This window comes from Nothoprocta perdicaria, unplaced genomic scaffold, assembly GCF_003342845.1.
Source record: "Nothoprocta perdicaria isolate Ctin4 unplaced genomic scaffold, notPer1 scaffold_0, whole genome shotgun sequence".
NCBI classification, from domain to species: Eukaryota; Metazoa; Chordata; class Aves; order Tinamiformes; family Tinamidae; genus Nothoprocta; species Nothoprocta perdicaria.
This window is the reverse complement of record NW_020454092.1, coordinates 2,797,984-2,870,072: the sequence shown is the minus strand read 5'-3', so window position 1 is coordinate 2,870,072 and position 72,089 is coordinate 2,797,984. Positions and strand designations below refer to the sequence as shown.

Here is a 72,089-nt window from a genome sequence, read left to right as displayed (position 1 = left end):
TCCTGCGTTAAGTCCACCAGCCTTTCCCTGTTTGCTCTAAGGAGCAGTCACCAGCTCTACAAACACTGGGCCCACTACTAATCATGGTACAAACTGCAGGACAGTGCCTCCTAATCACTCGCCTTTTTTTTTTTTTTAAGCACAAAACGCAAACTGACAAGGCTAAGGAAGAGCTGCTTATAAAACACTTTACACAGGTGCACTGTCCCTGCGCCTGTAGTCACAGTTTCTCGAGCTCCCCATCATTTTTAACCTCACAATGCTATTTTCTGCAAGTTTGCTGATACAGAAGAATAGAGTAAAACTGGCATATATCTGTCACAGTAACATCGCACACAATGTCAAACATTTTTAGACCATAAGTTTTAAGAATGATCCAGAAGCCTTTAAAGTATTCCGTACCTCTGGCCTTCTAGGGTCACAGGTAGTTAAAGAGGACACCCGGTGGCTTTCGATGACAGAGGATGTCAACATCAGATTTAAGTTAGTTCCAGACATAATTTCTTCAAAACCTGCCTGGATGGCGCCCTGTGCCACATGCTCCAGGTGTGCCTGCTTGAGCAGGAAGGTTGGACTAGATGATCTCTAGAGGTCCCTTCCAACCTTGAATATTCTGTGATTCTCTTCTTTCCGTTCCTCATTAAGACAAATAAGTTACCAAGCTGAATATCTGCAGCCCAAAGACTGCTAATTGATGTGGCCAAGTAGCTGTTGAAAGAAAAAGTGTCTTCACCTTCTAATTGGAGAGGGAAACTTCCTCTTCCTCTCCAGGCTCTCCCCTCCAGTTCACACTCTTTTTAGTTTTTAAATAACAAAAAGAAGAAAGGAAATTGTTCCCACATGCTTATAGTGGGCAAAATTCCAACAACCTGTTGTATAACATGGATTGGAAGTCCCACCCTACTCATGTGCAGGGCAGGAAGTGCACATGCTTATAGTGGGCAAAATTCCAACAACCTGTTGTATAACATGGATTGGAAGTCCCACCCTACACATGTGCAGGGCAGGAATACAAACTAACTGTGCAAAAACAAATTCTGCTCTTCTTGTACTTAAGAGAAGCTCCACACTAGGACCAGTAACAGCTCTCATCACAAAACCCTAAAGAAGAATATGTGTGTGTGTTTGAGACAGAAGAGTAAAGATCTGGCATTTTGTGCCAGGAAGTGCTGGTTCTCTTCAGATCCCAATAAGAGAGGCAGAGACACTGTTAGGAGAAAAGCTACAGAATAGTAGCTAAATTTTTGAATTCTGAGCCAGACTAATCCAGATTAATTTAAATCAATGGCTTCTACACTTCTATTTGCAGATTCCTAACAAAGTTTTTCAGTTAGCAGGTGCAAACAAGCCAGCTGGAACAGGCTTGGTGTCTGGCTGCTTTGTACAAGCAATGCAAACGCGTAAGGCTCGGGAGCCGGTGGGGAACTCATGACTATGTCCTTATAGTACAGAATGAGAAAGGCTTGGCCCAGGCTAGCGCACTTTCCATGAAATCAATTTATTCTTTTCCGATGTTGAAGTGAACAATCAACAATAGGAGCCAGGGGTACCACTCACCAAGGCCGTTTAAAGTCCTCCATAAAGCACCAGAGAATCTAGGAAAAACAGACTTGTTATGGCTGCTTTTTATTTACCTTTACTACTAGTACTGAGGCTCTTTGCGAGTGAAAACAGAAGCTTGATTAGTGAGAGAATTCATCAGCTCCTAGCAGTTAATTCCTGCTCGATAGAATTCCCAGGATATCAGTTATTAGGCCGTTAATTATGAGGTCAGAGAGGAGCTCATGCAAGCAACAGGCAGGAGGAACTCAACAAACAGAAGACCGGATCTTTAATGCAAATGTGTTTCCTGGCGGAGAGGAGTAAATCAGCACAGATAATGTAGCACAGGAGCAGAAAATCACATGCTCTAAAACAATCTGTTCAAAAGATTCTCATTGATGCACAAATAACTCTTCAAAACCAGTTCCTTTCTGAGAAATTCATGCTTGAAAACATTGCTTGAAAATTAAAATAATAATAATAATAAAATACCAATTAAAATTACTAACAATAATCGATCTAATGCACAATACAACCAACATAGTGTGAGATCTGAGAGAGCATATAACTATGCTAACAACTCCAGAACACATTTCCATTCACTAAAAATCTTAAGAAAAATAATCGTGGCAGTGTAATTAAGAGACCTGCTGAGTACTAGACCAATTCAAGCAACCCTCAGTGCTCTCCAAAGCCAGCAGTTCAAAGGTAACATCAGGAGAACTGCACAGCACAACTCTCAATAACCAGGCTGGAGGCCTGGTAAAATGCTGCATATTTAACATAAATAGTGGAAAGTACTTCAAGATACACTTCCTGAGCAGGCCTCACCTCTAGTAAGTCTGACTTAGTCATTTTATAGTGTGCAGAAATACTGTGGTAAAGCAAATGTGATTTAGAAAATAATTCAAGTACCAGAAACTTTGTTTAACCTAATCTACTGTCTTGCTTGACTGCATTCAGATCATCTTAAGTTGACAGAACTCACACCGAAGGCCAAATACTCATCTGCAGACAACTTGGTTACTAAGCTAGCAAACCTCCGCTAACCACTGCAAACTGCTGCGAAAAAGTCATTCTTCCAAAAGTTCCGTTGCTGATGACTTGCAACGGCAACAACCATCTGTAAGAATGCATGTAATGTTACAGGAATAACAAATTAACCTTATCCATATATCTATTGCTCTTCTACATTCAGCTATTTCAGCCTAAGAGAAATAAAATATTCTTCCCTTGAAAAACAACAACAAATTAATCTATTTTACAGTGCATGTGAATAGAAAAACAAATCAACAGAGTAAAAACAGGCAGAAAAATAACTTGGCACAACTCCTTCCTAAAGAGAAAATATGCACTAGTATATAATGTATAGGAACATAAAATTTATTAATAATTTAAAAAATAAATGAAGGGCAACTCCATTCTAGAGCAGAGCACAGGATATTTAGTAGATTGGGGCAGAAGGGCACTTTAAAAAATAAAAATCTGACAAGAATAAACAAAAAACAGCCTACACTTTCAAGCAAAAATTTAAAGAGAATAAACTTGCTGAGGAGAAGAAAAAAAAAAAAAGAAAAAAAAGGAAAAAAAAATGGAAAGGTTGAACACTTGCAAGAGGGAAAAGCCACCTGGCCCTTCCCAGATGGAGCATACACAGCTCAGAAGCAGCAGGCACTGGAAAAACAACCCTATATTCCCATTTAGCAATTCACCTTTGAATTAAACATAGGAAAGGGGGGAAAGTACTTCTATAGTCCAAATAACCATGACATGATAAAAATAGCTACTTTGTATTTGTCCTCTTGAATAGGGTATTAAAATAGCTTGCAACTCTTTGTTTTAAGTCATACACTACAGGTGGATTTCCTGGGTCACAACTGGCACAGGAGAACTGCCAGTCCTTGATAAGCACAGCAATTAGCCTTCTTTTATATACAAAACTACTCTAAGGGAGTAGGAACAGTTTCCTTACACAGCAATAATAGCATATCCTTTGATTTATACAGTAGTCCTGCAGCAACACAACCAACATCCTGTTTTCATCCTGAGTACAGCTGTGTAGTTTGTCTGCAGGCTCCATTTATCAGAGTGGATAAACTAATTCTCTTCTCATTGCGAGAACCAGCACCCTCCAATTTAGCAAGCTTTTTTGCTCCTGAAATTGTAATGTGGTATTTCTATGGGTATTTGGATATATATTAAATGTTTGAAACAATGCAAGTTAAGTTTATAAATATTAACTTAAAAACACTGAAGAAATTCAGAGGAAAAAAAAAGGGAGGGAGATGGGTTTCCAGCTTCAAATGAAAGGCATGAGATACTGACTGACCCATGTAAGCTGTACAATCCCACTTAAAACATGCACACAAATTTCTGAGATCTGGAGCAGACTCTGCAAGATTTCCCAAAGTCTAAAAGAATATAAAAAGTATGATTAGACATCTCTTGAATTATTTTAAGATAAGTATTAACCCTGTATCCTAGCCTATCGCAGTCATCAAAGGTCTGTCAGAAATTCGCAAGTTCCCACATTCTGACCCATGGAGTAGCAGAGCAGATTGCAGCTCCTATATGATTTATACATCGAGCTCCCATAACTGTGCAGTGGTATAGGAACATTTCATTCATATCTTGTCATATTTTAGAAAACACAAGGACCAAAACATGCCGTTTTCTTTAACGACACTGTAAATCACTGTTCAGAATCTTTTTACAAGAAAGTTTTATTTGTTGAACTCACACACACACAAAAAAAAAAAAAAGAGAAAGAAAATAATAACTAGTAAAAGGAGGAATATTTTACTAAACATGAAACCTATAAGATGTCTACGTTTTCCATTATCTTAAAGCAACTGGCAACTAGTATGTCAGCAAAAGAGCAGTAAAAGCACAAAGACTACTTAAAATATTACCAACATAGGATAAACTTCTTTATTAGAAACTAATGACCGTGATTAAAAGAGCACTAGAGAACCCCAAATGTGTCTACACTGACCAAAACAAGCGCCAGTGGAGATGGCAGGAATGGATAGGCAGGGCTCCCACTTGATCCAGCTGCGGTCGTGGGAGCCTCCGTGACACGGGTAGCTCCGCACATCAGCCACGCGGAGCTGCTGCTCTCACACTTAGCGGCAGCAGGCGGGGCCAAGCTCCAGGGTCTGTCCCCAGATTGCTGAACTCAACTGGAGCTGATCAGTGCTTCAGAGTCTCACCCAAAGCAGCGGAGATAATAATAAGCTAGCACACACACACACACACACACACAAAGATAAAGGATATCATGGAAAGTTATTGGCACAGATGTTAGAAGCAGAAAGAGACACAAACAAGTTACAGCTGAAATTGAACTGAAAACTCCATGCAGTTGGAAAGTTCACCTTCACTCTACCCAGTAAAACTTTAGGAGCCAATAGCCTAAGAAATCGCAGCCGTTGCCAACTGCCAAGTTCTTCCCCGACAATAAAGGGCTGGGCTTAAAATATTGCCCAAAGGAGCCTGTGGGCAAAACAAAAAAACACACCACAAGTTTCATATTGGACAAAAGATTCTACTCTGGCTAATGGCCCTTTTGACTGTTCTTTTGACACACCTAAAGTAACAATGCTCAGAATTTTCAGAATATTTATTCCATGGATCTAATATCACTACCATACTGCTGCTAGTAAAGAAAGCCTCTATCTAGGGTCAAAAAAACAGAGTTGATGTTTCAAATAATATCCAAAATTAAAGGAATATCCTAAAGTGAGGACAGGCAAGTGAAGAGGTCATATATCAACAGAAACTTTGCCTAACCTTAAAAAGGGGTAGAGAATTCAACCGAAGTCTTTCATGGCCCAAACCCAGCACTTACAGCTGATGAGGAGGATGAGAAGAAGCTGCAGCAAACTTACCCCGACAAATGCCAAAGCAAATTACTCACTTCAGAAATGGTCAGGGAAGTGGCTTTGCACTTCAGCTGTCTAAAAAATGACATAGTCAGGTAGCAAATCATATCATTGACCCTTCTAACTGTTATCAAAAAGCACACAAAAATGGAGAAGAGCCTCCATACTCGGTGCCAGATCTGAATCAGTTTTTCCTCAAAAAAATTCACAAAAACACTTCTTTCTCAGTCCTATAATTACCTGCAAATATGTGTTGAAGCCATAGTTAAACACACTAAAGACTGTAACAGAGACAGAACACTAAGGATGCGATTCACATCATCCCACGGGTCTCACTCTGCAGTCAGTAGCCCAGAGTTTTTAAGAAGGCTGAGCTCAAGGCCTGAATCATTACAAATGCAGCACACGCTGTGACACATGTCCCTGTTCCAGCTAGCCCTTCCCACCTCACCTAAAACCAAGGCATAATGAGATGTTTCATTACCTCTTGGAGACCATTTAAAAGAGAGAGAAAAAGGCAGAAAATAACAGTAAGACCTCTGTTCCAGTCCTTCCAAAGATGGAAAAACTTTGAGTCTGACAACACAAAGATCTTTCTAACTAGCCATTCAGTCAGGGTGACAAGTAAGTTTTCAACCTCTGTTTACAGCCAATGCATGTATAAAAATACTGGTTGGTATAGGACGAAGTTTCAGCATTTACATCATGTGTCATTATTTCCAAATATATTCAAATCTACCATAAAAATTTATTCTGGATTGAGTCTTGGCAAACCCTGTGAACTTGTATGGCTGGCAGAAGCTACAGAATCCAGGACATACTTTTTGGGTGAGTAAAAGCAGAAAAGGGAAAAAAAAAAAAAAAAAAAAAAAAAAAAAAAAAAACACACACTCCACAAAAACATGCCTCTAAGCAGTACCTTAAAGAACAATAACATCATAAACAGTCAGGAAGCTCTGATCGATTTCTGCCATGTTGTGATAGTTTTAGCAGTTACAATCCTTCTTTAAAATAAAGTATTTATTTTGAAGGTTTCATTTCACATTTATATGTCATTACATTTCCCTCCTCTCCTTGTATTCATTTGCAATTTATGGATAAAGCGGCATTACAGCAGTGTATTTTTGGAAGAAGGCTGGAAAGTCTGCAGGAATGTTTGGGGACTGGAAATCTGAGAACAGTCAAAGAAAGATGCTTAAAAACAAGACAGGGATTCTAACAGTTCAGACAGTGATGTCAGACCCTTATTTCTTGTCCAAAATAAGCAGCTTCAGAGGCCCTTTTATCCCACTCACTATTGATAATCAGCTCTGAAGGGGTGCTTATAACATGCTGTGGTTCTCTGTATCTTCTATAGAAAAGCAAGGTGAGTGTCTAGAAGCCAACAGGCACTACAGGATGCACTATGACTACATCTACAGTGGGGGAAAAAAATAGGGCACCCCACAGTACAGCCAAAAAAAAAAAAATCCAAATTCTAGAAACATGTTTTTTTGTGTGTGATTATCTGCTGAATTATTTAAATTTCAAAACCACTGTATATACCACTTGGGAGAAAAAAAATATATATATAGCAAGAAGCATAAAGGAGTTAAAGGAATAAAGAAACATCTGATGCAGTTTCATCATTTCAAAATAAGTGTCCTGGAAGTGTCCTGAAAATCTGGGTATATCTAACTCTGAGGAAGGATAACATATAATATTGAAAAAAGTACTGCTACTGGCCCCAAAAAGTTCTACATAATCTCTGAGCTGCTTGAGTATGGGGAGAAAAAAAAAAAGAAAAAAAAAAAAGAAAAAAAACCCCTAAATCTTCTTTCATGCCTCAAGCTGTCACTATCACTGCTACTTTGAGATCTCAGCTCCAAATTCTGCAGTGTCTGAGCCATCATTCAACTACCAGTGAAGAGAATAGCAACTCCAACAAACCCTCAGGTTCTTTCCAAGACTTAAAATTTTATATGCATATTATTATGCATACTTAATTGTATACATGCATAACAAAAGAATCCCAAAAGTTAAATGCAGGAAGACTCAAAGAAAATATCTAAGGATAGGGCATAAAACAACCAGGAGGAAGATACAGTCCCTCCCCTCGCACTCTGGGGGGTGGGGAAGCAGCAGCCCCCAGGGGCACCTGCCACCAAGCAAAGCAGGTGGCCACGACCACTTGGTTTCCTGATGTTTCAGGCCACAGTTGCTGAGTTGCCTTAGGGAAGAGATGCTGCTCATCTTCAAAGTCCCTCAGCATGATGAATGATAGAGGCTTTTAGAAAAGGAGCACAGTTAAATTTAAGATTCAGCATACCAGAACTTTCTCCAAGTAGTGAATGCTTTGAAAATGAATGAGGTAAAAATAGCACAGAGAGGGCACTAAGGATGGAATTAGTGAGGCTACTTAGCGTGGGTGGAAGGAGAGGATTCATCCAAATTGCAGAGGAAGGGAAGTGAGAGACTGTGAGTCAGACACCAGCAGGGAAGTTTATGCCTAGAGACTTCAGAGCAGGCCGGGAAAGCAGCAAGAGTTAAATAATGGGAGAACAGGAAGCAAGGCGCAGCACTCAACACAGCTGCATTTGATTTTTGACCTTTCATCAGTAATCAAGTTTACGAACTAAGAGAGTTGTCAAAGCACATACTTCTGTCATAGCTTGAACTTCTGAATTTACACAAACAGCAGAAAATAAGTCCCTTCTGGAAACCTGCCTGCTACACAGTAGTCATTTACTAGTCTTATATTAGTCTTATATTTTTTCCAGACTGAAGGACTAGAGATTTACCTCATTACTGCCTGAGAGGCAGAAGTGTTTTCACCTCCCAAAACAATGAGTTCTAAACATTTTCTGAATTTTGCTCCTAACAGGCTTTTTCAGCTCCTCTTTTTTTTTTTTTCTCCTTCAAATTAGATTCTGAGATACAAGTCCTTGTTCCTCCCAAGCAAAAAATAATTTCAACACTGTTATCACAAGAAGAGTTAAACACAGACATCTCAGTACCTGTAGATCACCTTCTATCTGAACTATTGGATCCAACTATTTTGTTTGTCCAGTCTGACAGTAAACAGGTTTTAAAAAGGTAAAGAGCAAAACCATCAGGAAAGAAAAAAAACTGCTGCCCTGCAGTCCTCCTTTCTAATCTTCTAATTATCTCAGTACTCATACATAAAGCATGATCTCCATTTCATTGTCATTAAACTTTTTTTTAAGTAAGATTGCCAGGCAGCAGGAACACAAGGCTGCCATCGCTGTCCTACTGATGTCTCATGTCCTCCATCATTCTCATTTAACTTCCTCCGCTCAGCAAAGCTCCTGGCAAGAGTAGGTGGATGCATCAGTAAGAAACAAAACCTTGTAACGGCCACCAGTGACTCCAGATCAGAACCGGCCACCAGTGACTCCAGATCAGAACCACAGAGCCCCTGTGCTTTCCTTTCACAATCTCGGTTGTTTCACAGCCCCTTCCTTCACTAACCGCCTGAGCAGACACACCATGAAATAAGCTTATATTTTGAGTTCTGGTCCCTCCAGATAAGCAGTATCTCAACAGTTTATCGTATTTCTTTTTCTGTGTCCAACACAGCGCATTTTTGATAAACTGACTTTGATGCTAAAGGATATAGAATACATATCATCCTAAGAGGCTGTGTAACAGCTAAGAAGGATCTCTGAAAGGAGCACATTATCTGAGGCTTGTGAAGAGCAACACTCTACCTTGCTTAGAGGTTTACACAAAATACCCAAAAAAAAAACAGAAAGAAGCCAATGAGGTTATGCTTAGAAGCACAAATATTTTACTGTAACTTTTTATAACACAAAACAATTTGCAGTTAAGTGTTTCAGAGCATATAAAGAGTTTTGTAGTGAATCCCAACTTCTAAGGAATTTGTCAGACTGCATATGCAATTTTTGGTTCAAATTGTAGAGGTAGGAGAGCAGGGGAATAAAACAGCCGCAGCTACACACATCCTATTTGAGAACTTCACCTGTAAGCTGTTCATACTTTATATCTTCCCATAGGAAAAAAAAATAGAGGTAGTTGCTATAAAACAATATACAAGTCCTTAGTCTCTGGGAACAGAACACATCTGAAGGCCTCATGTCACGGCCAGGTACAATGCAAAGGGGAAAAAAATGTATGCCTAACATAAAACCAAGGCCCACAAAAGAATACAATTTTTAAAATCAAAATGAAGAAATTCTACTCTGAAAGAAAAAAAAAATGAAAGGGAACTTGAAAGAAAAACACTCAAGTTTCTAATTATGTTTTTTTTAAAAAAAGCCTTTTTGAGGGAGGCTAAGATTATATCATTTTATAGGGGAAATGCAGAGCAGAGAATAAAAACTATATGATTAGATTTTGGAAAATTGACGATCACAACAATTACTATTTACTATTAATCACAAAGTAATAACTGTCTACACTTTTCTGAAGAGATTTCATGTTTTTCTTGTTTTTCTTTTTTAATAAGCTTGAGTTACGGTTTTGAAACCAAAATGTCACATTTCCAGAACAGAAGTGGACAAGAAAAAAAAAATGCACAGAAAGGATTTTTCAAGTAGAGTTGTGAAAGAGAAAGGTATTTCTTCAATGAAAACATTTGTTAAACTTTAGTTTCCAGTAAAATGAATGCTTTCTCACAGTAGAAAACTTATGTCTAGCTAAAAATATTCATGTGATGTATTCTGTTTAACTGGAAATAGCAATCCTGACAATTCCAGTCTTGCAGAACAGTCAACATACGCACTGGCTCCCACGGGAGACATTTCTTAGATAGATTAGGGAACCATCCTCAATCACAGACAGCTCTTGGACTGTTTATTAAAAAAAAAATACTTACAAGTGTACAAAATGTACGTGTCCATTTTGAACTGGATAATTTCCTAAGAAATAAAAAACAAATCCATGAAATCTGAATTCTGTAATGATTTCCATGATATTCTACTTCCCATGCATTAAAAAAAAAAAAAAGTTTTCTAGCTATGAAAAAAAGCACTTCTATCTCTCAGCCCCTTGCAGATTTTAAGTCACAAAGCATCTCTAGAACTCCCATCAGTAAATAAGGAACTTAGTTTTCATATAGAGTGTTGCATTTGTGGGATCTCACCTCAAAAGGATTCAGGTGAAATCTCAAATTATTCATTGGATATTACAGCTCAAAACAGTAGGGGGGTTTGTTGGTGTTTTTTTCTTCTCTTGAATTCCCTGTTGTTGCACTCTGCACAGCTGGAACTTCCTCTTTATTGTGCTAATGCTGGGCACAGACACAGAAATCTACAGGAGGCTCAGGGCCAACAAGCTGCCTTTTTGTCATCCTCTCACGTCTTGACGTCAACTCTGAGTTTTAAAGCAGTGTATGTAGTGATAGCAAATACAGTAAAGAGTAACCCTTTCTTAAGCAACTGGTAGCAGTGTGAACTCAAGTCAGAGTAGCAGGTCACTGGGGAAGAGAGTGAGAGGTGGGTGAAAAGGGAAAGAAGCTGCATAATCTGCTCTATCTTGCAAGCAGCCTTAAAAGCAGCATGTGTTGTTTCCCCTCCATTAACACAGTAACTCAGACACTGTTACAACTCCAATGCCTGTCTGGACAATTTGGGATCAGGTGCTCAGAGATTTTTATTAACTGCAATAAAATTAAAATAGTTGCAGCTAGAAACAACAGCCATTAATCTAGAACAGATATTCAAAAAACTTTCTCCCAAATCATAGCCAAGCCAGAAGGAGTACTGAACTCAATGAAAGAAGGTCTGTTCAGATGTTGCTAGATATAGCAACTTATATCATGTACTTGTAACTTCAAAATATTCCTGATGAATAAATTTATCTGACAAATGACAGAAATACTGTAAAGATCTTCAACTTCTTCTGGAAGACAACAGTGAAATCCATTTCCAACCTGAAGCACTTCTTCCCATGTATATTGTGATACCTTACTAACTACTAGCTCTCACTGCTCCCCATGACAGGGTATCAGACTTGCAAATCTTTCTGAAAGAATGATACTAGTTTCTCTATTTACATATTATCCTCCCACGCAATTTTTTTCATTCTAGTATCCACCCTTCTCAGCCCCCTAATGTTTCCTTGATCTCACTGCTACAGCATCACACTCTTTTGAACATTGCCACCAAGTACTCGATAAGCACCGAGTTATAACTTCAGATTTGACAAACCAAGTAATCAAACCAGCCTTAGTGCCTTATGTCATGCGGTTATTTGATATTGCCTTAGTTAAGGCGGAAGCACCACTAAGAAGACATAAGCACCTCAGGAAGTATTAGGTGCATGTTCAGAATTCATGTGGCAAATTCCACCCTGAAATGCTGAACAGTGTAGAGGCCTCCAAAAGGATCCACCCACAGAATAGTTAACTCTGTTGCAAAAATGCAACAAAGTCTACTGTAGCAAATTCCCAGCATCGGTTTCCCCCCCACCCCCCTCCATTTCCTAATATCTCAAATAGTTGTTCTGCATCAGGGTCTCCAGGGCAATAACAACAAAGTAAATATCTAACATGAACTCCCCAATCCAAGAGATAAAGCATGGCTAAGGTCCTTAGACTCATGTCAGCCTAAGTTCTGATTCTGGCTAGTGCTATCACTTGGTTGCACAAGTCTCAACTTGTGACTCACCTGCGACTCCCAGAATTTTCAATAGTACTGCAAAAATCAATAAGTCCATTAGCAGCACGCCCTATAGCGGGGCAGCAGGACCTTAACTCATGAACATAACTGCACAGAAAAGAAGGCAGAACTACAAAAAATTATCAGTGCATCACAAATGACCTCACCCTTCTGGATTCCGGAGCACTGATAAGTGTAAAATTTAAGGGGCGGGAGGCGGAGAGGCAATCTTACAAAAAAAAAAAAAAAAAAAAAAAAAAAAAAAAAAAAAAAAAAAAAAAAAAAAAACTTGAAGAACCTTGTTGAACTTTATTTGTAATAAGTCTCTAATGTTGAATGTCTTTATATCTAACCCACTTCCACTGAAAGTTCTGCAATAATCCTAATTTACCGCTATTTCATATCTGCTGCTCTCTAATATTTAGACGAATTCATACTAAGGTAGAATTGCAGTCCTTCCAGTCCCGACTTCAGTTCCACCAGAATGAGAAAACTTGGAACTCCTCCATCTATCGCTTGGGATGGCAACAGAGTTAAAGCTACTGCCAGACTCTCTGCCCCATCCCACACCAGAGGGGACCTTCATTTGTACCTGAGCAGTCCTCTGGCTACACTGTGAACTGGCTCAACTCACAACCTCAAAGAGAGCATAAAACAGCATTTTCAGCTAGTACTGATACCAGACACTTTGCAACACTGAACCATAGCTAATGTCTCCAGAGAACTGTAATCTGATTGAAATTAGTCCATAAAAGACCTCAGTGGTTAGCAGAGGCAGGCCCGCCACACTGGGGAGAAGCTGCATGGAGCACCTTGTTCTCTCTGAAAGCACTCGCGTTTCTCGCTTCTCAAAGAGAGTCCGGCCACATGAAAAGCCTTCTCTCTCCTCTTCGTTATCAAGCAGTTCCAGCGCGTTGGCTGGGCCGAAGAGCCAGGGCATGGGAGCACGAAGGCACATTTGGGCATTTCTGACAGCAGCCTGGGCACAGCTCACGTTAGCCTCCATCCCTCGCCTCCACACAACAACTGCCTGGGCACCTGCAGCCTGCCGGGGCAGCCACACCTCCTCAGCAGGTTCTCATTAGACAGGCAGAGAGAAAATCATATTGAAATAAAAAAAAGTTTTTTTGCTTAGGTAAGGCAGGTTATATGTTATTTTTTAAAGTCAACATCTACTTTTAAATATGATTTAAGAAAACAGAACAAATCATGTAAATGTTAGAAACTGATTAGAACTAATTCAAAGTTAGACCTCAGTGAGCACTCTAGTATTTCAAGTTAAATCAGGCAAAACCCAAATTTGCTCCAACAGTTCAGCAGTTTTACTTGCAACACAGCTCTTGATGATAAAAACCTCATGTCAGCTAAGGAAATTTACTTGCTCATTTAAGTTTGATCTGTACACCAGGAGTATGGATTGCTATACAGCAAGGGCAGTAAAAAGAACGGCCAAGAGGCTGAATATCAGTCCCAGGCACTTTTTGTTCGTCTATTTGTTGTTAAGGAATTCAAACACCACACTGCACTGTCACCCCATCATGCCTATAGAGCCAGCTCAGCTCTGTGATGAGCAGTAACAGAGCAAGTTGTCCCGGCAGCCACTCGACCAAGGCACATGTGCTATAAAAGGCTTTACAAGCAGATCCAGCCAAGTTCCTTCTGCTCCCAGAAGAAACTATGTGGCATGTCCTGCCAGTGACTGGGCACAGCTCCTATTCATCATCTTCCAAAAAATTCCAATAGCAGCTGTTTTTTAAATCTTTACCGATTTACCTCAATTGCACTTTGAGAACAGCAGTATTTTCCCTCCACCAATATTCAAAAGAACATTTTTATCCACAACAGCTTTTAATAATTTTTTTTCACTAGAAAAGCACAATTCTGTAGGCAAAAATTTGTCTTTTGGGAAGGAAAAAAAAAAAAACAACACATAATTTCCTAAGGGTTGTCCCAGTATAACAGTTGACAAAATCCCATAGAGAAGAATCATGCAAATGTGTCATCAACAATTAAATTTTACAGAAGCTCCCAGGCTAAATAAACATTAACACTTTAAAACTCACAGGGCATCTTTAACACATCTATCATTGCTGGCATTTACCATAAATTCATTTCTGAAGCCGAAATAGTTATCAGTAATTATACTCCATAACTTCAAATGGTGACTTAAGAACACATTTACTGCAAGCAATTTTCAGCTGTAGATTAACAACATTCCCCACCTGGCTAGACAGGTTCAGGAGAGCTATAATGCAGTGTAATACCATTTGATGATCCATTTAACCATCTCAAATGCATTTTTTCCCCCAGATTGCACATTTTTTCCTGTAATCTCATTCGATGAAAAGAGCTGGAGTGCTACGCCTTGCTGTTTGAAACACTTATCTGTGGATCCTTTTTAATGAACTAGGAGGGAGTTGCCCTTTTTTAATGTTAAGCCCAGATTGTTGTCTCAGACTCCATGCTTGGATGAGCCAGGAAGAGACCATCCTCAGGAAACAACATTTTCTGATAAAGAACTCTTGTTGTAACAGGAAAGGAACGATAAGTTCATTTTCTATGTATCAAATTATATGGGAACAACTGATAAAAAGCTTGAAAACATACCTGTAAGGCTAAAGTTTTGCTGGTAGATACCCATTATTTCCAAAACTGATATGGGAATATTGACAGATGCTTGAAGTCACATTAAGTAAACAGACTGTATTTCCTCATGTTTGGAAAGCAGCAGCTAAAATTCAGTATAACCAGCCACATTACAGCAGGATTCAGGCCTGGAGAAGCTTTCAGAACACTTGAATTATGCTTTTTTGTTTGTTTTGTTTTTATATTCCTGCCCCCAAAGCAGAAGTGAGGGCCTTCAAAACATAATAATGTTTTAGCAATTTCCAAAATTAGATATATTCTACTATCACTACACTCAATGCTTTCTACTGAGCAGGTCGATTTACACAACAAAAAACTTAGAAATGTAGTAATCACCTATTTTTCATTCTAGACTGATTAGTGACACAAACCTCACTTGTTAATGAGTGCAAGTGTGGAACTGCCACGAGGCCATAGCTGAACTAACAGCACTTCCCACCAGCCTTCTGGACGTGCTGCTTCCACGGCTTCAAACCCATCTCCCTCCATCACCTCTGGCAAATGGTATAAGCAGGCGCTCGGCTCCAGGGGCTCCCCTTGTCCTGCCTCGGTCAGGAAGCCTACATTTCCACAAGCCTCCTGAAAGTCTTGGGGTTAAAGTATACGCTCCCCGTTTACTTTGTCTATCTGCAAATGACAACTCTGGCAATCTTGTCAGCATTTTAGCCTCTGAAGCCATCAGGTGCCTTATTTGTTTCATACCTGACTGCTTAAGCCAAGGCAAGGGCCTCCTCCCCGGGACCAGGGCAGCTCCAGCTCCGTCCTTGTGCCTGGCACAGGAGCGGCTTTACTCAGACTCGCAGCCACGGTCCGCGAAGTTTCCCACAACCGCAGTCCTTCCTGAGGCTCTGAGTAACTCATCGCTCATCGGACAAGACGCACATTTAAAACCAGCCAACCAGCGGGTTTCCTCTCCCAACAGATGCTGCTTGTCCATGTTTTGCATTTCGGTCTGGGCGGTTACGAGAGCGCTGGGGAGCGCCCTGCTCTCGCACACCACCACCCCCCTTTCCAGAGGCAGAATTTTAAGGTAATAATTGTCTACCTGACCTTGCTAAGGTCGGTAAGGTGCACGTTTGAGAGGCACCCGGTGCGGACGGCAGCGCCGGGCAGGCACGGGCAATGCCAGCGCGCAGGTTGCGCCGCGTCCCTTTCCCCCCGGGGCCGCCCCCAGCGAGGCGCCAGCGCCGAGGGCGCTCACCCGGGCGGCACGGGGAGAAAACCTGGCTGCCCAGCGCCATTCCCGCTCAGCCCCGCGTCCCGCCGGGCATCCGCCTGCAGGCAGGGAGAGCGGGCGCGACGGCGCCAGAGGCGAGCGCAGAGCGCGCCCCGCCCGCCCCGGCGACCGTTAACGGCCGCGGGTGCCGCGCCGCGCGGTCCCTCGCCCCAGGTGCTGCCCCCTCCCCGCGCCCCGGCCTCGCCGCCTGCTCGCGCCTCGCCCGGGCTTCGCCTCACGCAGCCCCAGGCGGGGCGCGCCCCGGCCGCCCGCACGTGCCGCGAGTTGCGCTTACCCTGCGGGCGGCGCGGCGGCCGCTGCCGGCGCCGCTCGGCTCTCCATGCCCGCCGCGGAGGGGCGGCCGCTCGGCTCCCGGGGCTGGGCTCGGCCGCCTCACCTGCGCGGCGCGGGCTGAGGCCGCCGCTCTGCCGCCCCCGCGCCCCGGAGCAGGGACATCCCCGACCGCGGGCGCCCTCCCCTTCCCTCGCGGGTGGCGGCGGCCACGCACACGGCTCCGCTGGGCGCGGGGCGGCCGCTCGGCGAACCACACCTCGGGGGCGGGAAAAATACACCCAAACACGGGGAAAAAAAAAAAAGAAAAAGAAAAAAGAAGAAACTTCGCCGAGAGAAACTTGAAACGCGGAACCTGCCCAGGGCCGGCGGCCGCGCAGAACAGAGGCGCCCTGTTCCCTCCCGGCTCCTCCCACCCGCCCGGCCGCGATCCCGGCCCCCGCTCCGGCCCCGGCCGGTGCGGGGATCCGCGCGGCCCCGGCCGCCCGCGGGGCAGCGCCGCCCTTCCCGGCTGGAATTTTCCTCTCCGCCAGCGACGCCTCCCGGCGGCCGCCCCGGCGCGGCCCTTCCCCATTCCAGCCACCAGGGCGCAGGTGGCGGAGCGCGGCCGCTGCGGGGTTTGTCCTCCCGAAGGCTTCTTCGGGAAGGATTTACCTGCTTTCAGTTAATGTTTCTAAGGAAAATATTAAACGGGCCTGAAGCTTCCTGTTTTTTCACACCTGGCTTTACCACATGCCATCATTGGGCACACCCTGCTAATCTGCTCAAGTTTCTTAAACCCGAAGCAAAAATACAAAAAATAAAAACCCCGTTGATGCGTCAGATAGGCCTTCTGTGGTCCAGTTTTCAAAGAAAGTGTTCAAGTGTTCAGTGAATTGATAAATGAGAAAACTCTCAAAAGTGATCCCTATGAAGGGTTTTGCACATCTTGGGCCCTTCTCGTCTCTGACAACCCGCTGTTTATTTCCTCATGCTCCTCAGACTGCTTGGCCACTTTCTGGGCCACAGCTTCTCAGGCCCTTTTCACTGTCAAATAATTTCCTTCTACATTGCCTGTCCCCGCAGCATAACTTGGAGCATGGTCACAGTTCAGGTACGAGTGCCTGGTGCTTCTAACCAGCTACTTCATGGGCAAAAAGAAAACAGTGACCCTGTCTCTTGACTCCCATCTGGCCAAGGTGTGAGAAGATTCAGCACAACAGCTTTGTTTCAAGTGAAGTGAAAATGAGGAACACGGGAGCAGGTTCCGCTGCAGCAAACACTGCTTAGTAGAGCAGCTGCAGAAGCTCGAGCGCTGTGTCGTCCTCCCATCCTACTAAAATTCTCTAGACCACCAAGTTATATAAAACTGATGTATCTTTCTCTTTAAAATGTCCTTTGAAAACCATAGTATGTTGTAGCTGAATACTTTGTGTAAATACACTAAATCAGACTGTAGCCTATCAACTAGCTCACACGGGCTAACAATAGAAACTCACCAACAGCAGGGAGCAAAGGGACCATCATCATATGGCTTCAAACAACAACTAAGCCTGAAGAAGATTGTCCGTGATGGCAATCTCCAACACAGATGGGGGGAAATGGTGAAAAAAAAAAGTTTGCTGAATGATGCCAGCCTCACGTAAGAGGATAGAGGTTGGGCCTGTCTCCCTGCACTACGACTTCCCTACCTAATTTTCAGTTGTCAGTTAAACACTTCTGAAATGTTTATCAGTACAAAAACTGCTGGCTCTAAACTTGAGTGCCTGCAGGCCGTGCTCTGCAGTGACAGTTTTATGATGACTACACTTAACATAGTTGGCTTTCCAAAATATCTGAGATAACATTTTACTTAGGGATCTGTTTTTGCAAGAACAAGCTGGATGCTTATGACACTTTGTTTTTTAACAATAGAAAATTAGTTCTGTGTTCATGTTTTAAAAATGCTGACAGAGACAATTCCTCTTTTTTGTTTTTCTTAGTTTTGCAAAGCTCACAGCCTTCTCTTGAACTCAAAATGTTGCTCATCTAAAGCAAATGTAACTTTCATACACAATAAACAGAAGGCTGCAACAGGGAATATCAAATAAGAGGCTATCAATACACTATTCATGTCTCCCAAAATGAATGCTGTAAAGGAAACCATTTGAAGAATAGTTCTCTTGCTATTTCAAGCTGATCTCCGAAGATATCATTGTACTAATCAACAGAGGCAGGTTATTAACTGCACAGTTGCAATAATGTCATCCTTTCCATATGGTCTGAGGTAAAACAATCATTTAGTGGAAAGCATTAACGCATGTGACAAGTCTCCACCTCCTGTACTCAGTGACTGTGCTAGGTACCTTTGAATACTTCAGCATAAATGTTTGCAGATTAATGCCTAGGTCTGATTATTGTTAGCATAACCTTCAAGTAGCAAGAACGGTTATTTCCAGTTGCTATTTGAAAGAGCACCTCTAAGGTAGAGGAAAAAGAAAAAAAAAAAAAAAGGGTGTTCCGGACAGCTTCCTAAGTATAAGTCTTTCACACAAGTTAAATTACCAAAAACAAAGTCCTGTCTGTTCTCAAAAGGCAGTAATATCCCATGGCATTTTTTAACAACAGTCAGTAGTTGTCCTGGAGGTTTGGGGAAAATCTCTATGATCCAACCCACCCAGAAGCCTGGTGCCGGTGGTTGCTGTCTCCTGTTCAAGAGGTTGCTGGATTCCAGAAATGCAAGATATAAATATGTTGGGTTGAAGGATGCTGTAAAAGCTAACAGACTGTATAATTTCAAACAGGTATGACCATCACTGCCTCTGGTGAAAGTTATTAAAAGCAGGAAGAAGAACACAGGAGTCTCTTCAAAGTTTTTCACCACTTTAAAAGTCTGTTTACAAGGTTCTGCCATTTGAATTTATTCATATATATATATATATATCATCCTATTCGCATGATTTCCTGATGCTGAGATGTGACTTGAATGCACTCACAATGTAGCTTTAGATGTATAAAATCATACAATATGATGCAGTGCTTATATTGCATAATATTGTGCAATAAAGGTGTGGAGTAGAATATGGAATTGAAGAATGTTTACCTTGTTAAATCAATTTTATGATGCACCACTAGATCAGTTAGAAAGTTGAGCTGTTTCAATCTGTTTGTGCAGCAGATGTGCATGGAAATCAAGTATTTTCCAGTATTTTGAACTGTTGTATTTTGATAATAGAAGGAATTATTATACAACTCTTGCTTTAGTTTGAATGGAACTAAACCAGTATTTTCCTTTTAGTGTAGAGCAGGTAATCGGCTTCCATCGCATCCCGTTGAACAGCTGCCTTTTCTGTGTTTGCATTCCAGCATGGGGGTGAGGTTTTGGGACGCATGCACATGCATGCAGGCTGAACACATTGCTGTAGGCACAGGGATCGGTTACTGTGCGTGCATCTGAACTGTGTGCACTCAACTAAGGGAAGTTCACTCACGCTCTCCTCTAGGAACATACAAGAGGAACAGCAAGCATTTTGGAAATAACTATTCTAAGGAGCACTGAAAACATTTCAAAATAGTAAAACGCCACCGCTATACAGTAGTTAAAATGATTGTTTCTATTTCTCATATTAAGTAACTTAGGTGCCTGGAGATTAAGGAATTGGCTAAAATCAAGGCTAGTTAACAGCAAAGCTGGGAGTAGCACAGTTTTATTGCACAACTAATTGTACTCTCTGCCAGGTCTCCTGCAAATGATGCTTCAGGAAATAGGACAGTAACAAAAGGCATCTGTCTGAGTGGATGCTGCATTTTTAAGTAAATGAAAAATCATAAAATTGGTAACTTACTTCTTTGAAGTGAGTATGCTAAAAATTTGACATAGCTTTGTACAGTACCACTGATTTATCCATTAGGGCACTGATACATATATTTGATTAACATCTGAGTATAAAGACAACCTGTGCACTATGTTGATGGCTTTAGATTCAGTTTATGGTAGGACTGCTGATTTAAGTGCAAAGGAATATAAAAAAGAATGATTTATCTTCCCCCCTACACAAGAAAAAATGTAAAAAATAGTTCAAGCTAGGACTGTCATGTCTCTGGGAGCAAAGGTGATGTTAAAATCGTCCTGCAGGTGGATTTGTCCGGTGTCTGGTGGAATTCAGACAAAGCAACGGAAGCGTAATGGACTCTGTGAACACAGGAGTACCACTTAGTCTTGGCGTTCAATACGATATTTTAGTAATTTATATTTAAGTCATGTCTGTGCTGGTCTTCCACACAAGAACAATTTCACCTCGACACGGAGAGGGATCACTTTATTCCAAAGTGAAAGCAAGCCAGCTGTCCATTTAGCACTTGGGCCCTGGTACATGAACACTAGAGATCTGAACACAGAACAAAAAGGTACCTTATACTAATACTGTCAGTAGTATCACTGCTACATATATTAGTAAAAGTTTGCAGGATCCAATGGAAAAAAATATTTTCTTTCACTGATGTCATCTGAAATATATTTTGTTCTTTAAGTGTACATTGCAGGCATTGACTTAGAGATATACAGTGGTGCTGGGACTCATGAAAGATTAGCATGATGCATTTTATGATGTATTTGTATTGCTACCCTATGAGAATGCTATTTTTTCTGGTTGGATTATCTGGTTGGATTTTTTCTGGTTGGATAAAGTGAATACTTTATCACATTTCATGATTTGCAAGCGATTTTGATTGCTAAACAGCATTTCTGTGTATGCATCAAGTAACAATTAGTGGAGTATTAGTGTGCAATAACTGTGCTTGAGTAATATTCGAAAGTTTCAGATGATGCAGAGTTCAGAGTGACTAAAAGATACAGAATCACACATGCCCTCAAGTATCCCATTGCAAAGTTAATTATTTTTAGAGCATCTTTGTCTAGTGCTTTCAAGTCATGTTAACCGCAACAGTTGCAACAAAGGATAGATAAAATGTGAATTTAAATGTTAAAACTCATTTAGAGTTTATAATAAATAACAAGTTCTCTATATTGCTTTCATGCAAAGTTCATCTATAACTACGAAAGCACACCGTGCAAAAATCCTCAACACTAACAACTGCAGTTTTAAACATTAAAATATATTTATGAATATTAGATTACTTCTTTTGGAAAAATAAACACTGCATTCATAATAATTGTCAAATGATTAATAATGCATTAACTTCTGTCATACTGTATCTCATAAAATAACACTGTAAGAAACATCTTTTCTGTCTTCTATTAGAAAAACATGCTTAGATCCAAAAGAAATTTGGGAATTTCTTCAAAGGAGATGCAGAAAAAAGTATGTAGCAATAACTAAACTTTCAGTAAATGTGCTCTATTTGTATTGTATCAAGGCATAGGATATATTTGCCCATAAGAATTTTTATTTGTCTCATTTTTCTCATTTGAATAAAAATCATATAAAGACTTTAGCTAGATTAACTAGCAGAGTTTAACAACTGTGATAATTTTCATAACCTTTTCAGAAACAAATATATCACTTATCAGGATAATTATAGAAAGCAAGAATGAACATGGATAGGAGCTCAGGGCTGTCTGCACATTACAGCTGAGTTTGGCTTACGGCTGAAGTTTGTCTCATAAGGGTGAGACAAAGCACTGCTTGCAAAAACTCCTCAAGCTCTTTGGTCAAAAAGTTCTACAGATCTGAGTTTGAGGGTTTGCATAAATAACATTAAATCATTTAATCTTCTTAGCTTTGATTTTGCTTCTCTGGTGCAGTTTGTCAGTATCTTACAGTATTACCTTGTTGGTGAGCATTTACATTTAGTCAGCGGCGCCTGTGCAGACATGTCCAAGACAGTTTGAATCCAGCAGCTGCAGAAACCGCAGCACAGGCTAACGCCACATTTTCCAAATGACTTCTTGGACAGTGTTGAAGTTAAATTCTCTCTCTCTCTGGCTGTATTTGGCAGTAGCAGCACGCTGGACTGGGTAGCTCAATGGCAGTTCAAACATGTTTTGTGGTGTGTACTCAGCAGGATGTTTACTCCACCCCAGCCCTGTAAACAACAAATGATAATTAAGCAGCAGCCTTACACGTAACAAGAAACCTAGGGCAACACAGACTGTTGAGTGAGAGCAGTCTAACGTTTGGGTATATTGTATAAAAATAGAGCTCAAGTGCATACCTTTGTTGTTGATTTATCACACTGTAGTGCATGTATTCAACATCTTCAATCATTTCTAGTTTAATACCATTTAAGAAATATGTGGGACATTTCATAGTTTTCCCGTTTTTTTAATTTCAGAGACTGTGTCCATGCACCATGGCAGGCACTCTATCTGACGTCAAAGCTGTGACTTTATTCTTTCTTCCCTGCAAACTGCCATGCCAAAGTCATACTTACTCTCCACTGAGTATGGCATGGCTTGGAAAGTTTCATTCATATTTTGACATGGTCAAGTGGAAGCAAAAGGCCAAATGAATCTGTTTTTATTCTGTTTAGTGTAACATAAAAACAAATTTAATGATGCATAAAATTCTCACATGCTAATTACTACGCTTTCTTCAACACGAGCAGTTTACATTGTTTTTTACTCTTTATTAACATCTATTACGTTACATTGTATTTAAACAGTGAGTACTAATCACATAGAAAAGCTTCATGAAATTGTCTAGATATTTTCATTAAAAATAAAGTAAAATGTAAAAAATGAAGCAAGTTGGCTGGAACTGTAAATGCTCCATATCGAACTATGAAACAGGAATGTCTTTAGCTCAACCAATTTTAGTTTGGTGTTAGATCAAATTTATAAGACTGTGCAATGTCTTACATGTAGCAGTACAACTACACAGTAAAAAGATCTCAAGATTCAACTTTTAAAAAGCTCACTAAAATAAGATTTTTTTTTTATCTTTTCATTTGTAAAGAAAACAGTGAAATGCAGCAAAAAGGTGCTAAATGATCAGCCAGGCCTGCTCCATGCCCAATCTACAGCTCTGGTATCACACACAGTTATGTCAGGGGATGTTGAAATTGCCACTGTCACTGGATATGGGACCTGTAGGCCCGTCAGCTGCTCCGCTACCACAACAGCAATCTTTGTGGAGTGGGGCCCGTGCTTTCCCCACAACAAATTAAAAAAAAAAAAAAAAAAAAGTTTAGAAGAAAGAAGACTAACATATTTCTCTCTCTCATAGCTCCTCCTGAAGAAGACTGGATATTAGTGGAAGAAAAATCCTTCAATGGTTATCATACACAAAGCATCACCTCTGGCTCAAAACCTTCCCAAATTCCAAATTCTTGGCTGATGGACATGTTTGTGGTAGTACCATTGTATGTTTCTCCTTAGCATTCCTTCAGCCAGGCTAGGTAAGACCTCTTGGCTGACACAGAATGGCCGCTCTTACAGCCGAGGTCCTTCAGATATATGCGGAGGTCTGACTTTAAAAGAGAAAGGCTTTTTTAATAAAAGTAAAGGCATAGTAGAGATGTCTGTGGTTTTTTTGAACCTCCTGTAGTTATTATTTCAAGATTTTGCCTTCAGTCTTTTTTTTTCCATTGTAATGCACCGCACCTTTTTTTGGCACCAAGCACTGGATGAGCTGGCCAAGGCAGCACGGCGGCGTCAGAGGGCAAATTAGAGCTCTGCTACTTGCTGCCTACTGACTTGTGAAGCCCCGTGTGAAACGGCCCCAACGAATGGCCTTATTCACCACTTGCAGTCAACGTACAGGAAAGCAACAGTGCTGGGAAAAGGCTTTATCCCTCCTTAGCAGAGTACGAGATGCTTAGTGACCTGGTTGCACTTTAAAAAGTCAGCACATTATAGTCAGATACAAATTTTTGGCCTCATTTCCAGATTAAGATTCACAGAGATAAACATCTATGTGCTAATTAAATGTACCAGAGTCTATTTAGGCCAAACAGTTAAAGAAAAAAAAGATGGAGAGATAAAAGTTAAAGAAAAAAAGACAGAAACAGGGTTGAGCTGCCCAGAGGCAGGGAACTGCGGAAATAAGGAGTCACCTTATATGGTTTATACTTTTCTTTTTGATTTTACAACTGAAACTGCATTTTAGAAATACATGGTGTCCTTTTGGTTTAAGCTACACATGTATTTCACAAGTGAGCTAACTCTTCTCTCTTGACTTTTCAGACAAGCACTTAGAACATAACCTGATTTAAATAATTCAAAATGCACCTTAGGAACAACTTGGCCCAAGGGCATCAAATTTTGGGAACATTTAAGGTAAGTGAAAAAGGAGAGGGAGTTAAAGCTGCACTGTGGCTCAGGAGATTCCTGGGAGGGCAGAAAGAAATAATTTTAACACACGTACTGTGGTTATCACAGCATTAAAAAGAAAGATTATATTTTTTCAGTATAAATTATGAAGACTTAGATGAGAGGAAGAGAATCAGGAGGTAAAATGCCCAGCAAAGGCAAAGAACACAGTTAATGGTTTCTGCAATGTACAGATACAGTTCTACGATGCAGGTACCAATAACACTTGGGGGCTGGACAGATGGCCACTTTGCATCCTGAGGCTTCAGCTCCAGAGTAACACTGTTCTCTCTAAATCAGAATGATTAAACTAGACTGTGCAGCTATTTGCTGTCTTTCTATCACAAAAGGTATCGGTTTTTGTTTATTTTTTCATACCAGCTTTTCATGCTGCTGATGAAAATAAAGGGAGGAAAAGACAAGTGCAGATTTCACAACATTTTTTCCTTTAGTCGAGAGTTCTAATGTAGATGCTTAGAGATCTTAACGTAAGTGCTGATATTCTTCAGGGCACACACTGTCATGACAAATCAAATGTCTAAGCGAGAACTAGGAGATCAGATTTGTTACTGGCTTTTTGTATAAGAAGAACAGAAGCAAAATGATGCAACTTCATCAAGGAGCTGTCTAGCTGTCTTTCATGTGTAAACTTGAAAAGTAGTGAACGTCAATCTGAATTTGAGTCTTTTGAACTTAAATGACAATGCCCACTAAATTTCTTCTTTCTACGTTACTGCAACTCTTGGTCAGAATGACAGAATAGAAAATGAAATTATTTTTGACTTTCTTGATAAAATTACTACTTTTTAGGTTTTTTTTTTAATGATGAAAATATATCTGTTTAGAATAAATGCATAGCTAAATAAGAGCAGCCTGAAGTCTAGTTAACCTGAATTTATTTAAGATGCTGCTGATGAATTTGCAAATCAGACTAAACAAAATCTTCTGTTGTAAACAAAGCAAAAGAATAACTCTGAATCTGGTGTATTCTGGTGACTCTTGTCAAGGAGCCACATAAATATGTATATTTTCTCCAGTAAAATATGTTCTACAAAGAAGTTATCTCAATATAGAACAGTTGGACATGATGGGATGAAATCCAACCTGCTGTCTTCAAAAGCAAGATCCTTTGTAACCCTCAGGGGTACTATTTACCTCATGTTTTCAGAATGCATGCATAGGTATTTTAAGGTTTTCCTTCCTCCTCCCAGTAAAGTCTATTTTCTAGAGGTCACAGACATTTAAATTAGTTTGTGCATTAGTTAGTCACTAATCTTTAAATTATTTTACAAAGGCAAGTAATACACATGATAAAAGCATCCCCATTATGGGGAATAATAGGAAAAGGGAATTATCTTAAACTATTATAAATAAATGTAGAGGGTGTTTGAAATTTTTCATTGTCCTAATAAATGTTATTACTGTGCACAACAAGGGCCTCATTTTATAACATAATACTATCTTTTTTAGCCTTATTTTATAACATAATACTATCTTTTTTTTTAACTTTTTCTTTAAAGAAGACATTTAGTCCCCATTGCTACTTACAGCAGTTTTTCATGCATATTTTATGACGAAGACTTTAATTAGAAGCCTGCTCATCTGTACAAGGCTGCCAGCTGGAAGCTCCTATGCTATCTTTGAGTGAATTTCTAGCAGCATTTCCATCTGCGCTCAGTATGTGCCTGGGAGGGTACCAGCAGCAATTGCTGCTCCTTGCAAAGATCATTCCCAGCTAATGGATCTTTCAGTCTCATTTTTTGAGACTGCTCAAAAAAACAATAAACAGGCAGTAGATAGATTTCAGGACAGTACTTGCACAATTTTTCAAAGTTTTATCCTTACAGAACCATTTTTTCTAGTTTCCACAGTCTGTGCCTGAACTGACATGGTTTACATCTGAAAACTACTTCGGTGAAAGAATCTTAGCTATTTGGGGCTTATTACAAGAAAGGGAGGACTTTGCAAACCTCAGCAAAACAGAAAATGGAGGACTGCGTGGGGCCACTTTCAGAATTCAGCATCTCAGCCAGGATGAAAAGAACTGTAGCAATTTTTTGTTGCTAACTGTTGCAAATACACATCTAAGTAGTATGCCGTTAAAAAAAAAAAAAAAGAAAAAAAGAAAAAAAAGAAAAAAGAAAAAAGCCTGCAAAGCCATCTCTGATACACTGTACAAGTTGAGTATCATCCAGATAAAGATTAGGAGGAGAGCACAGGAAAAATATCCATGTTTAGTACGAGTTAACAGGAAACAGCAAGAATCTCTAATGCACAGAAGCCATTACCACTTTAGCATGATGCTGGCAAGAAGAGAGTGAAATGAGTTATTTCTTAAATCCTTCTGTGCAGCACACCTTACTCCTTGTGTTTATACAGCAAGCCTTTCCAGAGATCTCTCCTTATTGTACCAGATATCTGAATATCACATATTACAAAATGCCACGGCAATCTGATTAGAATTGCAACATTTCATTTGCAAACAGCCAACTTCAGTTACAGATTAACAGCAAGGATATCATTTATTAAAGGAGGAAATTAGGGGCTGGTAAAAGCAAGGTATGAAAAAAGCATGCTGAAAGCGACAGGAAAACTTAAAGGCCTGATTGTAGTGTATGTTCTAGTTCTTGCAAGCACTGTATCATTTTTATGTAAATTGTTTGATCAAGACCAAATATACTTCCCAGAGATTATTAACAGCTCCAGCTTGTCTGATGAAAAAGACCCAGTAATGGCAAGGATACAATTTGAGAAATCAGCTCAATCTCTATTTAAGGCCCCAAAAGTGGGTAGTTGGCAGGACAAAAGGTTGGACCTAATGGAACAGTGAAATTACAATCTAAGGAGACAATATGTTTATGTTTGTCACCATGAGGATAAAGGAAGGAGGCGGCAACAGCCTTTCCCTCTCCTGCTAGAAATCTTGTTCCTTAGATCCTTCAATATCTAACTCAGCAGCAGATCCTGTCTGAGTGATACTGGTAGATACTCTGTGTTACATCAAACAAAAAAGAGGAATAATATGGGTAGAATTCCTTGTCAAACCTAAAGTGAACTCTAAGTTCCAAAAAATTCTTCCTGTCCTTCCTTTCACTACATGCAAAAGTCTACAAAAAGGCCCATCTAAACAAACCAAACCAAAACAAAAAAACTCCACCTACCAAAGACATCTAACTAGTGCAATCTAGTCTGTGTGGCAGTATCTTACCTGGCAGACATAAAACTCTGTGTTCCTAGGAACACACACTAGGCATCATGAGCCTGACTTACTGGTGTATTACTGAGCACACTGTAAGGAAGTGCAGATCTACAAGATACCTGTGTGTGCCAAAATGAAAAACTTTCCTGAAGGCTCTTGCACCTAGCAATCAGTGTAACTGTAGTCACTTTTCAAACTGCTACAGCTCATAACCCGTTTTACTGGAAGTGTGAACAAGCAAGAAGGCCTCTGGATGTAATATATGATTGAAAGCAGCAAGTCTTAGCATACCATCTGCAGCGATTGCACTCAAATATTTATTATGTAAGTTCCGCTAAGGAACAATCAATAAGCTTTGTCAGAAAGCTCATGGGAGTTCAGAGGAGAAAGCTGTGTGTCAAGCAGCTTGTGACAGTATAAAGAGACTACAGAAATATATGCATCCGAGGGGAGAGCTGTCAGACACTTGGAAGCTGGAATTTAGCATTAAGTCACTCTCTGTTTCATGAATATATTCTGGATTATTACATGAAGGAATTGTCTTCAAACTGAACTGGAACAGAATTATTCCTAGAGATGATATAACCTCACCTGCTGCTCCAGTGATCTGTGCAGCAGAATGCAGGTATGTCTGTGGCCACGGATGGCCTTCCTGCTGAGCACATTCTCCTCACGTCAGGGCCTGGGGTTCTCAGTGCTTCATTTTGCAGTCACTTGGATACACGGAATAGAGATTTCCCCAGAGTATCAGTTCATGATAAGGCAGAAAAACAGGTAGGAACTCCTCCTTTCTCTGATCTTTCTGCTTCCCAAAGCTCTACTCTCAAACATCTGGGCCTGCTTACTTCATAACAGTAATCTCTTCTGGAGGCATTTCAGGAACAGCAGGAATGGGCTCTCAAGGGTTCCCTGTTTCAGCTTGTCTCTTACGCAGGCGAACAGGGCAGTGCCAGTATTTGTTCAGCAGTCGCCATTGTCTGATACCATGGGCCGGGGTTACCATTTATCAGACCTGTTCTTCCAGCTAGTCTACATTCCTTGCCCTCTTCCTTTCCAGGATGGGGAGATACTTCATGAAGATAGTTCCTCAGCCTGCCAAAGGGTGCATGCTTCCTCTACAAGAAAACAAACAAACAAAAAATTAATAACTTAAAACTGAAAAAAATCTTGAAAAACATTTTGATGAATCACCCTGATACTACAATCTCTTTCCTCTTCTGCTTCTCTGTTCCAAGAAAATGAAACACCACCTGTATCTGCAGCCTAATTTAATGGTGTATTTTCCAAAGGCTTCCTGTTAGCAACCGCTGCTGCCCTCCGCAAGTTCAAGTGCAAGCTCCCTGGAACAGCTTTAGTAAAAAAGATTTTAAAAGTTTATTAGTACTATGCAAATTAAGTTATTGCAAAAATGTATTAGAATTAAAAGGTGTTAGAAATTAATAATAATACTATTTTCCTAAAACTTTTTTTACTAAAACTAATTCAATAAGTAAAATGATATTTTTGTCTGAGAAATTTTTTGACCCTCTTTAGAAATTTTTCTCTCAACATTTTGTCAGCTGTTTCATAAATACCTAGTTACAGGTTTTCAGACTCTTCACAGAAAGCAGATTTTAGCAAACCAAAAAAAAAAAAAAAATCATTGACCCTAGCTGAAGTGTCAATCTGAGTGGTAGGAGTGCCCTCTTGAGGCAGAACAAAACAAGTCTCTCATTCTGATCGCAGTTTGGCAGTTAGGCACCAAGTAGGCACTGAAAAAGCAAGGGTGAACTGGTCTGTATCAGCCATTATGGACATTGAGAAACCGGGAAGGGTGCAGCTTGAACTGCTGACACTTGCTAAGGTTGATGATCTGTCACAGACTTTTCACCAGGAATAAAGGCATCACCATCTGAAAACGACCGCCTGCCAAAGCAGCATCCCAGGAAATCGGATGCGGAAGCTTTGAGGCTCCTCAGGCCTGACACGAACCTAGTGCTGTGGCCACCCGTGGGCTCCGTGGTTTCCGAGTCTCTCACAGGGGTCTCTCACTCTCCCCGCAAGAGTAGCAGTGAGCGGCTACTGCCCGCCTGAACTCTGCAGCCCTCAGCCCCACGGGCTCCACCTCAGCACGAGTGCTGGCTTCCCAGATGGCCAAGATTGCTCTGCATGAGGTCACCAAAAATATAAATACATGCACTCAATTTGAGAGAGGAATGATCTCATCCCCTAGGCAAAAAAAAAAAAAAAAAAAAAAAAAAAAAAAAAAAAGCTGATTGAAACTACAATGTATTCAGAACAGGAAAAAAGGGGTCTTTGAACATATTAAGAGGACTGACAGATACCATGCAGAAAGCAATAAATGTCATATGTAATAAGACTAACAGAGTAACAACTGTACTAAAAATCAGTAACAAGCAAGCGTGGTGATACAGCAGAGACCTCTGCAGCCCTGCTCAATTTTCATAGCCACCTTCAGTCTTCTTTTGACAAAGGAACTCCTGAACATTCCTATGCTACTGTTCAAATTACAATATGCTTCGACATACCCAGAACATGTTGCATGGATGTAGCTTCACTCTAACAAATGGCCTTGAGTTTGAGTAGCACATAAGCTGAAGCTGCAGTCCTAACTGCACAGTACAGAGTAATAGTTGTATTCAAAGATGCTAGCCCAGACAGATGACTTGCTTGTATTTTCTTCTAACTCTAGCACTGAACTTCAGGTAATGCACAGAATCCATAAAATAAACATACATTATTACAATAATTGCCTATTCTCTATAAACACGAACAAAAAACTTCGTTCTTATAGTGACAAAGCAAAGACAGCAGCTCTACATACAGGAGCCTACCTGTCAGCAGAGCAGAACTGAGGAGTAGAAAACTGTTTGATCAACTTTTCAAAGCGCTGCCACAGCATACCTATGATTCCCCAACTGGGTTACTGTGAAAATAGCGGTTTCAAAAATACCTTTCATTTTCCACTCATGCATATAGCATAACTGAAAGACTGATAGGTAGTCTCCACATATACATCTTTGCATTTACAGGCCAGACTGATTCTCAGCCTAACACAGATCTTAATTCATATCCAAAGTCCCTTGAAATCAGATCATATGTATATTTATGCAGTTGTGAATAGAAAAGTAACATATATTTCAGTAACTGAGACAGACTTCCTCTTCTAGAAATAAAAAAAAAACTCAGTAGTTTACAGCAGAACAACTAAGTTGGAGAGTCCTTTTCCACAGATGCTGCACATGTGCCAATCACTGCAGATTACAGAGCAATTAAATGCATTGCAGCAGCCTAGAAATTTTTTTCAAAGGTCCTATGTTAATATCTCTCCTTTTATATGAAGCCTAGCAGATGGCAGACAGTTCTCTATCTAGACAGTTCTCTATCTATTCCTCTTCATATGTCTAGGGAAACACTAATAGAAAGTTTATCCTTTACAGTAAGTCTCTGACAGTTGTCCTTAGCAGCAGGAAAGAAAGATGGGTACTTGTTTTATTTACACGCTATGCAAATGACCTATTTTGCAAGTTTTTCTTGCTTGCAAATTGTGTTTTTGCTTAAACTCCACTGCAGTAAGTGTACATACAGTGCAGTAAGTGTACATTTTCCTGTAATTCATATAACCCAGAATTTGTTACCTGTCGTATATTTATGTTAACTGAGAGTTCCTTCGTTGTCTCTGTTGATATGCAAGCTTGCACTGTCTACATCCCCTGTTCTACCAAGGACCAGTCCAATTAATTCCTCCTTCACTAAATGCTAGTATCAGTATACTGTTTATTACACTGTTTATTACACTTCTGACTCCTTTTCAAATCTCTCTCTCTCTCTCTCCTCTGCAGTTAGCTCCAGGCAGACACTGCAGCACTTAAGGTTTTGCTATTCAAGCCAAACAGCTTCACTGCCTTGCAACTACACACAATTAAAATAGACTATACAGCTTGGGGAGGGGGGCATTAATCAAAGCTCCTGAGCTGGGCTTCTTTTCACACTTTGCTGCATGAAATAAAGAGGACATTTACCAAGGTGTCTGTGAGTGAAATACCAAAGCAAGCAGGGACTGCAAAGCTTTTCTAGACTCAGACTAAACAGGATGGCAGGGAACATTAAGTTCACAGTAACTCTGTATTCCAACACTAGCTAATGTTTTGTGATTTTGCAATTAATACTGAATTCCATGATTTGTAGAGGGGTTCTCGTTTAGTATACTGCATATAAAATAAACAATAAAAAAACCCACAAAACCTGAACTGAAAATGAAGCGCTACAACTCAGGATGTTGCAATTAATTTTTGAGCACCATCTGCTGGTCTTTTTCTACAATCACCAAATTTCCAAAAAGGAAAACCTAAACACATATATGGTCTGCATCCATCTATCACATATTTTGTCACATATTTATTAAAGCATCCTGTGAGTCATGCAGCATTGTCATAATAGACAGAAAAATAGAATTCACATAATAATGGAAGCTTATAGAAGAGATGTGTTGGAAAGGTTAAATGCCCTCTCTGTGATAAACAGGTTATGAAAAGAACTGCTGTAGCGGACTGTTTAAGCTGGAAAACTTTCTAAAGTATATTGAAATAGGAAGCAAATTGTCACTATTTTTTTTTTCATTTAATACATGTCATCCCTACCACAATTCTTGTGAGCAAGGAGATAAAAGATACCACTGACATCTTTTATTTCTCATGGTTTCTCAGACACTTAGAAAGATACTGCTCAAATAAGTCACTTCTCGGTCTCTCCTTGCTCCTGCAAATGAAAGTATGTAACATCGTACACCCTTCTTTCGTTTTACTTCATTACAGAAAGGAAAAGATTTCAATTCAAGACTTTACATTTCCTTTAGGAAAACAGGATCCAGAATTAACTCTGCCAGAATCCAGGGTCCTAAGTACTAACAAATCTGTGGCCCGATTCTCTTCCCCTTCTTCCTAGGACACTAAATAAATACATGCATTTATTTTCCAATTACCAAGATACTCTACCAAATAAAATAAAATCTGTTCTGACTTTTTGATAAAGCTACTAAATCTCTACTAAATCCAGTCTGAATTACCTTGTAATGACTCTAGAACAGAGCAACTGGAATTTCCTACTTTCTTCATATCCTTTTGACATATATACTTAAATACCACACACACACAATCATCTAAATTATTATTTAAAGAAAGTTGTTCAATATGAAGCTGAAGAAACAACCTTCAAGGTCTAGTTATAAATGATGGTCTGTTAATATGCTAAACAGCTATTCCATTAACTTAAATACTAAATTTTTGAATATTCATTTGTTACCAATTATCAACGGAATTATTAATATTCCCAAGTTTCTTTGTCTACTGCTCAGAACATTTTAGTCAATTTGATTTTATTCTGTGTGTATATATATATATTTCACAATAGCCTGTTGTCACAGGAAAATCTTGATTTCTATATTTTTCCCAACAAAAACAAAGCACGTGCTTATTTTGTTTGTTTGCATTGAATAAAGTGCTTCTGCATTTTAAGTTAAGCATATAAACACTAAATTGAGACTTTGTGGAAGCTGGCAAAAAATTACATCCCAGGAAAAGAGCATGCCGAGCACTGCTGTCAATGTAATAAACTTTTTCAGAATTGAAGTATGCTTGAAGAAGTATTAAGGAACACTGGCATGTTATGAAAATATGGGCAAAATAAATCCAACTTCTCTTAATCTGGGTGACTGATTCCTAGGTTAGGCTGGTCCTAAAAAGAGAAAGTGCAATAAATCTCATACTGATCAGGAATTGGTGGAAACCCCAAAGGCATTGATACTAAGTTTTAATTAATGATAGTAGAATTGATCACAAATTGAATGATTTGAAGTAACATAAATAGGACTCTTTCTGCAATTTAATATTCCAACCAATGTTTTTTTCCTCTCCCATTTACAAAACAGCAGGCTAAAGGCTTCTTTTGTGCTCTCCTCTTAAAATGGGTATGTAAGCACAGTAGAATACAAGGAAAATGTGTAAATAAACTTTTATGTATAGGTGTTCTGTAAACAAGTTGTTTAACTTCCCAACATTGTAACATGACACTTTATCTAGCTGTCTTACTGTAACCAGTTGTCTACCTTTTTCATACTAAAGACTTCTTTCTCTCCATGCTGGGATTATTCATGGGTGTGAACCAGGACCATGATACTGTGTCTACCAACGTCCTGATGCACAAGATCTATCATCTTAGAATTCTACATCGGCACTACCACGAAAAGCCCACTTATTGTAGGAAATGGCCAGCAGCTATTACACGAGTTACTAAATCTAGTCATGAGTAATTGGTAAAACATTCTCATCTCAGCAGTTAAAAATACAGCCCAATGCAATGCAGTTTACATTGCTAAGACAGTGGTGTTATGAGGAAGAGCTCCAAGTGGGTTCCCAGCATATGTCTAACTATAGCACAGCGAGCACAATGCTGGCCTTTTCAGCTCTGGTTTTGGAGACATAAACCATCAGCTGGGAGTCTTTGTAGATATTTAACAAAGTGCCTTCCTAAATTCCAGGGGGCTCCTCTTTACATATCCTACCAGAGTTTACAGTTTCAGGATGTTTTTCTGGTAGCATCCTGCATTAGTTCCAGGGTGAAAGTCCTCCTGGAAGCCCCCTACAAGTTTCAGCACAAGGGGGTGGGAAGGAGCCAAGAAAATGTCCCTACAAGAAAGGGCTGCATCCGCACAGAAGAGGCTGGGGGCAGAGCACTAGCATTTCACAATACCACAGTATGCAACAACTCTTTTTTGTTTAAAAAAAAAAAAAAAAAAAAGCTAATTCTGCTTTATATAGTCCCTAATTCTTCACTGTTGCAATCTATCTGTATTAGAGGAAAGAGTATGCATATTTATTAAAGAAGACCTGCATTTTAAATGGTTGTATCATATTGATTTCATGATTCTACTGAGGGTTAATAATTTAGGAGATGCTGAAAAATCAATAAATAGTTTGAAGTTTCCTTGTATCTTTCTGCATTTCCACAGCTTTTTAGTCAATAGTTGCAGTGCACTTTGGAGTAAACAGAGGTGAAATCAATTCTAGAACTTGAATTTCTGCATATCAAGCAGAAATGTTAGTATCTTTAATGTTGACATTCTTAGGTATCAAAAGACTGAATGTTTGCAGAAAGAAGATAATGTAACCATTTTTAATTTAAAATAACATGCTCCTGTACCACACGTCACATGCAAGCACTGCTCTAGCATGTTCAGCATAGGCCTGAGTGCAAGAAAATACAGTGCTATCTGGTCCAGGTCCATCAGCAAGAGCTCTGCTGCCCACCTTGTGAAGCCTCAAGGGAGGGGCATTCAGTGCAGCTGCACAACCCGCGAAGAGCCCACGGCTGCTGGGCTGCCCCACTGTCAGCAGCGTCACACACTCTCTGCTTTAGAGCAAGATTTTCCTCACTCCATATCCCTTTCGTATTACAGTGCCTTGTAAACCACTTAATGCAACTGGCTGGGAACAGAGAGCCAAGGGGAAGAAAATGGGAGAAGACAAGTGGATTATACCACTGATCCCCACTGCTTCTGTAGCTGAACCTTCACTAAGCACATGGCCCGTCTTCCACACCTCTCGGGATCCAGCTCCCCCACCTCTCCCCAAGAGGCTGCTTGGGTTTTTACCATATATATATTTTTACCCTATATTCTCCTATAGCTGCTTACTCCCTCTATCTTTTAAAGCAAAAGTATTTGTTTATTCTTTGTTCCTACCTGATCCAGAGCAATTATTAGTAAAATTAACAACATTTTGATCCTCTGCATGTCATGCGTGAGAGTTTTGATATGCCAAACAATTAACCAATGCCAACATTACCCAGAAGATGAAACAACTTCCCAGCAACAGGAAGAAAGGGGAAAAAGAAAATACTCCTCAAGTTTAGCTTTGCAAAAAGAAGATGTGGAGACTTTTCCCCAGGGTTGACTATCAGGATAAACATATTCTCAGGAATCTGGGATTGAATTTTGCTACATTTTACATTCTCCGCCAATGTAAACTGCAGTAAATTGCAGTAGAATTTGACTTATGGTGAGATCCTGAAAAACTTGCATTGTAAATATCATACAGGAATTAGTTACATGTATATGCATCTATTTATATAGTTAAGTTTCATAAATGTACACACACACACACACACAGAAGACACTATAGTGCCTTCCTCCATAAAGGAGGAAATAGAAATGCTATGAGCTTCTTCAGCCTGACCAATTGGTATCTCTCCCATTCTAAAGGCCATTTCACAGTCTAAGGTCATTAGCTGGGCACTGATTGTAATTACAATGAAGCACTGAATGACACAAACTGGCAATGAAGGTACTTACATTCTTCACCATCCCAAATTCAGACACTTTACTTTGTAGAATTTAGGCCCACCAAAACAAACCAAAACAAACCACACACAACCCACCCACCACCACAAAACAAATCTTGCGACATTTACTAGGCAGGAACTCAGAAATTGCTTTCCAAGTAGATTAATTATGAGTGACCATAAAAATATAAATCTTCTGTGCGCTATGCCTGTTTTCCTCCACCAGAGGAATTTCTCTGTCATTCCTGCTGTTGCAATGTGCTCAGTCTTGTATGTCACACAACACTCTTGTGCAGGCTACCACTTTGGTCACCTGCTTCCTAACTTCTATTCAGTATTCACAGAGAAAATTTCAAACAAATCCACTTACTACTATTTTATTAGTTTTTTTCAAGCTCTTTTTTTTTGCTCTTAAATCACAAATACTCAACAGTTAAGTCTTTCTAATATCAGCTCCAGGCAACATGTGCATGATTTAGGAGAAAAACTGGGTGTATGGAAAAAAAATGTATAGGACAGCACCCATTTAGCAAACTTGATCCATTTTGCTCCCTCCATAGAAAAACTTGAACAAGTAAGAAGATTTTTTATCTCAATAGAGTCCCTGCTAGCACAAGAGATTTGTGCATCTGCCAAGCTATCAAGAAAAAAGGCTCTGCAAACATGCAGCAGTTGGCAATCTGCAAGCTCTGGTGATCCCTCTACAAAGTCAGAAACGGTCTGCTTAGCTCCTAGTGAGTGTGTGTCTGGTGTCCTGAAATGCCTTCTCAGCTGGAGGAAAGGAATTTGGAGGAGAAAGTGATCTGCACTACCAGTTTTTGATGTGAAAACCCTGCCAGCAGGTGCCTCTGGCTCCTGCTCACAGCTCCTCCCTCTGCCAGAACTGCAGTCCCATCACCGCAGTCCGGACTTGGCTGCTTCCAGCACTCCTTGCAGTTTGGGCACAGCAAGTCTCTGGATGCTTTAAGTGTTACAGCAGAGGTGAAATCCTGCCCGTGCTGCAGCTAGGGAGCATCCCACTGCATCTGACAAAACTAGGACAGACCCCAGCATGCACTGCTAACAAGCCAAGGAAAAGCTGAAGAGACACTGGGAGGAGAAAGTAAGCTCTCCCCACTGACACTGCTTGTGATCTATTCAGTAGATAAGCAACGCAAAAACCCTTCAGTTTACAAACCATGCTGTGCTCTAAAACCACAAAGCATCCTCTTCAGGGCGATTCTGTACACATGCCTAACAGCATGGGCCTTAGCTTCAAGGCTACCATCTTTCATTCATTTTCCAAATTTCCCTTAGAACTACTAACTTCTACATAACTGCTTTTGCCTTATTTATTTTGTCACAGAAAGGCTCTTGTTGAAGCTTGAATTAGGTATATTTGCTAGTAATTCTTTCTGTTGATGTGCTCTTCCCCTTTCAAGTTATCCACCTTTTCTGTTGCATCAACACTTAGTTACAGTCATATTTATACGAGCTTTGTTTTCATATCCCAAAATGCTTTCTCTTTGCTTTGGATCAAAGCAACACCACTAACTTCTGGGAAGTCTTTTTTTTTTTTTTTTTTTTTTTTTCCTTCTCTCAAAATCCACTACAGCAATGACAATTTCACGATGACAAGAAGAAAGTGTTTGTTTCTGTATTCAGGCCTCCTGTGTCATATGAAAGGGTACAGCAGGCCATTATTTGCAGTTTCTATACAGTAATGTTTATTAATATGTAATATTGGAAAGAACTGACTTGTCATAAGACAAACAGCAATTAAATTACGGCATCCATGACATCTGACTTGGCTTTTCAGTATACTTCTCCTTGAGAGAGCCCCATTTTCACTCAGCAAGTTTGTAAAATAAAACCTGTGAGCCATCCATGATTATATGTTAAAATTAATGGAATTAGTTTCGGCAAAAGAAACTGTTTTAGCTTCAACACCACCACAAACATTTAATGAACCATTACTACCTAAGACTCTACACAATTAAAAAGCATCATGAAATAATTTTTTTTCAATTTGCATTTATAATATGAACAGCAAGGCACAGAAAAACATGTCTTTCATAAAACAAGTATATTTGATTTAATATTAGCATAATCTCAAAATAACACCTAAGCAGAAAAAAATGCTATGATAGCATCCTATGAATTATTCTATTGACTGTGGTCTCCAAAAGCAAGGATGGTTATAATTAATACTTTCAACTAGGACAAAAAAAATCCTTCAAGCAAAATCATGAGGAAGAAAAATAAACTGGAAAGTTAACAAGACATTCCTAACTCATGTGAAACCATCTTCACCAGTTGTTATAGGGAATTCTGAGCCAACTCCAGCTCTATGGGGTGTGGAAGAACTGGTGTAGAAGACACACTCACATACAAGGCAGATCAGCTATACAGTTGGATCTAAAAGGCTGAAGAAAGCTCCATTAACAGGACCAATAGCCCTGCCACCACGTGAAGCAGTGCATTCAGAATGACTGTGCAGTGAAATCACAAGACTGTCACGCTTAAGCCTCTTAAACTGTTCCCCTCCAAATCAAAAAAATATTTTTTAATTAAAAAAAATCAAGTAAACATTCTTTGCAAATTCACTTGTGTGGTTTTATTAAAAAACTTTCAGTTCCCAGACCTCAAACTGTAATTCATACAGTTGAACTGTATCAGTTACACTTCAGAAAGGATATAAAATTACCCTCGAGAGAAGATCCAGCACAAGGGATACTTTCAGCACTTAAGGACAGTTACTGCTAAATCAAAGACAGAATTAGTATCTTTCCATTTCAAAGCACAATTTTAATAACAGACAGTGGCTGGGTCTCTGTTTCAGGACTCCTTAAAATATACAATAGTATGCTAGTATATACACATTAAAAAACTATAAAGTTAATAACTAAATGGTGTTCGTCATGGGACAAGTTTACATTCCTAAACATACCATTCAAGTAAGGTTGCCAACTCATTAAAACTATAAAAAAAATGCAGCCTTTTTGGAAGGCGTACAAGTTATTCAAGTAATACCTACTGAAGTGCATTTTAGAGTAATTCAGTTTCAAAAGTTAAAAACTGCATCTTATTTCTAGAACGACTGCAGCATAAAGTCAAGTGTTTGTTCAGTAACACAGGTCAGAATTCTCAGCACACACAAAAACATTATTTGTTGTAGTCTTTCTTCCAATCTTATTTAAATCAACAAACAGCTTGCTGGGAGACATACCTGATGACCCAGTTTGGTGATCTGTGCACTTCCTAAGGTGGAAGTGTACTATTATGAAAAGAAACATTACTAGGGAAGCAGTAGGGCATTTCTTTTCCATGGCTACATCCCTGGGGATGCCAGACAGTGAGAACAAGCCCAACAGTCATCACCAGCACACCAACAGCAAGAAGCAGGCAGGATATGATATTATCCGAGTGGTTCCATCGCTCCTTGGACAGCCTTAGGTAACACGCTGTTGGGATGATAAAGATGAGTGGAGTGGCACTGAGAACTCCCTGTGTATGGGAAGTAACAAAACCTAGTAAGAATATATAACGCCATTCGAAGCACAAGGACCTATATTATTTTTAAATGATTAATTAGATTGAAGGAAAAGCAAAGCTGGAGAATAGTAGCCTTTTTCCAGTGTTACTAGATAGAGAATTTTCCAAGTTATAATTTGCAAAAATTTGCAAATTATTTGAAATAATTCAGACTGGTAGAAACTATTAAAAATGATCAGCACAGACATAAAAAAATTAAATGAACATACCAAGTATCTTTTTCATTTAAAAAATGAGACTCAAACATGTGGTACACATAGGTATGCAGACTTCTGCACTTCTGCACAACCCCCAGTTTCCTTGGTGATTTACCAGAGAACACACATAGTGGCTTGTGCTTTGTTTTAGAACTAGACAGTTGGGAAAAAGCAAGCAGGGCTTGAGGGGCATCAAGTGCTATCAATGGTGAGAAGCTAAAGATCCCTTTTGTTGGTCATGGAACCTGCTTGAAAAGCAGATCTTTATTTCCTTTTGTAATAGAAAGCCTGCTTCTTTGTTTTGTTTTTCCTCCATTGAGGCAAACAAGTCTCTGTGAATAATCTTTAGGGCAAGGATTATCCCCAAGAAATGCACAGCTGTATTGACAAACACCTCCCTACCTACTCAAATATCTGCCTCTGCATTTCTCCTCCTAACTGAATCCAACGACTGACAACTGACTACTGCCTAGGCCTGTCCAGAAAGAAGCACTGCATTCATGGGATGCTTAGTTTTCATGATTGTTTTAAAGGACTTTTGAGTTCAATGCAATAGTAACTGCACATATTTGATCATGCTAGAAAGACTAATTGGTAGTTTCCCTAAATAGATATAATTTCTTATTATAAAACCTTACTATTGAAAAGAAAAAAAGGTTGCCATTAAAAATGTTTTCTCCATTTTCCATTTTTTTTTTTATACCCTGAAGTACGAGATCCCCACGTGCTTTATTATTATCAAAAATAGGTGGCCTGAAATTCAAAGTAAACTATCTAGACAAACAATTCTTGTCATAAAAGCAGACTGGAAAATTTGCACCTGCTCTGAAGACTTCTTTTGATTGAAGGCACATTTTATGCCCATAAAGACTGACCCCATATGATAAGTCCATTCCTTTAACTAACAGTCTAGGACTGTAGACAAAATTGCTGGTCCAATCAGCGAAAATAAGTTTTAGCTTTAACATCTTTCTATAGACATATTTTTAAGAAAACAGGCACTTGGAGGCCTGCACGGTAAACCCCACCCCTGCTGTGAGGCAGTGCCAAACATGGGCCAGTTTGCCGTGTGAAACATTCTGTCCTGAAATCACACACGCTGATTTTGAGATTACCATATCTTGGAGCAAATCCTAAACACTGCCTCATGCCAGAGGAGAGGTTAAAACAAAATCAAGCCAAGACAGAACCAGAAGTAGTGACAGCACAGAGACAGGAAATGGAATGGGGCAAAACTAAGTAATCTGCCTACTTCGGATCAAGGGGCTAGAAAAAGAAACACTGGATACAACCCTGCAGTACCAGGTAGGCTGGAGATTCTAACGACTCTCACCACAGTGTTAAAACATTTAACAGTCTATGCTACTTACCTTATCTCCAGATTGCTATGCCAGTTTTTCGTTTGAACTGAATTTGTCCTGAATTTCCTTTCTCCTTTTATTACCTAAAGCACTGCATTATTCCTTTTTTTCCTAACATTTCAAGTCAAATATCATACTGCATTAATTAGTTTTTAGCAGAGCTGTGAATTTGATGAAGCATGCTTTATTGGAAAGAGTAATTTATTGAGAATAAGAGTTCAGAGTCACTTACATTCAGCTCTAAAACTATTCCAAGACAGTCATATACTAATGAGACAGCCATTGCCACCGCAACGATAATTATGGTCACAAAAATGTGGAATATTGTTGAGAGGTTCCCATGGAAAAATACATTGGCAATCACCTGAAACAGAACCACAGTTTGAAACTTTTGTTCTTTAACAGTTTGTTGCAAATCTTCGGACCTTAGAAAACTAGAAGAATTGTCAGGAACATACTGACTCAACTTTACCTACCTTGCTTCAAGAAAGCTTCTTCATCTTCTTCCAAAAATAATTAACAAGAGTCCTACCTAAATCATAATTTCAGGGTACATTTATTTCTTTCTCATTCCTCTGTGACAGAATTAAACCACTTGCAATACCATTCTTTATTGAAAAGAAGCATTTCCTAGATGGACAAACTTCCTTCAATAGAGAAAAATTATCACATCTACTATAAATCTATTAGAGATCTCCTATAAATTCAGCTATTCTCAACACGTTGACTACAGCAGAAGTTACCCTGATATTTATCATTAAGTGATTATTAGTATAAAATTGAATAATATTTTAGTTAAGTATAATGGAGTATTAAAATGCTAGAATCTAAGTGCTGCATCTAATGCTTCATATCTATTATATACAACAGAAAAGGATATGCTGACATTTCTCATCATACCCTCCATCATCTATTGCTACAATATGTATTGTTATGTATTTATAGTGCAGTGAACAAGGTACCAATACTGTGAGAGGAAGACGATAAACACTTACCTCTCTGGTCACAAAACATTCAAGGGGAAAGGTCAGAATTACAGTAACTCCATAACAAAATCTTCCAAATGTAGCAAGGTTGTCATCTCTACAGTAGTTTTCAAATATATCTCCTGAAGCATAACAGAACATCATTTCTTTCCAATTGCATGACATTTCGATAATTGAGTTGTTACTTGCCATAACAATTGTTAATTGCAAGTTACCAGAGCCACTTTCTACTGACACGTAAGACTTTCTTACCTACTTTAATTACATTTATCAAGAAACTATGGTTAGTCACGATTATATCCAGAAGGAACCTTCATCCTGACCAGACAGCAGACAGTAGCAGTGTTTTTATTTGAATTGGCATTTATTTTAAAATATTTAATAAACGCAATGTAATGTTTGTCACATGTTAGTTTCCTCACAGCAGTCCTTTGCAGTGATTTGGTATAAGATGCTTGTTATTTAACAGATTTAAAAAAAAAAAAAAAGGTACATAAAAGGAACATCCACTTTAAAAAAGGTTAATCTTAGCACAAGAATAATTACACAAGAATACCTCTGCAGAACTGCATTCTGCTCAGAGCAGCTAATCACACATAAACTGTGCAGCTGATACAAAACAATTCACTAAGTAACAAAAACCTGGCTAGCTAGTTCAAATCACCTTGATTAGCATTTACATTGAAGAGTCTGGAATGGTGATTCTTGAGAAACCAAGAGAGTGACCTGGCAGATCTTTCTGCCTCTGACTTGTATTATACTACTTTGATGATTTATTTCTTTTAAGATGACAATCATAGTGAAGCAGCAATCAGTTGTGCTCTAGAAATCACATCATCAGAAGGTTTTGAGAGGACAGCTGAAAGATACTGTGAGATTCCATTTTACAGTCTTAGGCCAAGAAGCAGCTGCCATCAAGAGCTTTCCACACCTGAACGGTCTCACTCAGTTTGCACTTTAGTTGACTGGAAAATTGCAACAATGAGGGTGGAATTATTCATAAACAGCACAGAGGGGAAAAAAAGAGGAGGGACCAACTAGTTTCCTACCTCTCATCTCTTTTCTAGTTTCCTACCTCTCATCTCTTTTCTCAGCTAAATTCCACAGCTCATCACAGCAGGAAAAAAGCTAAGAAACCATTTCCTACAGGTTGAAATAGCATTATCGAGATAAAGAAATGCTTACATACTCTGTTTTAGTATTTTATGCTAATACACATTGCATTAATACACTAAAAGACACACAGAGAGGCGACAGCGGCATTAATTGTAGCAAAAAAAATTCTATTGTAAAGACAGGAAACATCTCTAAGAGCAAGGATGCCGCATTAACACAAGCAGGAAACTGTACGAGAAAACGTACAGAAATAAACATCCGGCACCTCACAGAAAAATTTAGTCAATTTTTGTTCTTCCTGCTCTGTCCTGTTAAGACTACCATGCAGATAGATGATGGATGTTGAGCTTTGGATTATGGAAGGATCTAAGGCAGAATTTCATCACTGAGGCTTACACTTGGGAATTTGTTACCTCTTGCCATACAGATAACTTTGCACAACTTTTGTTTGTTGGATACCTACAAAGAAAGTTTCTCCTAGCCGTTTCTTTCCAAGTGTAATGGCTTTGGCACTTCTTCACATAATAATGTATTCTCAACAGAATTCAAACAGAAAAACATAAGGATTACAATGAACATCAAAATAAGCACATTGAGCAGTTTACCTTCTGTGTATTCTGCAAAAGTCATATATCCACAAGCAGCAAACACTACACTGATAATAACAGCAAGCGAGACTGACGTGTGTGTGATTCGAGACCAGTTCTTTAAAGTAGGTTCTTCCAGAGAGCCATAGATTAAGAAGCTGTTATGGTGGCAAATGAATGCTGAAATACACATCATAATTAAAGCAAATACTTTATGCATATGTATATAAAAAAGAAAAATAGTGGAGTGCATATTCTAAGGTAGGGGGAACACAGAACTGAAACCACTCACTGTTACATGAGGACATTAATCCTGAAGTCAGCAGCAAAGTTAAGTGACTGGAACTTGTATTTACTCGTTTAATTCAGTGAAGATTAATCTTTTCTGTTCAGCATAATGTGATTCTGATTACACTATCCTAACAAGCCACATTATTTCATCCCCTATCCACATGCTCATTTCAACTTCTACTTTCTTCTCCCATTCTACTCTTCAGCACAAGAACTCCACAGAGCTTTTGAACTATTTGCAACTTTGGACTTTCTATGACCTGCATTTTAGGGAGCAACAAGTAGAGGGAGGCTTCAGCTTGCCACAGCATTTCCATGAAGTAGCATACTAGATAACCAGGCAAGCATGGATTTTAGAATGAGGATAATGTATGTGAGCTGAGATTCATTCGAGAGCTTCACTGTGGGAAATAACAGGTGCTCTCTAGTCAATCTAGTTCTAGTGTAAGTCTTATCTGTCAGTGGTTATCCACGAGAGAGGAGAATGCTCACAGTCACATCAGTTCACACACAAATCATACTAAACATAATTGATGCAGTGATTACAGATAGGAATTATGAACTGGACATTTGAGCTGCATTCACAGCTGTTCTGTTCCTTACAATTCCAAACAGTCTCTATAGCATGATGCAGAATAGATGCGTATAAAGTCTTAAATAATAACAAGTAGATTCCCCTAATGATGATTCAAAGTCAACTACTTTTTTTTCTCAGCCAGCTTAATATCAAGGTAGAAAAAGTAATACACAATTTCCAGGTCCAAAAGTATTGATTTTGTCAGTCTGAAGACTGAAAATGCAAGGAACTGACTTACCAAATGACATCACCCCAATGGCTTGTACTGCATTTGATTTTGCAAATATCCAAGCATTTTCTGATTTAGGTCTAAAACAGATATTTGTTTTAATAAATTATTCAACTATCACTTATTAAAATAAAATACCACTGTAATACAAAGCCGCTAGTCACAGCCTCTAATCTCTCCACAGCAGGCCACAAGAGAAGTTGCATACTGTGACATGTCCATCTCGTTTCCCTTGTTTCAGCTCAAGTTTCAAGGACAGGTTTGTATGGCCAAAAACAGGAACCGGTTTCAGTGATCAGTTCTTGAAGCACCACAGAAAATTGCAAATAATCTTGGTTAAAATTCAGCTGCTGCATGAACATCTCCGACTAAAGAACCAAAATGCAATAAAGAAGAAGAGTAGGAAATACCTTTCTCCTGAGTTGCAATTTTCTAAAGCAACAGGTGAAGTTCACATCCTTATTCAACATTTTACTTCTGAATGTTAAAGCACACATTATTAGAGTAGCCTGTGCTGCTCATTTTGGTTACTCTTTTTTCATTTAGAAAGAAAGCTCTTACCATCTCAGAAGTTAACTATTATTTTCTTACCACCCTGCAAAGAAGTGACTACCAGGAGAGCTCTGTGAAGACAACAGCAGCAGCTTTCTCTCCCTCTCATTTGCTGTTTACCAGTTCTTTTTTCCTGTCCCACTTGAATATATTCTCCTTACTTAAAAACAGTGGTAACTAAGTATCTGTGAATGATGAAACTGGCTAGTTGTAGAAACAGGAATATTCTTTCCTTCTTGCTCCTCACTTAGTGTATAAAACAAGCTATGTTTGCAAACATATCATTATTTACTGTTCAAGAAGCAGCAGAAGGTAGACAAAATACAATGGAAGTTAATAGGAAGAAATTTGATGCTAACTGCAGTCACTGAGGGCTGTAGCATATATAATACTCAGTTTAAGTTGTAACACAGAAGAAAATCTCAGTGGTAATGTAACTGTGAGTCTTGGAACAAAAATACAGGACGGGATAAAAAGATGTTCCATAGGACTTATTAGTCAAATAAAGTCTATACTGAAAGAAAGACAACAGCAAACAATTTACACTGTGTGTAGGAAGGTGATGAAGAGCCCACCAGTGAAGAAAATATGACTTTACTCTGGTTTTAGTACACTGAACTAAGACACAGTAAATCTGCATGTGAATGTGAAAAGCATTTTGGAGATGACCATTGTTTACTTATGCTAGAACAATAGAAAAGGAAAACAAAAACAAAAACACAGGGGAAAAAAAAGAACTCAAGTGAAGATTAGTACCCTTTCTTGCAATAAAAGGCCCATCCTAGGCAAGATCCAGGGAAATTTCTTTGGCAGTTAAGGGTAGCAAATCTAGTTCTTTTTGTCAAGCATTTACAGTAGAGTATCACAAGATCTATGCTATGCAGAAGTCTGCTCTGTTATTTATGCAGAAATGCTGCCAAATATGAGACAGAATACATCAGAAGAAAACCAACTAGAAGAGGAGCATACATTCCTGACTTCAATACAGCTAGCATATATACATGAAAGACTCAATGAAATGAAAAAGTGATTTTGCAAACAGGAAGAAGTAACACTTTTGACTGTAGGGAAATACATGCTGAAATCATCAGAAGACTCCACTGCTCTGGATTAAAGATCACAGACAAATAGCCAAAACTACTTTCAAACTGAGATGACTGATAACGGATAAATACATGACAAATTCAGATTTAGTTCAGTGATTTAGTCATTTAGGAAACAAAGAGACTAAGCATAAAACCTAGGTTCAGTTCCATCACAAGAAAAAAAAAAAGTTAGCGTATTCTTCTGCTTTGATTTAAACTGTAAGAGTTGTTACAGACACTGCATATAATTTCATCAACACTGTGGAAAGGAAGCGATTAATGCTCAGGTCAACCTTGAATTTAATCAAAATCATCTTTGTCACTGAGGAACAAAGAGCAGGTTAATGATATCTGCCATAGGTCCACTATTTTGAAGGTGATTTAATTCCCCATTCTGCTTCTGAATTTCCTAACAATTCTGTAAATAAAAGTTCTTTTTTTTTTGTTTTTAATTTTATCATACATTAAAGTTTACCTCTGAATCTTTCTTGCTTCTAAATAATCCAATAGTAAACAACTTTCTACTCTCTACTTTTTTATTCCTGAACACTTGATGTTTCATCCCTGTGATAAGCTGCCAGTTGAGAAATTTTCACATCTCATCTATTTGTAGCATATGCTCTTGAGGCTTTTCCTGCAGACTTACTTATTACACAGACATTGCCATCACAGCAGTCTTCCAAAGAGAGCACCAAGTTGAAATGATGCATCTTTATAAACTACTTATAAGCCTGTCTTCTGAATCAATGTTAACTTCATCTCTGACCAAGCAAGTTACCTTGTTAACATACTTGCAGCTTGAGATAACCTTAACCCATTGTTTTTTAGCAGTATCTTTAGAAAGACACTCAGCTACAAGCCAATGGAAACAAAATATTATCTACCTATTTTTATCCAACCTCTAAGCCATAATTGAGGCTAAGCTCTAGATTCAAAGCACTTCATGTTATCTGCAGACACGTCATGTTCTTCAGACAAAGATCACCATAATAATATTGATCAAACACAAGTGTCTGTTTCATATTTATCATGAAGAGGAAATTAAATCAAGTCAAGTAACACTCTTCACAAACACAGTATTCCTTTCCTGAAAACTAACAAAAAAGTAACACTTTCACACTGTCTTGAATCAACTCACTCTATTCTCAAAACAATTAAAAAGAGTTCATTACCAAAAATCAAAACATTAAATCACTACAAGTAGTAAAATTTTTTCTGCACAATATAGAAAAGGTTTCTGGAAAAGAAAAGAACATTTTCTGGCCTAACAGCAGACACTGACTTCCAGCAGAGACTGTACTTCATTTAAGCAAAAATAAACTTTTATCATCCCCAGATAATTGCTGTACTTTTCAAGAGCAAATAATCTTCATTTTGAAAGTCTAGAATAAAAAGTAGGTAAAAACTGATTTTTCATCACAGAATTGTAATCAAAGAGGAGAATTTTTAATGAGGTTCCCCTGAAATACGACCTAAGCCTACCATTTCTGAGCATGTTCAGTAATAATGTGGAAGCTGGAACAAGTACACTTTATAGTGAGTTTGAAACGTGCAATTCTTATATTCTTTGTTCTCATAAAAAAAACCAGAAACTTGCCAGATTAATTTTTGAAAACAAGTACAAAAGAACCATGGAAAAGTCTCTACAATATTAAAAAACATATATATCTAATGGTAAGACTCAAAGAAATCCTCAAAATCAGCATTAATTAAGGTGAGAAAAAAATAAAGCTGTACATGCTGTATTTTTCAATACATCATCATTGGTAAGAGGACATGTTACCACAGGTAACAAGGTCATCACTAGCCATTACACATAGCTTCCTTTTTTAATTAGGTTTTGAGAGTTTCCTTTCAAATACACATTTAAGATGTACACTTTTTCATGGTGTACTTTTTCGAAGTGTACCAGAGCTCTTGTTTTAACTATCAGTATTAAAACCTGAATATTTTACAATCAGACCATCTGATCACTAAAACAATAAAAAAGCATAGTTACATATGACATTACTGATATACATGGTGAAAGAATCTGCTTCTGGAAGCACTGGAAATACTATGTAAATTAGTCCAATAAATAAAAACTGCTATCAGAAATAGACAAGTTCTCTTTACTGAAATAGTTTCATGTTTGTTAGGAGTCTGTTTTAGCTAAAAGAGACAAAGCAGACACCTTAGGGAATGAAGGAAAGAAATTAAGATTCTTACAATTCAATTACAGAAAAAAGAAAGAAAGTGCAAGTCACAACATACAGTGTCTAGAACACCTCAATGTTACATAATTATTTTCAGTGAAATAAGAGTAGTAGAAAACCATTCTACATGTTCATTTAATCGCTTCTCTCAAATAGCCAGCAGGTTTTTTTTTTTTTTTTCCACCAGTGCTCTTCACTTTTTCCTTTTCCTCATTTGTATTCAATTTTCATCACAAAGTGATTAATAATTAAAAATAAAGTTCCTAGAACACTAGCTATTTCAACATTATAGACATGATAGATATAGACTAGGTAACAATAATGAACCCAAAACTTCAAACTACTAAGCAACCTCACATACTATAAACTAAGTGAAAGAGTACTTACACTTGTGGACTGAATGTCACTGTCCTCACCATCACAATAACCAGGATGACAATGGTTAAAATCAGAGAAATAAGAGATACCTGTAAGGAAAAAACACAACTTCAGTTTGTGAGCTCCTCATGGTTTTCCTTTCTTAGCAGCATAATCTGTTTTAAAAAGGAGCAATTAATAAAGCAGTTTCTAAATACTAAAAATATCAAACACTTGTTTGTTAGTTAGTTGTCCTATAGTTTCTTGCTTTCACAACTTGCCTATTGCAACAGTATCCCAAATTATGACTTAAACACTGAGTATCAACAGTGCTCAGTATTTCAAGATCATGCCCATATCACTGGTGCTTCAATAACCCAGTGATTTCCATCAACAGTAAATGGAAAATCCAGTGAGTCACTGGATTTTCTTTGGATACCAATATGTTCTTTAGAGTCCCCAAAATCTTCTCATATTTCCTGGGACAGAGAACAGACCAAAATTACAAAGTATGTAGTGATTCTAATCAGATGTAATGCAAATACCTTAATTCATGATTGGCACTTATGTTGTAATGGTATATAGAGAAGGACACCAAACCAACCAACAAAAAAAAAAAAAAAAAAAAAAAAAAAAAAAAAAAACCAAACCCTGCTATTGCTATTACCTTCCCCAGTTTGGCTATGTCACGATACAGAGATATTGGTAAGGTAAAGATGATGGTGGTAAAAAGAATTATGAAATGACGGTCACCGAGTATATTGTCTGGTCCAACTAAAACAAAGAAGGAAATTGTATGTTATTTCTCTCAGAAACTGAAATGAGAAACAAATTAGTCAGATCTGAAAGTTGAGTAGTAGCGCACTCTGATGTTGCCTATGCTTTTATCTCCTTTATTCCAACTAATCAGTACTAAAATAAAATACAGGTATTAGTTAAGCTTAAGGGAGACATACACAGTGTGTGCATAACCAGAAGAATTCCGCAAACATAAATGAACTTATGTTCCTTCTTTATGAATACAAATGCGGAATTAATGTTTTGATATGGTATCATATCCCATACATTTTATGTACTTTAAGTTCATTTAGGAGGTTCTCTAGAGTATCTCCTTTTTGATGTTATTTAACACAGTATAGATAACCATGTGTAGGTATTGAGAGTATTTGTCATAACATTCTCTGAAGTCAGTAAGATTTTTAATCTACAACAGGATTTTTTTTCAAGCCAATAGCGACTGAACACAACATACATCTCAGATACAGACAGATCACAATGATTCAGGAATTTGTATCAAAGTTAGTGAATAATTTTGTCTGGAAAGTGATTTGCAATTGACACAGAAAACCTACATTCAGTTTCCTCTTTTCTGCAGGAAACTGTACTACCTCACCTCTCCCTTCCCAGGCAAGCATTCTAACAGCCAAGTGAAAAGCTGCACCATCCTGAGGGGTCCCCTTATTACAAAAGTCATTATTAGATATGAGACAGTGAGGCTGTTTTGATCAGCCTCACTGAAGAACACTGTGTGACAGTTAGAACTATTCAAACCTTATAGGCTTACACCTGCTGTAAATCATAGTCCCCTTAAAAAGAAATAAAACAATTCATACGAATTCTTGTTTCCACTTCACTGCAGATGTTCTTTTTAGTTTAATTCACCAGTGACGAACGTTTGAACTTGGTCAGCTTTGTACTAAAGCAGATGACAGCCATGAACATAAATTGCTCAACTGGTTCTGTGTGGGAATTTAAGCTCTCAGCACAGAAGTGTCAACAAATATATGAAGTAAAAATCTCAAAATGCCACTTCTGTTTTTGCAGAGAACATTTAAAAGAGAACTAAAGCTACCTACGCAGTTCCAAACTACCTAAACAGATAGCTCAGGTAAGCACTGAATCTATTATTTGCAAGTAATCCAGAATTAGCTACTAGATGAATACCAGAACTGTTTTAAAAATGATGATTATTTTAACAATTTTCCACTGAATATGACAGTGAAGTTAAGCATGTTGATGATCTTGTAGTCATACTACTGAGGAAGATTTCTTAGATTTCCTTCATATTTTACTGAAGAAAAAGTCTTCTTCACTGACACAGGGTCCAAAGACAAACGAGGTCTAGGATTCATAGTTTTTCTTTGACAAAAACATCCACCCCAACAAACAAGTAAGAATTTTAGATCCTTATGAATTCACAATTCACAGATAAGGAAGGAAGACATCTTAATTTAAACTACATTTTAAAATAATTCAGAAAATAATGAGTAAATAAGCCTTCAGTCTAACAGAATGCAAATCCCTACGCACTTTCACTACACATTTTCCCCTTTCTCATATTCTTAAATGCACCTTACCTCCAGGAACACGTTGAAAAACCTTAGTTAAAGTATCTCCTGTTATTATGTTGTAACTGATCATAGCTTAAAGAAAAAGACAAAAAAAAAACCCATTAGTTAATACATGTCAAATATGGGGTACCTAATTGGTACTCAAGTGTTTGATAAGGACTTAACAAGCATATGCTGCAGACATTAGAATTGTATGCCAATACTTCTCTTGTTCAAACTCTGGCTAGCACCAACAACTTGCAAGTTTTAGGTTTAAAACAAACTAAAAAAAAAAAAAAGAATTCTTTAATGTTGCTATTTTTGCTTTTTTAACAAGTAGCAACTGAAAGAGAACTTTAAAAGAACTTTTTAAAGGACTTGAATTCTTTTCTGTCATTAATAAAAAGTGGGGTCCTAACATTCATATTTCAGCCACACTAAAAATAAACATGTTTGTACATTAACATATGCAAACATGTATGTAAAATATACATATGGTCTTTAACCTCTGTACATTCATACAGCATACATATATATAGACCTGACCTTAACTCACTCGATTTCACAACTGATAATTTCTAAAATAAATTCAAGCACAAACATATGCATAACTTGCTCTCTGTGAAGGACTGAGATCTTTACAACTCTTTTCTTAAGAAAGCAACAAGTAGGTCTACAAAAATGGATCTGCATTTTGAAAAGTGATGATTCTACTTTTAGTGATATAGCTTTATACAATAATGTGAAATGCCACATAGTTGCCATACGGTTGCCTGTAGCAACAATAATTTTGCTCAAGAATTTCAAACACTTAACATTAGATCGATTTTTCTTAATGTAAGAATTTCACTCTGGAGATCCTACTGGGCCATCGAGTCCAATTTTTTAGTCTTTCAGGTCACCACCTCTTACAGTTCCATTAATTAGAATATCAGGCTCATTTAAGACTTGATTCATTCACATTACCACTTTAGGGAAAAGATTCAGAATACTAGCTTTGTTCTAACTTCCTAATTAATTCTTGCTCAGGTTATACCTGTTTGTTCTTTCTCCATATAGCATAAATTTCTCTTGTCCCTCACTAGTTTCTTCCTCTATTCTTCCCACAACATAAAGAAATAAACTGTTTCAGTTTTCCATTTGTGTAAGCAAAACAAGTCAATTCCTTTTATTTTTTTCTTTACAATTAAGCCTTTACTTTTGCTTTACAGTTAAGCCTTACTCATGCTTTTTGCTTTTTTAAACATTTATATGATCTTACCAATAAATGGATATAAAAACTGAAGAGATGAAAGGATTAAATAACCCATAAGACCATATGTTTTTCTGACCAGTTCTTGATAGGTGCTTGTACTGGAGAGGTTCCCTCCTTTGATCAGTAATATAATGGAATAATCTGTTAAAATATAAAATAATTATTAAAAACAATAAGTTGGTTACTCTTCAGTTTGTTCACTCTTTAAAATACAAACAAAATCTGCAGACAGGAAAAACGGCTGCATTGGGAAAAGCAGGGAAGAGAACTCTCCTTATAAAGGATTTCAATCCACCAAAGCCAGAATTGTAGGCTTATATTGGAAGTAAATTCCTGCTTTCGTGAGTTGAGACAGCTAAAGTAGTCTCATTTTCACTGCCTTCCAGGGCAGTGAAAGGCAGTAAGAACTGTCATGAGCACCAAAACCAAAGAAGATTCAGTTAACAATGTGTAGAACTTCTGAACAAATGGTAAATGCCACTATATCTTCAAGTGCCGTGGAATGTGAGATTATCTATGTTTTGGTGCTAGAGCTCTGGATCACTTAGTTACTCTGCTTAGTTAAGGTCGCAAAAGAAAAACTTTGGTCCTTTTCCATTATCTATCATAAAAAATAAACAGTATTTTAACCATTTTTATTGAGTACTCTTTTAAAGAAAGCATATGCAGAGTGATTTATTAGGAAACGCAGGGACTGAATGCCCTTCAAACTGAGCCCCTTTCTTGTATGAGGCAACATGCCTTGCAGCAGAGCTGAGGTCACAAGTAGCATCACATCCTGAGTGAACCTCCACCTAGTATGAAAAATTACAGTTAGTATTAGTTATTTCAGGCTGTGATTTAGTAATTGATTGAGCACCAAGAGATTTTGCCATCTGGATTAGTCACAGCACAGAATTTATTACCTTAGTACAGATATGTCTTGACAGACAGGGGCTAGACTTTGTCTATTCCTCATCTATCTGTCTTTTGCCTAGTCTGTAATGTAGGCTGCTTTCTGCTAGCATTATTAATGTTTATTATCTTCTAAGAATGCATGAAATTGTGACTCTTGTTTAAAAATCCGCCAATTTTTTAAAATTCTACCAGCTGTAAATTGTGCATAGCTCAATTTCACATAGCAATTGTGAAATTTTCATAGACATTACAGAGGAGATTTCTACTGTATGTTAATAAGAAAATCAATCCAGAGAGATTCCCCTAAGCACAGGCAATTCTTGCACAGTATAAGCAATCACTATTCAGTGAAAACTGGGGAAAATAAATGTTCACGTAACATACTTTATCCTACACTTGAAGCACTTTAAGTGAGGAAGTAATAATTAGCAACAGATTTTGCACACAACCAAATTATAAGATACTCAGCATAATACATTCAAAGGTTTTATTTTTCGGCTACATTTAAAACATGTGAAATGTAACCTAGCTTGGTTTACCCCCTAATTAGGATAAAAACAATGGACTATAAACATGTAATTATGAAATACAAATAAAAGCCATTCTTCCAAATGTCACCTTGACCTAGTCTAAGAAAATGCTTCACAAAAACAAACGTTGTACAAAATAATTTTCAATTTCTAATCTGCTCAGGGGATTAATGAAAGAAATTTTTAAAAATCTTCGTTTTTATTTATTTATAGGTATACCTTTTTAGCTATCATAAAGTTCAAAGACAGCTAATCTATTCAGGTCTAATTTCCAGTTTACAATAGAAGCTGCTTTTATAGTACCTGTGATATAGGCAACCCCAAATAAAAGCAGTATTCCTAAAGGAAAGCCAGCTTGCTTCATGGAATATGGCAACCCTGCAAAGAGCAAGACAAATGAGATTCTATAAGAACCTATGCAAACGCCCTTTGCATGTCATGACTAAAATAAAGCAATTTCCAGATCAAAACAAACATAAGTCAAAACAAACAAAATACAGTCTCTCCCCCCCCCAAAAAAAAACTATCATTTTCCCAGATTGGACTAATACAGAGCAAGGTTTCTCCGTATACTTCATACACCCAAGGGGAAAAAAAAAAAATCTACATGTTTAAAGGACAAAGAGTTGCCCAGACCTAAGGTTCAAGCCAGCACTTGCTGAACCAGAGGGTCAAAATGGCAAAACAATAAGTAGAAACTTTATCACAATGATACCTTTAATTTTAACTGAGACCTCTGCATTCTCAAGTAATAGATAATAACCTTTAGAATCAGGAACAGAAAATCAGAAGAATTGTTTATTTTGTCTGAGAACTGCAAGTACATATAAGAAAAGGTTCATCAATCTACAATGAAGAGATCTATACTCACCTATAATACCTGATCCTATGATAGAGTTGATAATGTTAAATCCAGCTGACGCTAAATCACTGTTTCCTCTTTTATCTCTGGGTTTAACAACCAGGGCTGTTTGGTCATTTGTCTCTATCTGTTTCAGGAAGACAGTAACAGCATCATACAATGGAAAACAGGCAAGAACAAGGTTTTTACATATTTTTAATATATTTTTAACATAGTCAATGCAAGACCAAAAATTTCAATGTATTTTCTGTATTTTCACAGATTGAGATTTTTTAAATATTTTTTTTCAAATGAAAAATCCAAGGAGTCTCACGCATCTAATTCCCTTATAAGCCTGATCCATAATCTTCTGTAATAAATTCATCTCTGAGAGAACATAAGCAGAAGAACAGAGATATATGTGAATAAGCTTACAGGCAGACATTAAGAGTTTTTGTTGAAGCTTTGCTCCAAAGGCTGCATATGAACAAACTATATTTAAAAAAAGTTTGATTAATCTCATTAGTCAATAAAAATAATAATTTATTATTAGAATATGGCAGCACCTGAAGGCACTCAAGGTTTTATTATGCGTTTTTCGATTTCAGTCAACAGTTTATTAAGAATACTAATGACACTGTAACTTTGGCTCCTATGGAAATATCTGGTTTCAAAGTATCGGGCTGATGGCAGCGGGCCCGTGAGGAGGTGGGATGCTTGAAGCTTCGTGTTCACACAAGCCTGATTCCAGACATCACTCCATAACTTCTGAGGGTCGTATTCATTAATTTTTCTTCTCCCCTCCCTCTCTTCTCTTTTTTTTTTTTTCCCTTTGTGGTATTTTTGGCACTTTATACCTTACACTGCTCATAGGAGTGATCCGAGCACTCCAAGTTAGGGAAAAAAATGTACAGAAATGAAGCTGTTGCCTACGGACAGCTCGTTAGCACAGAGGGAGCCGGGCTGCTAGGCACAGCCCATCAACACAAACCCGCCAAAAGCCAACGCCACCCTGGCCGCCTAAACTGCGCAAGGGGCCCCGGCGCCCCCCCAAGTCCCCGCCCGGCTCCCGAAAAGGGGCCGCGGGTGCTGAAGTGCAGGCAGGGGAGTCCTGGTACCCCGGCCTGGCCGCGGAGAGCCGCTCTCCTCCCCGCGAGCGCAGCTCGGCCCCATGTCGCTGATCCTGCCCCCTGGTACCTGGTGGGTAGCGGACGGCGGCTCCTGCCCGCTGCGCTCCATCGCCGGCGCTTCCTTCCCGGCGGCGCCGAGCTGCCTCTGCGGCGGGGAGCGAGCTCGCCCCTTCTGAGCGCTGCGGGGAGCGGCAGCGCCGGGCGGAGAGCAGCCGTCCCGCTCCTCCCGGGGCCGCCGCCGCCTCAGGCGGGCACAGGGGCGGGCGCCGCGGCACGCGGCTCCCGCCAGCTCCTCCGAGGCGAGCGCGAGGCCGCCTCACAGCCACCTCCATAACGCGAGTTAACGTGGATCTGGGTCGCCCTGGCCATCTCTATCGGCCGACACTAGGTCTGTGCAAAGACTAGCTAGAACCTAGGTGAGGTGCTGGGGCACCACCGTGCCCTTTAGCGGGGCTCTGGGGAGGCAACATGGCGACCTAGGGACTGAGGGGGCAGGACAACATGGCTGCCTAGGGGCAACAACATGGGGGCCTAGAGAGTTGGGAGAGAGATGGCAGTGCAGGGTGCGTGCCGTAGGGTCACCCTTAGATGAGAGGCTGCAAGGAGTGCTCCTTGTTTGGTACTAAACATGGAAATGTAGGCCAAAAAGTAAGCAATTTCATCTTGTATTCATGAGATGCCACACTTATAAAATGCTTACTTAATCTGATGAAAGTATTCAGAAGGCTGTATATGAGGGGTGTGTGGGTGTGTGTGCGATTCTTTGTGTTTGGTTAAAACCAGCTCAGGTGTTAAAACTTGCTCACCTGTTTTTACAGATGTTACTTATTAGGGCTTACTAGGATATTGATTTTTCTTCTCAGTGGGGTAAGTGGTTTTAACCAAAATTGGTGAAAGGGGGGAAAAGTTAGGTTAAGACTGTGCTAGGGTTACAGGGAAGCTATAGAAAGAGACCAGTGTAATTAAAAACAGTGTAATGATATGATGCTATATGTTTAGTATCCATAAATGCGTGAATTTTCATGAGCTGAGATTAGGCAGTCTCCACATAGTGTTCTCAGTGTTAACATGGCATAAGGAAAAAACTTGTATAAAGTAGTATAAACAGCAGTGAAAATACCTATAGTTATTAGTTCAGTAAAGTATTCTTGGAGAATAAATTTAGGGCATGAACTGGTCAAAAATAACTTTTGGAATTTATTTGAAAAGTTGCAGGTTTTCATCAGTCAAACAGAGAACCCAAACTTTCAGCAGGAGTAAATCACTCATGAAAAAATCTGGAGAAGTGACAACTATTAAAACTTTCTTTAAATAGCAGAAGAAAATAGAACATGTTAATTTGCTTCCTACAGTCTGAAGAATACTTATATTTGATACTGCTTTTCCATGGTTAAAGATCTGAATATGTTGTTCAAAAGTAGTTTTGTCATTAGGAATCTGTGATGTGTATGATTTAATATTGAGAACTAAGAGCACATAAAGAACATATACAACACTTTTGTTCAAAAGCTTAAGCATATTAGCTTCAGCTCCTTTAGAAAATCCCTAATCTACTCCATGACGAGTTACAAACTGATGTGTATTCTTGTGTGACCAGTCAGCTGACATGACTCAGCTATGAAAAATTTAAGGGCAAAAAGTGCAAGATGATTTGGTAGCAACACTTTTTTTTTTTCCTCCCCCTCTTTGGACTACAAAGAATACCCCTTTTAGAAACAAGGAATGAAACTGAAGCTGTTTTCAAACAGTGCAAATAAAGCTTATAGTAGGTTTTCATTACACTGCTCTAAGCACAGTGCAAGGAAAGCTTACAGAAGGCTTTCACACCTGTGTGCTCTGCAATTGCTCCTCTTGAGTTCTGTGATTTTGTGTTAATTCTGGTTGGATCACGCAGTCACAGTATCAAAGCGATTTCTGTTCTGTGCAAATACTTTCTCCTGTATGTGCTTATTATTAGTGCGATACATTCTTGAGGCATTTATATGACACACATTAAGTCAAGTTCCTGCTATTTAGTTCTTGCTGTGTAAGGAGAACAGTGATTGATTTTTATTGCCTACTTCTTTGAGAGCCCTGGAGTTCTAGTTGTCCCAGTCATATTGGCTTGCTGCTGAGTAATGTCAGTAAAGTTAAAAGCTTTCATTTAGTGTACTAACAATGAATTACATAAAAAAATTAGCAGTTCCATCTTTGGGTTTTCCTGTGCTGTAAAAGTAGTTGCTGATCATTTGGATTGTCCTGTGATTTACTGTGTGATTTACTGCAATTACTGGATGAAAACCTTAATGTTATTTTTAGTCTTAGCACTGAGACTAGTGGCTCACTGGGAATTAAATTATAAGATTCCTGGAAAGTTCATAATCTGTTGCTTGTATTGTGATCTGTGGGAGCTGCAGGACAATTTGCACAATTGCCTTTTCCTCTAGTTGTGGTGAAAGGGCGAAAGTCTGAAGGTGAACAACAGGGGTAAGGCAGTAACCTAAAATAAGGCATCTTCCAAAAAGCAAGACATGAAATGAAATGTAAAAACACAATAAGACTGGCTGAAAATGAGCTGAAGAGCCTTGATATTAGTATTTATGAGCAGAACCCCTGCCATTCAGGACAAGGTAATAGAAGGAGATAGAAAGTATAATATAGAATGAGAAACATTCAGCTGTGCTGGCTTTTCCAAATGATCTGCCACCATAGCTCAAAACTTTTTACTTTGTTAGTGTTATTGCTTGAGGACTTGATTTTTAAAGGTCATCAAAGAGTCATCTTTCACAAACATCAAATATCCTGAAACAAACAAGGGATTTTAAAAAGAAAAAAAAAAAAAAAGACAGTACTGGAAGTTGTGTACTTCAAGGATGTACTTGCTGTTATCTGAAAACGTATGCGAGATAAAAGATGTAAGAAAGTTTAGACACAAAGCAGGCTAGAAAAAAAAAAAGACATGTGATGCAAACTGACCAACATTAAAGAGAGGTTTGACTTCCTGCTATGTCTTTCTGTAAATGAATGAATAAAATAGAAATAAATGAGTGTTTTCATAGTGCAGAATTATTATCACCACATGACACTTAAGTATCAAATTCGATAGTCCGTGCTTTGTCAGGAACCTTTTACTTTTTAATAGTGTCTCTGTCTGTGAACAAACATTTAAAAAGAACAATTGTTTTCAACAGTAAAATAATTCAGCTGTTAGATACCCAGTAGTGTGTAATTAAGAATGATTATGGACCACTTTTAAAAAAGCTGTTGCTGTGGAATTAGCTTTTGTGGTGTGAGCTATTGTGTGAATGAGCCTTCCAGTGGTTAAAGGTGTAATTTGCTTTACAAGATGCTTGTGTTTCATAACCCCTACAATGTGATTCTGGATGTAGAATGGGGGTTATGGGCACTGTTTTAACACTACAAAGAATAAAATCTTCAAATAGGGAAAAAAATGATGGTAAGTTAAGTGAAGTGGCTTAGTTTGATTGTCCATTAGAGGCTTCTGCTTTTAGTACCTGCTCTCTCCCTCCTATCAAGGACTTCATAGTGGTATTGTGTAAGAGTCTTTTGTTCCTCTTCATATCTGTGTGCAGTGTACATCCAAGGTTCTTTACTGAAACTGCAGTGGCAGATAAACATGTATTGCCAAGAGAAGTTTAACTTTGGGATCTTCACGTTTTTCTTGAAATTTTCCATATGCAGAATAACAATATGAAAACATTTCAAGTCAAAAGTGGTATGAATTTATTAGAAATCAATAATTTATTGGCAGTATACAGTGTCAATCATACAATTATTTTAATTGAAAGAGTCACAGAGCTGCTTGATTATTGTCAATTAAATTCAAATCCTTGGTATGGGATTATAGACAGAATAGTGTAGTGTTATTTTAGATATAATTAAAATAGTCGAAGTAGTCACTAGTTACTAGCTTTTGTTTTAAAAAGATTAAAATTGGTGTTACATTACTATGGACTCTTGCGGTTTAGCATTTCTATGCTTTAATCATTGTGTTTTTTGAGAATGAATACAAAGCAACTGCATGATTCTCTAGCCCTTACGGTGTTCTCTAAAGTAAATAGTGAACTGAATGTATAGTTGCATTAGTTTAAAAACTGGTGATCTGTGGTCTCACTTGGAAAATTCAGATCAATTTGTTTTTCTTGTTAAAGAAGAAAATATTCTTCTAGCACAAGTTACAGTTTGAGTAGAAAAGCACCGGTGCTGATCCTACTTTCAAATGCAAGCCCTCTTCAGCCCTACTGTGTGGCATTAACTCTTCCCTGCAGAGAGCAGAAATTAGTGTCCCTTGCTCGTGGAGGCCGCTTCTGAGCAGTGTCGTGAGGAGCCAGGCAGCAGGGGTTAAGGAGTGCTGCCTTAGCTGGGCCTCGCAGTTCTGCCTTGCCTCAATTTTCCAAGATTCTGCTTTAAATTCCTAGGGAAAGACTCCACTTGTAGTGTCCGGATGCACCGTTTACCATGTTAAATACGAGCAGCTGTTCAGAAACGATGTGCTTTGTCCTTCCTACACTAGGGGACAGTAGTGACTTCTTTTTGGTGTGTACTGCAGAGCACTAAGAAACGCCTGCATGTTATCAAGAAGAATAACTTAATTTATCTGATAAGCACTGAAATCAGTGGTAGGATTCTCACTTCAGTTGCTCCTCGTACAGACCCTAGTGCAAAAGTCTGCAGTCAGTGAAGTCAATGATGACACTCCTAAATTGTCATGCTGCTGTTTGAATAAGCACAAGAGTTCATCAATTACCTACTCTGGGAGTATATAATGAATTATTTTGTTAAGGTTCCTATGTATTACCTTTATTTCTTATGGAATTGTATGTTTAAAGTCCTGTAGTAAGTTTTACAGTAATGCAGGATTACAGTTAGTGGAAGAAGCTGCATGAATGATGTCTTTTGAGAAGGAGGAGTGGAAATTTTATTTATTTATTTTCCTGGTACAAAAGGACTAGCAAAGGGAAAGAGGAGGAAAAATAGAAATGGTCTGTGGGAAGTGATGATTTTAAAATGGTAGGATAAAAGATAAGTAGGAGGCAATTGGGTTTCTTAAGTGCTATTTTGCTAGTGATTTACTTGCAATTTAGTTTTTCTTTTGATTGCTTTTGGCCTCTCCATTTTTTTTTTTCTTTCAGGAGTATTTTCTGATTCGCTACTCCTAATATTTTATACTGGCTAGATGATTAAATGTTGCCCAATCACTTTAATTTGTGATCATATGTCATATTAACCCTAAATGAATTGGGAATCTGCATGCAGATTTAATTTCCTTTTTTTAAATTATTTTAAACAGAGGGAAATGGAGAGGAAGAGTCTCAAGATGGGAAGGAAAAAACTCTAGGACATTTCCAGTGTTGTGTTGTCAATTTAAAATTCAGTGAAACATTACATCTTTTCAAGAGCATCTATTCTGTATGATGCAGGGGATTTGGTAGTCATTCAGAGCTAATATTTAGCTAAACATACCGCAGCAGTATGTGTATGGCTCCGTATACTCAAAAACAGAACTTTTTCTCTAGCAGTAGGATGTGCTTTACGAATCTCTTCTCTGTTTCCAAGTGTAAATGACAGATGGTATCAGTCGCACCTCAGTTCTGCCTCCTCCTCCAGAAGAGACTTACCGTCAATTATTTCAGGATAGGAGTCACTTCTCTTGCTTCTGCTCCTTAGATACGATTATCTTTTTTTTTTTTTTTTTTTGGTTAATATTTACTTATAATATTGCAAACTTGTTAATTTGTGGACATTTGGAGCAATGAATCTTGACCTGTGCCTGGAGCACCTACCCATTAGGATTGTATGATGAACTAAATCCAATCAAGAAGTTGCTTTCAGCTTTCATTTCAATTACCATCATAGAAGAGCAATAAAATACTTGATGTTATTTTCCAAAAGTCCATGGAGAATTAGGAGAAAGATGGATTATATTTTTAGAAAGATATTCTTGATTGCTGCATAAGCCTCTCTATGATGTTGAACATGCAGTACGCTTTTCCATACATTAGTTCCTTGCTGGTTAAATGAGGTTAAAGATAATTTCCATCTTAGAGAACTGCTGTGAGGAAAGTTGTGTCAAATTTTTTTTTTCCTCGGGCATGCATGTGATCAATACTGTAGTGATTACTGCAAGCAAACAACAGCAAACTCTTGGCTTTATTTGAATTTTGGAAAAAGTCTATTTGCAGTAAGAAATTAAAGGATAAATTCCTTTTTAGTAGTGAGCTGAATTTATTTCAGTCTTGATCCATTTGGAGACTGACTTGTAGAAAGAAGTTAGAATTTGCTAATGTGGAGCCTGTATGTGGTTGCTAAAAAGGAGAGCTCTGTAGGAAGAGCCTATAATTTTCATTCCTATCTTTGGACTTGGAGTAATGCCCAGCTTGGTGACAAATACCACGTCACTGGACAGACTCAGACCATCTCCATTGGCATTTAGTTAGTTAATAACTAACTAAAGGAAAAGAAAACTGCATACAATTATAGCAGTAAAATATTTGCTAATTTGTTTCTGTTTAGTAATGGCTAGCAAGAGAGGTTTTTTGATTTGGTTTGTTTTTTTAACACTTAAGGTGGTAATTTCAGTGAGGGAGAAGGAGAAAGGAAATGGAAAGAATGGCAGAAAGAGCTCCAGAAGGGTGAAAAAACAGTGTTTTGTAAGAATATAGAAATGAATTTTTAAAATTCTTTTTACACAAAACACAATCATACAAAAGGAAAATGAAAATGGGTCGTATCAATGGGTCTGTGTATGCTGTTACTAGTAGTCTGGCAAGTTACTAGTCTGAAGATTTTTTTGTTTTGTTTTTTCTCTGCTTAAAGTGCCTTTGAAGTACATTCAGTCTATAAGGAATGTAGGAGTTTCAAAATTATAAGAAGTTCAACACTAATAACCGCCAAAAAGACTATCCAGAATCGAGGTGGAGGATTTTTAACAGCAGACATAAATGGAGAATTAGCTTGGAAACATCTAAGGTTTTACCAACTTTAGAATTCCCCACCTTTTGACTTCCCTCACTTTAGAAGCTGCTCACCCTCCTTAGGAAAGGGGTTTAACAAAGGGAGAGTCTGGAAGGTGCCCTAGTGAAAGACCAGCTGCCGGTCGGTCGCAGCACCTGGATCACACTTAGTGTAGCCAAAGGTTGTGCGGGGGTGACAGCCCTGCCTTGGTATGAGCAAAGGCTAACAGGCTTCTGAGGTAAGGTGCATATTTTTTCAAATACTTGTGTATCCTACCCTTATTTTTTTCCCCTCAGTAGCTGTGAAATTTGATAGTGACTGCTAAAATTATTTATTTCGTTTTAAATATTTTGACAGTCTTGCTCCTTTTATTTGTGGTATTTCCTACTGCACACAGTGGGAGAGATTTGAATAAAATACAGTAATTATGAGCTTTTAAAATGTAAAGCAGCATTTATGTTTACAGGTATAAAATGCATTAAGTAATACTTTGTGGAGCTATTTCACTTGCCAAATTTCCACATGTAAATGCCTGGTGGCATTTAGGGTAAACTATATATAAATAAGTATTGTTATACATATATTTCTATGGGTATTTTTGGGAAGGATACTAAAGTCATAGGTAACTGGCCTCCTGTTAACCAACAGACATCTTCTTCCTGGCCGAGAGACTGCAGTAACTCAAGCCAGTAAAATTGCTGGGAGTGTAAATGCATGTTTTAAATATTAACTTGTGTGAAATATCTTGAAACTTATTGTTGATGCATGTTCTTTAACAAGAAGAATAATCTGCTTGCAAGCAGAAACAGGAAAATGGGATGAAAAAGATGAGCAAAATGCGGTTCTCCATATTATGTGCCGTTGCTAAGGATATAAACCTATCAGTGATATCTCATTTTAAGAGTCTGGAGAATGAATAATCGCTCTGTGACTAAATATTAATGATATGGAGTGGAAAAAAACGAAATGCTGTTGGGTAACAGAAGGCAGATTCATTTACTCTCTGCAGTGATGAACATTACCTTGCACAAGCAGTGCAGCCTTGAAGGTGGGTGGGTGGAGGTGCAGCTGGGTGGGCGGCAGAAAAGAAGATTGAGAGAATATGAGTTATGGGTGAGAAATGTAGTCCTAAAAATAAATTTTAACACTAGAAATTTAACACTAGAGGTGCTGCAGGCAGGATTTTCTAGACACTCCCCGTTTTCAGTTTTGGATTAATGCTTTATTTCCACAGCAACCATTCCTGACACTGCAAAGAGAGGGGTGTGGCTAAGGTTTTCATTGCTGGCTAAACTGAGAGTGTTTGCTATTATCGTTCTAACTATCTGAAATGACTTCATCAATTTCTCTCTTCTAATCCTTAATTTTTTTTTAATTGCTTTGCATAATAAGCATGTAGTTTGTACGGCTGAAAACAGAGTGGCCTTTTTCCAATCTTAATTTCCTGAGAGCAGTAGAGGTGCATTATAACAATACCCTTAAATATGATTTTCAAATCACATAAAAATGGAACCATAACAATTATAGAATTAGAAGTGTCTGTGTAGTCCAGGTATAGGTAATCCTGTTGGCAGCACAGTTCACAAGATTTGGTTCCGAAGTGCACTGAAGCAGTCACGGTTGTTTTATGCAGGATGGGCATAGATCTGCTTACTTAAAACATCTCACGTAGTTACACACGGGTGAATGTCTTGAACCCTTCTTCAGCCAGAAGATGGAGTTGCATAAAGTCTATTGGAAGCGTAGGTTGCTTCCACTTAAAAAAAAATAAAGTACTTTACATTTTGTTCATGGTTATTCTGTTAATAATTCACTCTGTGCTTTAATGTAATTAAGACTGCTCTGCCTGCTCTGCCTGCTGCTGGTTTTATTTCCAAAATAAGTTTTTAATAGTCCTGATCTACAGCCTCCCTGCTGCAAAAGGGGTTGCAATCCTGTGTAAGTGCAGCTCTCTCTTCAGCCCTCCAGCAGGAGCAGGTAGGGCCTGTGAGCTCTCTCCCGACTTACAGCTTGTCATGTTATTCCTTTCCCATTGTTCACGCCTCTCATGATGCTGCATTTTACTGACACAAGTTCTCTTGAGCTTGTGCATTACCACGGTAGCTCACAAGAGAGCAGTGTAAGGGCAGGCTGAAAGGAGATGTCGCAGCCAAGAATTAAACTATTACTGATAGAGTAAGGCTTATTTTAGGCTGAAGAGCATCAACAGTTCTTTAAAAATAATGAGAAATCACCATAAAACTATCTCCATAGGTACTATACATAAACGAGGTTATGTTCACTGTTATCTTTACCAGGTTCTAGTAGATTTGTATTATATGTAGATATTTGTGTACTTTTTTTTAAGTGATTTCATTTTCTTTCCCCCAAGATTGAGATATTTCAACTACTATTTTTGTAAATGTTTTGCATCTACCTGGGTATTTAATAACTGCCTTGCAGTTCTACTTCTTAATGTAAATGAGTATTTTTTTTTACCAGAGATGAGCAAAATCTGCAGAGTAAAAGTCTAATGTGACATGCTTTAAAAAAAAAAAAAATCTTGTGGGCTTTGTTTTGAGTAGCTGTTTCTGAGAATTTTATTCTGTTTAAAATGCAGCTTTTTTACAGGCAGCATTTTTAAGTGTTAAAGCACTTGCTGAAGTACTGCAACACATCTAGTACATACATAGCTATAAATACTCTGAGTGGGCAGAGAAGAACTCTCAACTAGATATATGTGAAAAACGCACATTACAGAACTGATCAAAGAACTAACATGTATAAATAAAAAAAGAGACAAAACAAAACCCCCACTAAACTACTAATACTTGTGGATCTAGTTCTTAGCCAGCCTTGGCTGTGATGGGGTGGCTTGTACAATGCTTCTTTCCTCACCAGTTGCACACATTGACTCAATTGTGTGAAATTATTGATGCCTCTAGAGACTTGAGTGCAAAGAAGAGACCTTTTGAATGGTTGTTCATCACCAACACACTGCTCAGTAAGGGGAGCAAGCCCCCTGTGATGTGGCTCCTGAGTGTGTTCTACACCCGCACAGCCCTTAAGGCGTGCTGGATTCTCAAGTTCTTTGACAAAGATGATTCTTGGCTTGTTACTCATTTTCTTTTGTGTAAAGGGCCCTCGATGGAGGTAAAACTCCAATGAAAGAGTCCTTGATTGTGTTGGAGCACCTGAACTTACCGCTAGAAAGCTGATACTGAGGATGTGACCTGCATACCAATAGCTTGAATACTTTATCTGGATAAAGGTTTTACGAAATGTATTGGTGATTATATCCAAAATGACTAAAATATGGGATTATGAATAGCAATATTTGTTGATCTCAGGGCAAGGATCCTTTACAGTCCAAGTTCAAGCAGGCCCCTTTGCCGGGACTTCTAACAGACAACATGGCTCAAGTAAATTTAACAGCAGCTTAGCTCTCCTAAAAAAAGGTTTTGCAATTTGGACATACTATTGTGATATTAATATCAAAAAGAGAATCCTGATTATCCTTCTTAAATAATACAAGGAGAATAGCAGGAAAAGTAATAACATTTTATCTTTTATCTGCTGCTGTAACAATTTGAGAGGTTTGTTTCCAAACACTTTCAGTCCGTTTCCAGATCTGCACATGTTTATGGAGACCTACTTCTGTCAAAAGAGAAATGATGATAAAATATGTATAGTATTGTTAATAGTACAAAGATAACACAGTCTGAAAACATCTTTTAAATTAAGAAATTAGTACTGCAGATTGGGGACACAGTTACTTAAACTAGATAGTCACTATTTTATATCCAGGTACTCTGAGGCTTTGTGATATTCATTTTACTGCAGAAAATTCTTTTTGCTGCAGATGGTCAAATAAAAAGAACATATTATGAATTAAATAATTTCTGGGTGTGCGTATTGATATTTATAGAATTTGTCAAAGCAGGGAAGATGACAAGTAAAGAATTTGAGGGAAAGTGTCAGGAAGCAGCAGGGCCAGCTGCTCCCCGGGAGATGGGGGCAAAGGCCCAGCACTGGCAGCAGTGCCCAGGCCTGGCTTGTGAGTGCCCAGTCACGGCGCAGCCTCGGGCAGGACACGGTGGCCAGGCGGACCAGGAGAGCAGGGCACACGGCAGTACCGTGGCAGAGAGACCGGTCCAAGGCCAGAGGGGAGGTTGCTCAGGGCATGTACTAGTCAATGGCTACATGGACATTACAACGTGGTTGCTTTGCATTCCACGCTCTAGATCTCAGGTCATCTTTCTTTTAGATTTTATGAGTCGGTTTTTACAGTAATAAAACCTATAGAAAACAACTTTGTTAAATGCATTTTTTGTCAGTACAAAATGCGGCAAAATAATTATTATGAGATACTATAACTTTATCTAAACTTCAATTTTTAAAATAACTTTTATTATAAATACTTTTATTATTTTCGATAGGCTTTTCTGCCTAGTGGAAAGCATATATATAGCGTCAGTTTTCTGCAATAGTAGACAGAAATTTTCTGCGCTTATAATCTGCTGCCAGTGGTGCAGCTACTGGCAGTAGATAATGTTTTAAGCATTTGCATCACTGAGCACATTTTGCAAGCACTTTGAACTATCCTACTGTGCATTTGAAGAAAACACTATTTCTTTTGACCACAAATTGAATTTACTTGCAGGTCTCCATTTTATAAAGCATCAAAAGATGTAATGCTTTCTGTCAAGTTCAATTTTATTAGCTTTTCTTAAGACAATCTGAAAAGCTTTGTGTGTCAGCAAAATCCCTTTTGGTTTACTGTCAAAAATGAAATTAAATATGGAGTTGTGGGTTTTTTTAATTTTCAGAGGTGGGGATGTTTTTAAGTAGAAACCATGGCATACAATGTCTCAAACCCAAATCAGTTCCTGCAAGTATCAGAAGACAATAGCTTATAGTAGTAAAAATAACAGTGGAATGTCCACCTGTGCAGACGGAAGGTCCTGAATGTGTCAGACTTCCTGTGCCTCTTGTATCCTACTCTTATGTCTAGTGGGATCACTAATCTTGCTATTTCTGTCCTCTAAGTATTGCCAGCGATTTGTAGCAAGGCTTTCAGAAGCTACGAGCGTAGCAGACTGCTGAACAATAAATTTATGGTTCATAACTTTGATCTGAATTCCATTTTGATTGATATGGATTTGAATGAAATTCAGATTTTTAAATATGTTACATACGCATAGTAAGACTTCATTCACCTTGCTTCCCCTTCAGTCATAATTTAGAATCCCATGTCCGTGCATTAATATTGAAATTCTTCAGATGACCAGATGAGTTCTTCATCTGCACAGAAGAGAAACTGTCCACAAAAACACAAAATACAAATACAAATCCTGGATCGTAGTGAGAATCAAAATATGCAGCTAGATACAGAATCTGAGAGAGGGGAAGGATGAGGGGTTCCTGCATGATTTCTCTGTGGTAGATGGACAAACTTGAGACTTGACAGTGGTGGAAGTCTGTAGAGGAGGCAAGCATTTCTCATAGTAAGTTATAAACTCTTCTGACTAGTTGACAATTTCAGCATTTGCTTTTCTTTTGCAGTATAGTGTTCTTTTTTTTTTTTTTAATAACTCAACCAGATTTTTTTTTTTTTTTTTTTAATGCCCCATTAGATGCTGGATCATGAACAAAGGAGTTTCGGGGTGTCCTGTGACGAGTACTATTCAGCTGCTCTTGCCATTAAGTGTCAATAACAATAATACTGGAAAAGGAAGAATTTAAGAATAATGCAGAAATGATGTAGTTCATGACACAGAGTAAGTTTTTTTTAAAATTATTTTATTTTCCAGGTTCCTTCTCTGTAGGAGTGTAGGTAGTTTCTTCTTTGTAATTTCACATAAGTAGCAATTGTCCAGGTTTCAGCTTCGTAAAAGCATGAACACAAAGATGCATCATGGAGTTATAATAGAATATTTTCTTCTTGAATATGTCACCCTGACAGATCATAACTTTAAAGAAAAAAAACTTTGTGGTGTAAACTTTTGAAAATGTATCTTAGTATCAGTTAGTCTAAGACTTTTGATGTATCAAAAATAGTGTTTGATGTAGAAGATAAATTTGCAGAAAAAGACACTGTTCTAAGAAAATAATTGAAGATGAGGAGGGTGCAATTGGCATTCAGACCTCTAAAGATCTTCTGTACTAACTTAATTGAAATTATTTTGAGACAATAGAGCAGCAAAGCTGATGTGTTTTGTGCTGGCAGACTGTGGCAGGAGGTGATTGTTCACCTGCTCATGTTCTAGGCTCTAATGGAATGAGAATGGGGAGAAATAAGAGGATCGTGTCAGCAGTCTGTCAGTTAATCCAGTAAACAGAGATGGAAATGTCAGTAGCTTGTCTGCCAGGAGGTATGAATCACTTGTCTCCCTGTCTGGGGAGAATCAGAATAGAGCAAACTGGTTTGCCAGACCATGCCCGGAGGTACTGCCCTGGAACGGGAACGGTCTGCGGTCTAATGGGTTATGGGATGGCAACCTGCCTTGATTTCTCAAATGGCATTGCGAGGAAACAAAGGAAGAAGAGATCCAAATGCAAGGCAGAACTATCTGATTTTTTTTAAAAACCAAAACGCTTGTGATTCTATGGAATATCTTTAAGCTATAATGCCATAGTAATGGTTAAAAGAAAAAAAAAGTGAATTGGTGAATTTGAATTCCAACATGTACAATTAGGCACATGTTAGAACAGGAGACTGCGAGGAAATTTTGTATGAATTTTATTTAAAAAATCCATCTAATTCTTGATGCCTAGCACTTTTTGAAGGAATTTGCATTCTGATATTTTGTCTAATATCCTAGTAATAATTCTAATAACTGCTTATTAAGGGATGAAAAGAAAGCAAGCTGAGGCATTTAAATCATACATTTAAAAAAATGGTGATTTTGGAAGTATTGAAAGTTTGTGTGAAGTGTTTTGCAAGAATTCTGGGATTTTGTTAGGCTTGCCTCTGCCACATAGGCTATGGTGCTGAAGAGTGTGCAAACCATAGTGTCTTGTAACACTTTCTCATCTAAAAAAAAAAAATTAAGTATCTTCTACATATAAGGATATGTAGGTGATGATCAGATCATTTCAGTATTCGGCTATATGAAATAATTATGAAGTAGTTATCACTGTTCATCATTAAAGATATGAAATTTTCTCGACTCTTGTGATAACTTTCAGCTTGTCAACCTTTCTTCCTTTCTTTTCAAGTGAGTATGTCAGAATATGCTGCAAGACAATATTCCAGCCTTTGATAAAGATGCTTATTTTACAGTTTGTCAAAAACAGCCACATAGGATCAGAGTAGAAATGTTCTCTTGAGTTAATAGCATCTCACCTTTGGATACTTGTAATTTACATAAATGTAATCAATTTCAGACCCTATGCAATGTTTTTTCCTTTTTTTTTTCTTTTTTTCTTTTTTTCTGAGAATATCATGGAAGCCTTAGTCAAATGCCTTGCTTCTGCCTTTTATGCCAACCCAGTTACTTTGATCAACCAAACCTGTACTCAGAAAAAAAGTGCTGTTTGAGATTTACTTCTCCTAAAGCCATTTTGGCTGTCATTAGTAATACCAGTACGTCTAGTTCTGAACTGATTGGGTTTTATGTCTTTTTCACTTTTTCACTTTTCCCAGGGTTGGAGTCAAAGTAACCTGCATATATTTGCATGGCTGTTTTTTCATGCTTTAAAAATGCTTCGTCTATAGAAGCAAAATATCAAAGGCTGTTTTAATAAAAAAAAAAAAAAAAAGGCAGCAGGTCAGTTCAGGGGAGAGTGAACTTAAGAGAAATATCAGAATCAGAAAATAAATAATGTACATTTAAGATATACCATTATTGACATTTCTGTTCTAATGGGAACCTCAACCTCCCATCTTTCTTTCTGCATTTCTTTAGGGCACCCAAAATCAGGTATTTGCAGCATCAATTTAATTGCATGTTGAGGATGTGTGTGTTTATTTTAATTTTTTTATTACATGTTCAGAAATGTTTAAGTAATTTTAGAGGAGATTTTAATTTCCAGTGACTACTGTTTCCCGTCCTTCATCTTTAATTTATCAATTACTTCTTTTATGAATGCCATGGTCCATGGAAGCAGAAATCTAAGTGTTCATAGTATGCTTGTGCATAAAAAAGAAAGGTATATTTTTTAAGAAAAGTCCAGAACATTTGATTATCTAGGTAGTGAAGTAAATCTGTGTAAATGGTGGCTCTTAAAATCTTAAGGCAGAATCTTAAAAATCTTAAGGCAGAATCTTAAAAATCTTAAGGCAGAATCCCAGCAGCAGAATGCTGGGAAAAGTTTGACCATGCATGTGCTTATTGATGTTAACAAGACATCTTTCTTGTTGAATGTTTCTCTGTTACATATTGTGTGACTGTTCAGTGTCTTTATTTTATGGATTCCATATTAAAATATACAGGTCACTTTATCAGCTTAGATCTTATTTATTTCGTTAAAAGTGCTCTGTGGAATTACACCCTCTTTACACGACTAATGACTGGAAAGAATTGCACAACCAATTTACCTGAAGTTCTGCTATTGATTTTATATGTTTCTGTACACATTTGTATGTGCGTGAGATTTGTTTTGGGCTGTTTAATGCACCTTTCTTATTTTGAAACCAGGTGTGGCTTTGTGTTGAATATTAGTTTAGGCATAATCATTCTTGTTTTTTTTTGTTGAAGGAACTGTAGGAAAGTAAAGGGATTATTTCTCACACTTGTTTAAATTTTAATAACCTTTTCAAGTAACAAATGAGCTTCAAGCTAAGACTTGGAGATGTTGAAAACTAGGTCATCTTGTTTATGCACAAACTGCGCTTTCTGTAGTGCAAAACAGGTCTGAAAAAAATTAGAAGGATTAGGCAAGTCAATAAGTGTGTGAGGTTATTCTTGCTCTATCAACTACTGATGAACTATTGTTTTTTTATTGGTTATTCATCTATTCTGTTTTGTACTTGTCTGGGTTTATTTAAACAATAGGACCCTGGACAAGTGACTTCTGAGATTCTTTACTGCAAATGTAGCCTGTAGAATCAAAGCAAGGTGGTTACGTATCCAGGAATATTCTAGTTCAATAATATGGTCTTCTGCTTAGGATATCTCTGCACAGGACTGGATACTA

At 38.3% G+C, this 72,089-nt stretch overlaps 1 protein-coding gene across 1 annotated transcript; it reads right to left on the bottom strand.

Annotated features, from left to right (window-relative positions):
• Nucleotides 1-38,552: 38,552 nt before the first annotated feature.
• Nucleotides 38,553-56,134, bottom strand: SLC38A11 (solute carrier family 38 member 11). The gene is made up of 12 exons (XM_026034900.1): nt 56,083-56,134; nt 54,916-55,033; nt 54,348-54,422; nt 52,624-52,758; nt 51,390-51,455; nt 49,700-49,806; nt 49,063-49,142; nt 44,853-44,923; nt 43,765-43,926; nt 42,053-42,165; nt 41,290-41,421; nt 38,553-39,451 (listed from the first exon to the last, which is right to left on the bottom strand). The coding sequence occupies exons 1-12, from the start codon at nt 56,122-56,124 to the stop codon at nt 39,206-39,208; spliced, it is 1,347 nt and encodes a 448-aa protein (XP_025890685.1). The 5' UTR covers nt 56,125-56,134; the 3' UTR covers nt 38,553-39,205.
• Nucleotides 56,135-72,089: the final 15,955 nt, after the last annotated feature.

Excerpts from the sequence above, each read along its gene's own strand:
- SLC38A11 (XM_026034900.1), bottom strand. The coding sequence starts at position 56,124 with ATGGAGCGCAGCGGGCAGGAGCCGCCGTCCGCTACCCACCAG. Across the intron at positions 52,759-54,347 it reads TGGGGTTGCCTATATCACAG|ATTATTCCATTATATTACTG; the intron begins GTACTATAAAAG and ends ATATTTTAACAG. Across the intron at positions 39,452-41,289 it reads GAATAGTTTTAGAGCTGAAT|GGAGTTCTCAGTGCCACTCC; the intron begins GTAAGTGACTCT and ends TCCCATACACAG.